This window comes from Cibotium barometz, chromosome 46 (genome assembly GCF_041138505.1).
Source record: "Cibotium barometz isolate CiBa-2024 chromosome 46, ASM4113850v1, whole genome shotgun sequence".
In the NCBI taxonomy this organism is placed as follows: Eukaryota; Viridiplantae; Streptophyta; class Polypodiopsida; order Cyatheales; family Cibotiaceae; genus Cibotium; species Cibotium barometz.
Window position 1 is genome coordinate 19349513 of NC_141091.1, and position 72089 is coordinate 19421601.

The window sequence follows — 72089 nt, forward strand, 5'->3', positions numbered from 1 at the left end:
GTGTATTTCGTCTGCCATCTATTAGAGTTATCTCTAGTTCCATAGCTTTGGGGGATTCACTTCTTTCTTTAAAGAATCAAGACAAAATCAAAGGTAAGCCTTAATCCATGGTTTTTCTATCTTTCTCAATGGTTATCTCCTTCCCAACCTGTCTAATGCTTGGGAAGCTTTCAATTAAATGGTTTTTTTATTAAAATCAAGCTTTCTAATGATTTATAATGTTTAAATGGTTTAATACTAATCTTTATACTTAATTATAGTATTTTTATTGGTAAATCTCTCTTTTTGGAAAGATTAATCATCTTTATGGTTAGATCCTTGTTAGAAGGATGATTCTTAATGATAAACTCATTATCTTAAACAAAACTCTAGGCTTGACAAGCTAGAGAAAAAGATTAGGTATTTTTATGATTTTAATCTAGTTAAAAATGATGATTAACTTCTTTAAGCTTGTTTATGATTAAGAAAAATCATATTAATTCATTTTAAGTTGAAAGAGGGTTATGCTAACATTTTTGGAAATGAGGAATGGATATTTACGAATAATCAAGAGATTTAATCGTAATTATGCTTATAAGTATGTTATGTATGCATAAATAAATTTTAGTTTAAAATAGGAGTTCATATCATATTTCAATTATGAATATTCATTTAAAGTTAGAAAATTAAACATTCTCAGAAGTTGCAAAAGCGAAGCTATGGCAAAAAAAAAAATTTAAAAAGATAAATCTTATTTTTATGCATAAATTTAATAAAGCAAAAAGAGGAATTTCCATCATATTCTAGGCATAGATATTTTTATGCTAAAATAATGATTTTTCTCGTATTTATGAAAAATAATTTTATAGTATTTATGCATAATTGTTTAAATAGAGAAAAGAGAAATTTTTGTTATATTTATTTTTACATGCATAAAAATTTAGATGCAAAAAGAGAAATTTCCACAATATTCTAGGTACAAACATTTTGAATATTAAAAGAGTAATTTTTGGCATATTTCAAAATATGGGTATTTTTATTTATTTAAAAGTGGAATTTTGAGTATTATCATTTCTTAGAAAATATAGAGAAGCTATGGAAAAATTTATATCATTAGAGAATGAATTTATGCATAATAAATTTTATGCTAAAAGTGAAGTCTTGAGCATTATTCAATTGTCAAAAAAAAGAAGGTTATGCACAAATATTATAGAATCATTCAATTTATGAGAATTATGGAAATAATTCATTCAGATAAATGGATTAGTGTTTATACTAAAAGAGTAAATTTGGGTATAATTGATTTTGTACATCCCATGAATCTTTTATTCAAAAAGAAGAATATTGAGCATATTTTATTTTGAGAAATTTGAGAATACATGTGAATGGATGCGATATGATGTGAATAGATGTGAATGGATGTGAATAGATATGTGAATAGATGTGAATGGATGGCGATATGATGTGAATGGATGCAATATGATGGATGCGATATGATGTGAATAGATGTGAATAGATGCGATATGATGTGAATGGATGCAATATGATGTGAATGGATGTAAATGGATGTGATATGATGCGAATGGGTGTGAATTGGATGTGAATGATGTGAATGGGTGTGAATGGATGCGATATGATGTGAATGGATGTGGAATGATGTGAATGGATGTGAATAGATGTGAATGGATGCGATATGATGTGAATGGATGTGAATGGACGTGGAATGATGTGAATGGATGTGATATGATGTGAATGGATGCGATATAATGGATGCGATATGATGTGAATGGATTCGATATGATGTGAGTGGATGTGATTGGATATATAATGATGTGAATGGATGTGGATGGATGTGATATGATGTGAATGGATGTGAATGGATGTAAATGGATGGATATATAATGATGTGAATGGATGCGATATGGATATATAATGATGTAAATGGATGGATATATAATGATGTGAATGGATGCGATATGATGTGAATGGATGTAAATGGATGTGAATGGATGTAGGACAATGTGAATGGATGTGATTGGATATGGAATGATGAGAATGGATGTGGAATGATGTGAATGGATGTAGGACAATGTGAATGGATGTGATTGGATATGGAATGATGAGAATGGATGTGGAATGATGCGATGTGAATGGATGCAGAATGATGCGATGTAAATTGATATAGAAGAATGTGGAATAATAATAAATGACGTGGAATAATGGGAGTTTGTTGAAAATTGTATTTGTATATGAAATTTGTTTTTAAAGATTGTTTTATGTCAAGAATGCTGGGAAAGCATTTTGACTATCTTGTTGAATAAGGTCGTTGATGAGGACCTAAGTGAAAAGGTTGCAAACAGCTGACCGAGAGTCAATGAAGGACATCTCGCATGGCAAGGTCTTGGCCAGCCTCGGTTTGATTAAAATGGTGAGCTTTCGGTATGGTGGATGAAGGACCAAGGTAGCGGCCTATGAGTGAAGCGCTAGGTGACCTGCGAAGGAGCCTAGAGGCTCTGACCATACGATGCTCGGGCTCTAGGTCACCAAGGATACCCAGACATGCGAAGAGAAGTAAAAATGAGTTGGAGCTATTTTCTGAACACGGGCATGGATCTGGTTGATTGGCCTTGCTGGTCTTCAACGGATGAGTTCATGGCTCTTTTACATGGATCTTGCTGTTTGATCTAGCTGATCTTCAACGGAGAGTCCATATAGATTTTATGTGATTATATTCCTAGGTACTATGGGCTAGGGACTATTGAAAAGGCCCTTGTGTGAGCAAGTGAGCGTTCTAATTGCCGATGACGTCATAGGTATGCTGAGGAAGGAATGACTGAAATTGGATCTTAGGGTTGGAAAGTGGAAAAGTTAGAAATTGGATTTAGAAATGGAATACTGAGCATTAGGAAGAAAACACTGTGGTTTTATTGCAAATCTATTTTGGAAATAGTTGAATTAGAGAAAAGGCAATTTCATATTGGATGTGTAAGTGGTGTGTCTATTTAATTTTTGCATGAGAGCCGGCAAGTACTCTTTTCCCTGGTACCCGGGACAAAACATAACCAAATTTTCATAATGGATCCTATCAATACAGTGGTTGGGTGGTTGGCTAACCCCTGGGACTGGATGGGATTAGGCTGGACTGATGGATTCCTAAAATAAAATTTAATTCTGTTCAAGTCATGATAGTTGAAGTAAATCACGGATAATCCTTATTCTATGGAAAAGAATCAACGGCTGTGCCTCTTGACGGGGAAAAAAGCATTGGTCTCTATGATCCAAGTACAAGTCCCTCCCTTGATCTAGCCTTGTGATCCGCGGGTTCATCAGAATGCAAAAGGGAAGTTAAGGCTCTTGACTACGTTAGAATATTTTCCTAGAGGAATCACCCTGGTTCCCGTGTGAGGAAAGTTTTTTTCGATCTCGGTTTCGAAGGAACCGCCAGATTTGTCCCTTGCTCGGACATTCGTGGGTGAGGCCCCGAGTGGGAAGGTCTACCCTACGTAAGAGGTTGCTAATTCCATTGCTAGCTCCCTAGATTTGGGCGGGGATCTTTAAGAGAGGGAGAGATGGAGGTTGGTAGTAAGTGTTGCATGACAAATGAAGATTAATACAAGGATGCAACAAAAAAGATACTTAGGGCTCTTGTAAAGAGTTCCACTTTGTAGATGAATGTGGGAGAGGGCTTGACAATAATCCCACATGGGAACTTTTGGGAGTTCTAGAATTTTTGTATAAAAGGTGGCTCATTTGAGAGCATGGACACATTGGGCAAACTCATGTTTGAGCTCTCTTGAGACTAGCTCTCCCTCTTCTTCCATAGAGGTGTAAGCTCTTCTCTCTCCCCATCTACATTGTTGTAAGTTCTATTCTTTTGTTAATTCAATGCAATGAGTTGATATTTGTCTCTCTTCTCATGTCAATTCTCTTGTGTGCATGTTTCTTATTGAGAGCTTCAAGGATTGTGTGCATGCTAGGGAAATGAGTATTTGAGAATGAAGAATGCTTTGATCTTGTGTAAGCAATAGCTAAGCTTTCTTCTTGTTTGGATGTATGGATGAGTGGAATGTGGAGTTGAGTGAGCAATAGCAAGATTGAGCTTGTGTGTGTGTTAAGTCTATGTCATTAGTAGTAGTTTTCTTAGCATTCTCTCCATCAAATGGATAAGCTTTTGTGCACCGATACGGGTTGAATCCCTAGCTCCGAAAGGAATGCAAATCCCATTGGATTGAGCTAAGTGTGGATCATACTACTCTTGCTACAAGTGAGAGAGTTTTTCCGTCTCTCCATTGGCGCCGCTGCCGGGGAGAAGACTCAAATCCGGTTGAGAGTGTGTGGAAATCACCACTATTTCCTCTTTTGGTTGCAAAACCATTGAGTGATTAGGTTAAGTTCGGGTGTGCGATCCCAGTGTGAGTAGATAAGGTTAGGATAAGAAAAAAACCATTGAGCGGTTGAGGTTTCTCCCGCATTGTTTTTTATGTTTTATTGCTTTTATGCTTTTTCAAGTACCGTTCATTATGCTTACCTTCATTGTTTTTTGTCATTTCATTCTTTCATGCTTTTCGTTAACATGTAATTAGTATAAATAAATAAAAAAGAAAAGAGGTGCGTTGCTAAGCTCTTCCATAGCTTATGCAAGCCCCATAGACTCCCAAGCATGAAGTCCACTTAAGGATGAGAGGAGAGAGGGAAAGAGAAGGGTGAAAGGAAGAGAGGTAGGTTGGAAGTGTTGACGGCGACTTTTCCTTTATGGTTTTGTTGTTTTGTTGGGAGACAACTCCATCATTAGAAACGCTGGAAAAGGCGGCAGCTTAAAGCGTTGAGGGTGGCCTTAAGAAAAAAAGCTTATAAATCTATATATATATATATATATATATATATATATATATATATTTGCGGGCTGCATCAACGTTAGAGGACAAGGCGGCTGAAAAAAAAACCTGCAGCAGACGGCTTTAAAATATATATATATATATATATATATATATATAAATATAATCGTTTTTTACGATTTGCGTAGGCTGGTAGAAGCGCATCGATGAACTGAAGGTAGCGTGCAGCAGACGGCTTTTTAAAAAACAAAAACAATTATATATATATAATCGTTTTTTTTTACGTTGGTGCAGGGTGGCCGAGCGAAGGCGTAGGCGGCCAGTTGCAGTTGAGTGTTGGACGGCGGCGTGGCATAGGCGAGAGCAGACGAGAGGGACGGCGGAGTTGGCACAGGCTAGCGTAGCCTGCAGCCAACAGCAGAAGAAGAAGGCGGCTGGAAAGGCCGCGTGGAGAAAGATTGGCCGTAGCTGTAGAAGGCGAAGATCGTGGGAGAAGAGAAGCCAGCTAATACAGAAGGCTGTGGCGACTGGCTGTCGGCTGCGGCAGTGGAGGCGACTGACGTAGAGAAGGCGTCGAAGGCCCATGTGAGGGCTCTCCATTGATTGACGGCCGACTGCGGCAGTGGAAGGCGGCCGAGTGGAAGAGAGGCGGTTGCTAAGGCAAAGGGTGGCTGCAGCTGACGTGGCCGAAGCGGTGGCACATCAGCAGAAGAAGGCGAGAGGCAGCAGAGGCAGCAGAGGCCGGCAGTTGGCTGAAGCAAACGAAGGCGGGGTGGTGGCCGTTGAAGAAAGAGAAGAAGGCGTGGAGTAGCAACGAAGGCGTGCGAAGCATTGAAGAGGGCTAGCGGTGCGGCAACGAATCCGGGAGTCGGCGAGTCGGCGGATAAGGTAGGTGCAAATTTTAAATTTTTTTAATTTTTTTAATATTTTTCATGTTTTTTTGTATTTTTAAATAAAAAAATAATAATAAATATAAAAAAACAAAAAAAAATTATTTTTTTAAAAGAAAAAAAAAGAGAAAAAAAGAGAAAAAAAAGAGAGAAAAAAACAATTAAATTTTTTGAATTAAAAAAAAGAAAAAGAAAAGAGATTAAAAAAGAAAAAGAAAGAAAAAAAAGAGAAAAAGAAAATTTAAAAAAAATTAATTTTTTTATTTTTTGAATCCATTGTTCATTATTTAAATTTTTGCATAATTAAAGTAGCTTGCATTTTTTTATTTTTATTTTTTTTAGAATTTTTGTAATTGATGCATAATTAGTCAATTCATATTTTTTGTAATTAGGCACGAAATCTATTAGTTTTAAAAAAAAACAAACAAACAAACAAACAAACAAACAAAAAAAAAACAACAAAAGGAGAAAAATAAAAATAAAAATAAATTTTTAAGTGTTTTTAGGAGTCTACCTTTGTGCATATTTTGTAATTCTTCATTTAAATTTTTTGCATAATTTAGTATTTTCCTGCATTTTTTTAATTTTTGTAACTCTGTGCATAATCAGTATCTTTTTTTAGTGTGATTCATAATTTTTGTGTAAATTAAAAAAAAATAAAAACATAAAATCATTTTTTAAAAAAATGATTTAAAAAAATAATTTAAAAAAAAGGATAGATAGTTACGCCACACATATTCATTTTAGTTGCATTTAGTGATTAGGTAGGATAAATATATATATATATATACATATATATATATATATTATTTTAAAAAAAAACAAAACAAAACAAAAACACATAAAAAAACCAAAAAAAAATTTGACCTTATGCACTTGCGGTCAGGACGTCTTGTAGATTCTGCCATAGGGCCTAGGGCACCTTCTAGAGTACCTACGCAAGAAAGTGGGACCCAATCTGTAGGCAATTTGGCAGATATTGCTGAAACCCTTTCTGAATCCCAATCCGATACCCTTTCCTCCAGAACAACTAGTTCATTGTCCATGGACAATCTAGGGCCGACAAATAGTCATCCCGTAGCCCCAAATAGGACACCCTCAAGATCCTTTAATCCATTTTGAAGCCGACACCATGGGGTTAACACTCAATGTAAGACTCCAATATGTCTACACAAATGCTCAAGGAGCTGAGATCTTTAGGGACCCACAACAACGATATCTTGTTAAGATCGCAGACATTTTCTCAGAACTTGATAGAGCACCTCTAGTCAATGACCAGGGTAACATGTACATGGGTGGAGATGGTGTTCGCTACGAAGTCACCCACCATCCAGAAAAGGTAGACAAATTAGGGGAGCTCTCTAAAACCGAGTTCTTAGACTTATTTTGGAAAACATCCAAACTATGAAGTGATACTGGGTAGACCATTCATGCGACAATTTCAAATGATTCAAGATTGGGGATACAATTATTTGTATCTCCGACATGATTCTGTCATCACAAGGGTCAACCTAAGGAATCACTCATATCGTGATGTAACAAGGTCTCCAATAGATGAGTTTGATTCTGCTTCATCTGAGGGCTCAAGAGTTACATTGTCTGATGGGCGAGAAGATCTATGGATGTGTGGAGCCTCATGTAGGGATTTCAACACTGAGAGACTTAAGGGTAATCGAAGTGTATCAGATGAGGCATACATTCCACAACCCTTCCCTGAGCATTTAATTGATCCATTAGAATGGAGTCATGTCCTTGCAACAGTATCGACATGTGCTTTACCGAAGCCAATTCAATTTTGTGACTCAGATGGATATGATATTATTCCTATTCGAATGGTACAACCACGTGCCCTTCTAGATGATTTGTACTATAGAGATACATCCACAATAGCTCTGCATGTCGAGGAAGTCTCAGTAGAGGACTTAACACTCGAATCTGCTAATGATGCTGATAAGGAAGATGGATGGGACTCTGATTTTAATAATGATGTGACAATCCCTGAGGAAGAGTTAGGAAAGGCACGCCTACTCTTGAGAGGAAGGGAGGTTCAGGTAGAGATCCCTAGAAGCCGACCTAAACGTAAATGCTGTAAGAGCCATAAAAGAATCCGTAGACAAGATGAGCGTGAATAACGTGAGAGACTACAGAAAGAAAAGGAGGAGTCTAAGAGTGAAAACTCTCGACCACCACCTCACTTCTCAGGAAAGAACGGATATCTATACTATGTCCAAGCACAAGATAGTATCAAAGACCAAGTCAAACGATCAGATGGATTCCAAGCAGGGGAAAAGCTAACAACTGTTAGCAAAAATCGTAAAAAAATGAAGAAACAAAAACCAAAACTCACGTCTAAAACCGATTCAAAAAAGAGTGTGGGAAGTGCAAAGACAACGGTTGAACAAAAAAATCCGATGCAAGATAGCAAAGGAGAGCTCAAAACCGCATGGTCTTCAATGAGTGAAGACTCAAGTGGACAAGAACAAGGTCTCAATGTTCCTCCCAATTTCACACAGTACACTCTTCAAGATCGGAAGATTGTTCTTCAACAGTCCATGCGTCAAAAACCAAGCGTGCCAGGGATTTCATACGATGGTCCAGAAGATGCAAAAAAGATTGATATTGCTAAGCCAGGAGAAGAGCCTCGCTATGTGTGGATTGCCACAGACTTGTCCTTAGATGAGGAGAAGTTATTAATACAAACAATAAAGGAGTATCGTGATGTTTTTGCTTGGAGTTATAAAGACCTCAAAGGAGTTGATCCAAGCATATGTCAGCATACAATACCATTGCGAGAGGATGCAAAACCCTCCAAGCAACGTCCTTATACCTACAATGAAAATTTTGCACGGAAGATAAAGGAAGAAATAGACAAGCTCTTAGAGGCAGAATTTATCTATGAGATTGAACACACTGAATGGGTCTCCCCTATTGTAGTGGTCATCCTTCTTGAGTTTGATTTTGAAGTTGCAGTTCGAAAAGGAACAACTCATCTAAGGGCAGATCATTTGTCTCGAATCACCTCTGGCGAAGCTCCTGTGGGTGTGGATGATGATATGTTAGATTCAACACTTTTCCTTGTAGAGACAGCTCCTAGATGGTCTGAATCCATTTTAGAAATTTTGACAAGTGGGCAAATACAACTAGCGGGTCCTAATGTGGACCTATGGCGACCATTCACATTAATCTCAGGGAGATTATATCGTCAGGGTAATGATGGAGTGTTGAGGCTTATACCTAACCCCGACCAATATGAGGAGATCTTGGAATGGGCACATGCGGGTATCGATGGAATCCATGCATCAGCTACAACTTGTGTGCGACGTATATCTCAAGATGGGCAATGGTGGCCTACCATGCATGCAAATGCTGAAACATTTGTTCGTAACTGTGCTTCATGTAAAATTCAGAAGCCAATTCATAATGTCACATTATTCCAAATTTCAACTACACCAAGTTGGAGTAAGTATATTGTGGACTACCTTCAGCATGGTCATACGGATCAAACAATTCCTAAACATCAAAAGCAGGCTATTAAAATTGAAGCGGCAAACTATATGCTAATAGAGGGCCAACTCTACAAGAGGGGCAAGGATGGCAACTTACGCATGTGTGTATGTGAAGCTGACTATCTGAAAATCTTAACTCATGCACATGCAGGTGTGGGTGGTGGGCACTTTTCTGGCAATACCACAGCTAAGTTGATTAGGTGGTCTGGGCTTTGGTGGCCAACCTTACAAATGGATGCCGAAGAATATGTGAAACGTTGTGATGATTGTCAAAGGACCAAACCTCCCATCACAAAGGACAATATGCCATTGCGACCTATGTTAAGCACACGTGCTTTTGCAAAATGGGGTATTGATTTTGTCGGTCCCATTAAACCTCCAGTTCGTAACATGCATGCAGAATATATTATAGTCGCAACCGACTATTTGACCAAATGGGTTGAGGCAAAGGCAACAGTCAAAAATGATGCCAGAACCACAGCCAAGTTCTTGTATGAGTACGTGTTTACACGCTATGGCTTACCAATTGAGATCATTAGTGATCAAGGTGTACACTTTGTAAATGAAGTCATAGAATTTTTGCTTCAAGAATTTATGGTAATTCACAAGCGTTCTGCACCCTATCATCCCCAGACTAATGGACAAGCTGAGAGTACTAACAAGATTCTCTGCACAGCACTCACAAAGATTGTTGAGGGACATAGGACTGATTGGGAGCAAAAGTTGCACTCAGTTCTCTGGGCATATAGGACAGCCTATAAAACATCTGTGGGCACAACCCCATTTGAACTTGCTTTTGGGCTAGATGCAATTCTTCCCATTGAATTTCTTGTACCTACCCTACGAGTAGCTAAACAATTGGATTGGACTGGTCATGAGCTTTCACAACGCGTTGACGAATTGGAAAAGCTTGATGAGACCCGCTTATTAGCGGTAATGGGGATGTATGCCGAGAAGAGGAGACAAAAGCAATGGTATGATAGAAATGTAACAACTGGCCGATTCAAAAAAGGAGACCTGGTGCTCTTGTACACACTTAAGAAACATAAGAGAAAGCTCAAAAAACGTGGCTTAGGACCGTTTGTGATTAATGAGCTTACTCCAAGTGGTGCAGTGCGTTTAGAGACACTAGAAGGTGAGCAAATGCCTAACTTCATTAATGGAAGTCGTCTCAAGAAATACAATGAACCATTAACTGAAGCCATGCTTCAACAGATGCATGCTGCACAAACACGGAAAGAAGCACTTGACCTACTTAAACGTCAGGCTCAAGAGGAGGCTAAAGCCAGAGTTGCAAAAGCCAAGGAGCGTCTCAAAGCTTCTATGTTAGCCATACAGTTGGCTACTGATGAGCCATATGTCGAACCATCCAATATTCAAGTGGGCCTTCATCTTCATGAGACTACCTACTTTGTCTCTGCCTTAATTGACTCTGGTGCAGATTATAATATTCTCTCGTTTGACACCTGGATAGCCTTGGGTCAACCACCACTTGTGCAAATGCATGTGGACCTACGAAGCTTCTCTGGGGAAGATAACCCTATAGAGGGAAAATGTGTCATTATGATGACCATTCAGGATCACCAGATGTCAGTGCCCTTTTATGTGGCACGTAAGTCCAAGGCAGTAGTAGTAGAGGTTGTTCTCGGTAGATCATGGTTAAGTGCTACCAATTGCTCATTAGATTGGAAGAATAGACAATACAAGTTGAAAATAGATTCTGATTGCATCTTGGGATCTGCTACACCACGAGTTTTCTCGTGTCAAAGGGGTAATGTTTCTACCTTACCCAAACCACAATCAAAATCTGCTCTTGAAGCTCCAAAACAAATGATGTGGATAATTGATGAGTACTCAAGTGAGGGCCACGGCTGGCATGTTCCAACTACTCTAGTTGCTGCTCAAAGAAGGCCAGGCAAGAAGGAATTATCAATGTGGCTACCCAAAGATGCGTACAAACTTGTACCATCTAGTCCAGTTGCTAAGCCTCCTAAGAAGCACATCATTTCCACGCCTAAACCTCGGATTGTTACTCGATGGGTCCCAAAACATGTTCTTAAAGCACAAGGCTATTATGAGGGCGCAAAAGCAATTTGGCTTCCAAAATGCCATGCTTTGGCAGGGGCAAAAGAGTGTTTCAGAAAGATTCCAAAAGCCACAATCGATTGTCCATATCAGTGGGTGCAAAAGAAGTCAACACAAAATCTTCAAGAAAGGAAAGGTGGCTGTGATAGCACCTACAAAACTACTTGTGTTGATCTTCCTAAAACATGTATTGAAACACCGGTTGTCCCGATTTCTCCTTGTTACACAATTCAACCATCAACTTGTGTACCTACGACAAGTCCAAATGAGTCTCATTTGAGCATAGATTCTAGCATTTCAATGCCTAAATCCTCTTATCTTGCTCAAATTCCAAGACAATTGCTAAAGTTTCCACCTCTTAAAAAGGATATACCAAAAACTAAAGATAAGGCAGTAACACTACAATTAAAGCTCTTTGGTAAATCAATGTTTGAATAATGTAGTTCCTTATGCCTTTAGAAGATGTGTCCTTTTTGAGATAATCTTGTTTTTTGATTGGAATTGTCATGATGGATATGAGTGTTCTAAATTTCATTGTTCTACGTCCAGATAACTCCTGATGGATATTTGGCGAGATACATGTCCACCATGCATTGACCCTGATAGTACTCGACCAGATCATCGCGGGGGTTATAGTGCTCCTCCGTTTCAAACACATTCTAGGTACTTCTATGCTCCCTTAGGTGAAAATTGCTGTGGGCATCACTTTGTCACATTATTCTATCAACAGCATCACCCATTTCCACACTGTCAAGAGTGTGCACGGCTTGTATTAGAAGAAGCTTCACATATTTGTTGGATATGCCGCTCTTACTTTAGACGATATGGCACAGGCTTAATGAAACAAATTGTGGGAGTTACACCCCAACGCCATAATCTTCTTAATGTGAGAATACCAGAGAGAGGACCAAATCAACGTAGATTACCTGAGGAGGTTCAAGCACAACAATGGAGGGATACAAGCCTAAATGACTTGCAACCACCGATCTTGCAAACCCTCCTTCCCCAAGCCTCAACATGTCAATATTGGATAAATATGAGTACCTACATTGCACAGTTCCAAAATCGAAACTGTCTGATTAACCTTCCCATAGAACCAATGCCATACTTTAGTGAGGAAGCACTCCTTCCTCTACCACCTTCTCCAGCGGCAGGTTTTTGTGAGGGGTTGTCTCTGCATCCTGAGGAAATTGATACCATCTTTCCAGCAGACGAGGACACGGATCCACCACCAGCACAAGGGTAAGTTCAACGACTCCATAATAAGATCGACAAGCCAGGGCACTTTTCTCCCATTGGGTTTTTCCCCTCTATTTCGGTGTTTGGCACCAATGGCAAATTTTGTTCTTTTCTTTTCTTGTTTGTTAATAAAAATTTTGCAGAGATCTTCGCTAAAACAAGTGCATCAAACACGCCCCAATAGTCCACCTATCGTGCAAACAAATTAGGAAGGGGGGAGACATGCTACGCTTACAAAGATCAAGGAGGAGCAATCTGCACAAAATCAGCAATGCATCAATGCAAACGAACAACATCAACAGGGCACTACAACAGGTGTATTCAAATCTTAATCTTTATTTCTTTATGTGCTCTTATCTTTCGAATATATGGTTTGCATGTTCACACAATGTTGGCTGCTTGAAGTTTTTGATTAGTTGTTAAAATATGGTGAGTGAATTCTAGAGTCTTAGAAGACTTAGTAAAAGATATTTCTATCTAAAGACAGTGTAGGATATATACCAAGGGAATATGCCAAGTTCTTATGCTTTCAGGGTATATTAGTTATCCCTAGTGGTAGCTACCTCTTAGATATGAGCTAGGTGCTAGGAGTAATAATAATTTATAAAAAAATTATACCCTAAAAAATATATATATCCAAAGTAAATTGAGACATGACGTGTCTACAGCCATGAGAAATGCTTGGTAGGACCTGGGGTTGTCTTAGCACCTTGGGGCCGATGCCTTGGTTTCCATGGGGTGAACACTGATGTCGAAAAGCTTCAGAAAAAGACCTTTGAGGAATCTATCGCCTTGATGGATGTTGGTAGGACTCTGGGGTACACTATGGGCCCTCGAGACCGATGCCCTCATCTTCATGGGGTACTCCTTATGTCATAAAAGAAAGAAAAGGGTCTGTCGCCCTTGGGATACTTAGCGGCTTTTAGATTCTCTTGGCGGAGGTCTCTTGGCCATTGCTTGGGTCTCATTGGGATGGAAACTTAATCTTTATCACCTTCTACACACACATCAAAGAAAAAAAAAGAAAAAAAGAAAAAAAAAAGAGTTCCAATCACCTTTGCTCATATTTAGGAGTAGGTTTGCCACTTAGGAATAACTTACATACTTGTAGGACATTGAGACTGCGGTCATAACCGGCGGTGTACAAAGCACACTTGCCTTTGCATAGCATTATCTACCACTTAAGTCTCACTTTGACTAGTCTTTACTCACCTATTTTAGTACTCATTAAAACTTTAACCAGCCTTGCACTTATATGCTCACGTGTGAAATTATCATTGTTGGTTTTTCTTTTCTTTCCTTTTCTTTTTTTTCAATAAAAGACTTTACTTGTATCCATTGTCTTTTTTGTCGCAGCTCTTGCTACTACCGCGCTCGAGGACGTGCGCAAAATAGGAAGGGGGGAGTGTTGCATGACAAATGAAGATTAATACAAGGATGCAACAAAAAAGATACTTAGGGCTCTTGTAAAGAGTTCCACTTTGTAGATGAATGTGGGAGAGGGCTTGACAATAATCCCACATGGGAACTTTTGGGAGTTCTAGAATTTTTGTATAAAAGGTGGCTCATTTGAGAGCATGGACACATTGGGCAAACTCATGTTTGAGCTCTCTTGAGACTAGCTCTCCCTCTTCTTCCATAGAGGTGTAAGCTCTTCTCTCTCCCCATCTACATTGTTGTAAGTTCTATTCTTTTGTTAATTCAATGCAATGAGTTGATATTTGTCTCTCTTCTCATGTCAATTCTCTTGTGTGCATGTTTCTTATTGAGAGCTTCAAGGATTGTGTGCATGCTAGGGAAATGAGTATTTGAGAATGAAGAATGCTTTGATCTTGTGTGAGCAATAGCTAAGCTTTCTTCTTGTTTGGATGTATGGATGAGTGGAATGTGGAGTTGAGTGAGCAATAGCAAGATTGAGCTTGTGTGTGTGTTAAGTCTATGTCATTAGTAGTAGTTTTCTTAGCATTCTCTCCATCAAATGGATAAGATTTTGTGCACCGGTACGGGTTGAATCCCTAGCTCCGAAAGGGATGCAAATCCCATTGGATTGAGCTAAGTGTGGATCATACTACTCTTGCTACAAGTGAGAGAGTTTTTCCGTCTCTCCAGTAAGGATGCACAAGATTAGAAAGTGGTAATGGTAGGCAAGATAAGAATCAAGGTGAGAATGGTAAAGATAAAAATTATTAAGGATATCTAAAAACTTACCTAGAAAAGGAGGTTAATAACCGTCTTTAGATTTGAGAGAGAGAGAGAGAGAGAACGCTAAAATTTTCACAATGGATTTTGATGTTTAAGCTAGAATAATGAGAGACGGGTAGCAAATATGTGGATGTGTGTTGGTGCACAAGCTTTCAAGCACATCATAGACCTTTTAACGGATGTGCGTCATGACATTAGTAAGGAACGAAAAACAAAACATTTTGTTTCTTTTCCTTTTTACTTTACTTTAAGAAAGAAAAGAGAAATGTTATGTTTCTTTTCCTTTCAACTTTTCTCTTCAAGACAAGAAAGAGAAACCCTTTCTTCTTTTCCTTTTTAGATTTGATGCTTCTTTAAGTCTTTCATGTTTCTTGAAGCTTCAATGATTTTCAATTTTATGGAGAGACTTTCACCATGAAATTGCTCCATTGTTGTCCTAGGAAGCCTTCAATTTCTTCAATAAGTCTTCATACCCAAGAAAGAAACTTTGTAATTGAAATATTTTTCCTTTGAGTAATATTATATGATGTTAATAAATCTCCTCACCAAGCTCTGTTACCAATGTAATAACTAAGGATCCTAATTAAGGAGATAATTATTTAAAAGATGATTGACTTTTGGCAACAAACCTATCGCGAATGGATGGAGCGAGTGGAGGTCAACGTTTGTCTATAACAACACTGACAACGTGTCTTGATAGCAGATCATGAGGAGAAGGCACAAAGACACCTACATAGCATTTGCACACCAGCAAGATCCCACCTCTTGGACCACTTCCATCAGATTTGTCTTTGAGCACCATCGCAAATTGAGTTCAAGATAGTCAACGAGCAACAGCACATTGATCCTATTGTTAAGGTGGATTCATACCTGGAGGCCCCCGAGACAAACGATTCTGACTACCTATTAAAGGGCTAAACTCAAATTAGCTTAGTTAGTACTACATGTCTAGCCATCTTGTTGCCTTTTGTACATATTTAGTGATGTTTATGTACATTTAATGACACTTTTTTTATGATGAGGACTAAACTTAGATTATACTAGGTTAGTCCCACATGTTGAGCCATTTTTTGATATATACTAGTGATGTTTTTCATTTTTTAAAGGTAATTCATGGTCATGATTTAGGGTTGGGTTTATGGTTACTGATCCCATCATTCCAGAGTATGCTTGTGCTTATGATTATGGTCATGCTTATCAGAGTATGCTTGTGCTTATGATTATGGTCATGCTTATCATTTATGATCTTTGGTTGGGCATGGTTATGGTTCATAGTCATGGTTATGGTCATGGGATGGTCATGTTTATGGTTTTAGTTATAGTTTCTAATATATACGGTTATAATATCCAACCATTTAAAAGTACAACTAGACCATCAAAAATACAACCCATTTTTGAAAATGCTAAAATATCTCAAAAAACACTATTTTTTAAACTAAAAAGAGCACGAGCTCCTAAAAAGCTCAAAAAACTGTTAAAAAGTGCAAGTTTTACACATCAATACTTTGAAAGATGATAGAGTTGCTCATAAAATCACACATTTTTTGAGAAAAAAATTACTCAATTTGTAATAAAATAATAATGTCCACAAAATTGGTTACAATGAGAGGTCTTATGCCTCTCGTGTTAAATCTTTGACTTTCTCCAGAAGAATTTTTTTGGTTTGTTCTCGTAGATGACCCAACTTTTTCAAGGTAAAACCATAAACAAGAACTTCCACATCCTCCATGCTTAGGCTATCCACGCGACGTTGACTACGATTTGCTTTCTTTCCCTTTTTGTTTACTCGAATCATCTCTGGATAATATTTTCCTGATAATGCATCATCTCCATTGACCTTGTACACCAGTGGACCTCAATTGAGCTTACTTTTCCATTTTCCTCAAGGACTTTAAGTACCTTTGCCAACCAAAAAGGACATCCACTTTCATCATCTGTGCTAACACTGCAATCATTGCACCTACAGTGAGCTCCTCAATATTTCCTTCCCACATTTCCTTCTCTTATAGCCGTCGTTGTGACTAGTCCTTCTAGCACCAACATACGCTTCGTGAGTCTCCCCATGCACCAATGTTTGCAATTCTTCAGGAAATTCTGTTTGTTGATTTGGTATTTGAATATTATCATCATGGTGTTCAAGTTCTTGTACCCTCCAAAGAAAGGGCTCCAGATTCATCAGTGATCTTGAATTGCTTTGAACTTCCTCAATCAAGATTTCTTGCTCATGAAAAAATGTATTCCACCATCCAAGTGAGCAAACTAGAAAATACACATGTGCTGATTGTATGGTCTCTTTAATTTCTATCAAACATTTTTGATAATTAATGGCTCGCTTTTCTTTTTTACCTTTTGTCAATGCTTGATGCCAAAAGCATTTTTGCTGCCTGAAAAATTTGTTGTTCTGGGACACTGAGTAAAAACTTCAAACCATCCTACGGATGCCATGCCTCTGAGTTAGAGAACTTCTTACACCACAAACATGTTTCAGCTTCTTTTTCTTTTATTTTGAATTGATGTTGGAAACTATGGTCATTAAGCTGAGCGAATGCAGGGCTTGCAAAATCTCCACCTATTGTTTTAAACTCTCTAAAATCATAGGTGCCTTTCAAAACATGAATTTCTGGCGCAGGATCATAAGCTTCTTTAAGAATTGTGCACACCTCTGGAAGGTCAAATGCACTTTTCTTAGAAAGTTTGACTGAAAACTTGCTAAACATCTGATCAATTTGATCATGAGTGTGACCCACCAACAAAAATCCAAGTTTGACCTTTTTGAAAACTTTCTACTACACCAACATACTCAAATAAGCAAGCACTATTTGATTTTTGTTTTCCCTTGCCATATTATCTAGCTGCACATAAAGTGTGCCAGGTAATTCTCCTTGCCATTCACTTACATTTTTTGAATTATGGTGATGCTCAAGTTAGGGTCGTTGTGTAAATTTGGAAAGTTTATAAAAACTTTCAACGTCATGATGATGTTAAAGATGAGGGCTCCAACAACGTGTAGTATGAAATTCTCTTCCTTCAAATTCTTTGGAGCACACATAAAATGGGGTATCAACGTCTTCTTTTGATCCATTCCATCTATGACTAATCCCAAATACATTTCTTTCTGCTCAAGGCACTTCTTTCAATGCTTTGCTAGCTTTTGACGCTCTGTACTTTGTTGTTCTCGATGAACTTTAAGTGCTTGTAGAATAGGACCTGAAAACTCAAAACAATGTAAAGCTAGTTTAAATTATACCACTTGGAATTCTCATTCATAAATTAAAACGTACAAAAAACACAAATCAAACATACCTTTTTCTTCAAATGTCTTTGCAACATCTCTTTTGGCTTTGAGCTCAAGAGAGAGATGGATAGCTGAATTTTCTTCTATCTTCTTCTTCTCTACTCAACCAACATAACATAAAGATAAGAGTACACACTATATGGGTTACTACTACAACTACTACAACATACAAGGGTCGGTCCATAATGTGAACTCAATTTAATGATCTGGGATATAACTATGCTAGTCTCTAGTAATCCAAAATGGCTGTCATACAGCATGTCATCCCACTGGCCGCATATCACCCATAATCTCACCAACCATGCCAGTTGTGTAAATGCAAAAGCTATCACCCAGGCAGGTCATCAATGCCCGCCATAGCACTAGTTCAAATCGATATCTCAACAACAATTTAGGGTTAGGTTTATGGTTATGGATCCCATCATTCAATGTATGCTTATGGTTATGATTATGGTCATGTTTATCATTTATGGTCTTAGCTTCTGTTGGTCATGCTTATGGTTCATAGCCATGGTTATAGCTATGTTTATGGTTATGGTTATGGTTTCCAATGTATGATTATGGTCATGTTTATGGTTTATGGTTTTTGGATGGCCATGGTTATGGTTACGGATCCCATCATTCCACTGTATGATTATGGTTATGATTATGGTTATGCTTATGGCCATGTTTATCATGTATGGCCTTTGGTTGGTCATGGTTATGGTCACAGTATGGTCATGCTTATGGTTATGGTTATAGTCCCCAATGTATGGTTATGGTCATGCTTATGGTTTACGGTTTTTTTTGGATGGCAATGGTTATGCTTACGGATACCATCATTCCAATGTATGGTTATGGTTATGATTATGGTCAGGTTTATCATTTATGGTCTTTGCTTTGGTTGGTCATGCTTATGGTTCATAGTCATGGCTATGGTCGTGTTTATGGTTATGGTTATGGTCACAGTATGGTCATGTTTATGGTTATGGTTATGTTCACAGTATGGTCATGTTTATGGGTGGTTACGGATCCCATCATTCCACTATATGATTGTGCTTATGATTATGGCCATGTTTATCATTTATGGTCTTTGGTTGGTCATGGTTATGGTCACGGTATGGTCATGTTTATGGTTATGGTTATAGTCCCCAATGTATGATTATGGTCATGTTTATGGTTTATGGTGTTTTTTGGATGGCGATGGTTCTTCTTATTACAGATCCCATCATTCCAATGTATGCTTATGGTTATGATTACGGTCATGTTTATGATTTATGGTCTTTGGTTGGTCATGCTTATGGTTCATAGTCATGGTTATGGTCACAGTATGATCATGTTTATGGTTATGGTTATAGTTTCCAATGTATGGTTATGGTCATGTTTATGCTTTATGGTTTTTGGATGGCCATGCATCCTCACCTTTGACTTTTCCCATAGATTCCCTCTGCCTCATCCTCTTCCTCTAAGCCCGTGCTCCCCCCTCCCTCTACCTCTCCAAAGCATTGTTGTCGCCCTGCAGTCAGCAGCACCCAGCCCAGAGGGGAGACAAACGATGAGCTCTGTCTGCCACGTGATTCATTGATTCTCTGAGCTGGTAGAGATGACCATCATCGCTTCCCTAGTGAGGGCTGGTAGAGATGACCATCATCGCTTCCCTAGTGAGGGCTGGTAGAGATGACCATCATCGCTTCCCTAGTGAGGGCTGGTAGAGATGACCATCATCGCTTCCCTAGTGAGGGCTCTCCCGCCAAAGTCCCTAGGTGGACCCCTAGGATCTTGGGGCTGCCTGTGGATTATAGTTTTTTTTGATGCCTTCCAATGGAAGGGACATATATTTTTGAGGAGACAGTAGCTCCCATTTGGGAATGTGTTGTGTTTCATCACTCCAAAACTTATACACTAGAGAGAGGCATGATGATCTTCTCCTTTCCTTTGAGTGTGGCCCCAAAGACGGAGTGGGATTTGGAGTCGGTGTGGCTATCGCGTGGCAGAGCCCTCACATCTTCTTCACGACTTTGCATCTTGTTCACCTACCTCTAACCATTGGCTAGGATGGAGCTGGGAGGGCCCAGACCCATAAAGACCAGGACAAGGAGCTTGTGTGGAGGTGTTTCTTTTTTGTGTTCCTTCATATTTTAGTCCCAATACCCCTCCCCCCTTCCCACACAGCTACCTCCATTGTGATTGATGGAGTTTGGAGTATGCCTACTGTCATGCTTAGATAGAGTGGCGACACATGGAGGGTAGGATCTGTGCCCACTTGGAATGCCTTCCCCCCAGTATTGGTTGTGATTATTCCCATCCAAACCCACACCCAAGACTCTTGAAGTGGAGGGAAGTTCTAATAGCTTGACTTCCCATAGAGATTTCTATGTGTATACCCTCAAGAAATATTTAGGTCACGCTCCGATTATTCTATCCTTATAGGACCCATGGAGGTAGGATAGGCATGTGAGCTTTAGGATTCTAGAGAGCCTTATAAAGTGACCCTAAGATATGCAGCAACAAGATAGAGCATATATGGGTGGGACTGGATTTTATTTTAGGTTCTACTATGTGCACCTTGGATAGGGGCCTTGGTGAGATCAAGAGCTTTTTGTAGGAGGTAGCTCAGAGCAAATTGGAGGGTTTTTATGAGAAGGAGAGGAGTCTAAGGGGGGATCTCGCTTCTCTTCACAACGGCTTCATGAGAGTTCCCCTGATAGCCTTTGGATTGAGAGTCAACATGCTAAATCCTGTATGAAGATCAAATCCATTGAGAGAGAGGGTGGAGTACACGTACCATGCTAGAGCTTCCTTTTGGACCTAGGCTAGCAATAGAGTCATGGGGGACTTCTTTGATATAGCAAGGCTCCACAAGAAGAGGAGAGATGGTATTCATAGGTTGTGTGGCTAGGATGGAGCCATTATTTCTAAACCCCCCCTCCTCAGTGTGAGAGCCATTGCCCCTAATTTTTTTAATCTTTCCCCATCACACCTGCCCCATTATGGGCATCCATAGGTGATGGAAACGCACGCGAGAGGATCTAATGGCACACGAGAGATGTGGTTCCCCTCTCTCTTTGGTCCTTCTTATTGACTCCCTTCATTGCAAATGGGTTGGTGCAGGCATTTTCTAGGGGAAAATTCATGGGGGCAGCAGACGGGATGGGCTTCTAGTTTGTTTCTTTCTTTACATGAGACTAGGACCTCATGAAAGGTAGCCTTCGAGGTGCCTTCAATGAGATTATGACCATAGGTGCCATGCCAGAGAGGCTTTCAGAGGGTTTGATACACTTAATTCCTAAGGAGGGTGGCGATTGATTGGAGATCCGATAGTAGACCCATCATGCTTCTTGGGACTGCCTTACAAGATCTTGGCCGACACCATTAGGCAGAGACTTTAGCCTTTCCTCCCTGACTTGATCCATGACACTCAGATAGGTTTTGTTCACAATCAGAGCATTTTGGACAACATATTCACCTTCTAGTAGGAGGCGACAACTTTGGCTAGGATGTGGCAGCATGACCTCATAGTGCTCCTCCTGGACTTTGAGGAAGCTTATGATATGGTTGATTGGACCTTTCTGGAGGGCACGATGAGTCGGATGGGGTTCCCTATGGACTGGATCCGTGGTGTTTGAGGACTTTACTCATCCTCCCATAGTCAAGTTCTCATTCATGGAGCCCATGGCGATAGATTCCCCCTTTCCCACTTGGTCTAGTAGGGCTTTTCCTATTCATTCGCCGAGGCCATGAGTAGTTTTCTATGAGCCCAAGAGATGGGGCTTTAGGGATTGTATCTCCCCCTCTATAGTCATCTCAGGAGGAGCTGCTGAACTCACAATTTGCAAGATGACACACCTTACCTATCAGCAGAAGATGTGGGGAATCTCGAAAGATTCGTTCTGCTGAGGCGATCAATATCTCCTGTTCAACATCAAGAGCATAGATTGACTGGCACAAGTCGTGTGGTTTTTGGGTAGGCTCTACACCCGACTTGGCACCCAGTTAAGGCTTTCCAATGGATCCCAAGGGGCCCTCCACTTCACTATCTTGGATGTCAAGTGGGCATCGATCTCTCTCGTGAGCAACAACTCGCCCCTCTTTTTTTGAGCATTCGAAAGAAGCTTTTATACTGGAGTTCTGTAAGGCTCTCCCCAGCTGGTAGAGTGGTGATGGCGAACCAGGTCCTTTTTGCCACCATGTGGTACATTACTTCTTGTTGGGCCTTCTCCCAAGCATGTATTGGTTAGGTACAATGGTTGATCCATAACTTCTTATAGGCCAGCAGTTACATAGAGAGTGATCATTCATCCACAACATAGAGGCAGCCTAGGCATCATTGACCCTGCTATTCAGAGCCCTGCCTTGCTGGGCAAGCTGATTGGTAGAGGACTCCTTCCTAGTGGTGTTGACCCTTGGAAGGACTTCCTCTTGGTCTAGATTTTAGCCCACACCCCAAGTCTAGGGGGCCCTTGGCCACAGAGTACTCGATCGATCTTCACAAAGATGCATGCCTATGGATTTAGCCTAGTTTTTAAGGATAGATTTGCATCTAGTTTACTCTGAGCTTGGGATAGCAGCTAACTCCAGTAGCCTTAGAGGAGCATCTTTGGTAACTATTGATTTAGAACCCCCTGATCCGTTTACCCAACAGTGGTCGTACGTTGGGAGCTCATGTATCATGGGGCGCGTTAAGAATAGGACTAGCCAGGTCCCTTGGAGATTGGCTTCACACATGTAGTTACCCTCGGAGGTTCAGGAGAGAGGCCTAACAGGGATCTGGGATAGAGACAGGTTCATCATCGACATCAACTCTATGGAGGGGATGAGGGCTGTGGTTTAATCACTTTTTCTATTGGTCCCCATGGCAGCTTAGAGAGATCCGAGCCCCCCTTGGTTCATTGGTTGCACCTTACAAAGGGTGCAGGTGATTGGATTTCAAGCACGTGAGTGGAACATATACCCGCTGCCAACCAAGGTGGCCCCAGGGAGAGATTCTGATGGCTATGGATATGGGAGAGCCGACCTCTCACCACGTTCCTCCAGTAAGACCCGGGAGAGTGGACTTGGCGTGATCCTATTGATTGGGAGGAGACTCTGGATGCCCCCTTTTTTTGCATACACAGTGCGGCTAGGCCATAGGGCTTAGATGCCAGAGATTGATGGCACCCTGGCAATAGCGGTACATTGGTAGTCACCAAGCCTCTCCTATCATTTCCTCTCACATTTTTGGAAGAGGCTCTTGGAGATTTTTTGGTCTCGAAACATCACTCTTTGTTTCACTGATGGGACTTAGGAGGTTGGCAGTCGGCACGTGATTGGCCATTAGAGGTCGACAGCAGCTTGCGCAAGGTGCGGCCACCCTTAAGCTACGACATTGTCTTTGGGATTGCTTGAAGTCTCAATAGGTTTGGATGCAGATTCTCTGCATCTTCACGATGGACAAGGCCTCAACCCGGATCCTTACATGGGGCACTATCGGTTGGGCCACAGAGGCGGAGGTTGTCAGGGTTTATGAGGAGGATGGTGGGGGGCTAGCCCTTTAGGTCTCTCAGCCTTCATATTTTGGTAGTACTAGTCAGAGCCACATCTACCGACCCACAAGAGACCCAACTCATGCCAGAGATGGGAGATTTGTAGTAGCATTATAGCCTGGCACATATGGCAAGCTAGTAGATGCAGTGAAGCCATCGAGGGTACCCACACTCCGCCTCTGTGGAGTCCATCAGGAGCATTTGGCTCGACATTATCCATACCCTTCGTGGTTGGTGGGCCTTGATCGCCATGAAACTTAGCAAGTATAGAGAAGAGGTCTCTCTAGGCGTGCTTGTAAAGTTTCATGGCCATCGAAGCTCAGATGGGTTGGGTGGTGTGCTAGAATCAGACAAACCATAACCATAACCGTACATTGGCATAAGCATAAACGTGACCATAAACATAAGCATACATTGGCAACTATAACCATAACCATAACCACAAAGGTGACCATAGCCATGACTATTATGAACCATAACCAATGATTTTATATTCACGTGATCACAAATTTTTTCTTGTTCATAACATGTGTTAACATGTTAACATGTTCCCAAAAAAGCCAGTGGGAGGTTCCCTGGTAACTGGCTGAAATCCCGCTGAGATTTTGCAATACCCGGCAGTCCCACCAGGAATATTAAAACCTCGGCGGGACCCGTCGAGGTCGTCATCTAGCCCAGCGGGCTACAATTTTGTATATATATGGGCCCGGGGGGGCCTTTGGGAGTTCATTGCTGATAGTATACATAGGTAATGACAGTTGTGGGTGTGTGTGTTTGTGTGGGTGTGTGTGGGTGTGTGTGTTCGTGCAGGCAGCCGCCCATTGTCACAATGCGTGGCAGGATGTGGGTGGTCCGCCACACGAGGGGTGTGTGTGTAAGGCCATTCTTCGGAATGGTGCTTATCCTGGGGCACATAGTCAATAGCGCGGCTGGTTTGTGTCCTATGGTAAGTATGGCACGCCATAGCAGTACTAGTCGGTAACGTGGCAAGCATAGTATCATTATGGCGATGTCACCTTCCCTTCCCTTCCCTTTGTCAAATGCGGACATATGGTCGGTAATGCGGCCAGTGTATGTCCGTATCCTATTCGTATTCCCATAGAATCGGGCGGCATTTTGTCGTTAACGCAGCAAGTTGGTGTCGTCCGCTAGTGCATATATTGTTTTTTGCATATTGCGGCATTTAATCGTTAACGCGGTCGGAAAAATGTCGTAAATTTGCTTGATTCGACTTGTATTGTTTTTATTGTGTATGATCCATGCGATACTTGGTTGGTAACGCGGCATGAGTATTTCATGGATCAAAGTTTACATCATATTGTCTTTAAGTTTAATTTCATGATAACGTGACTCGAAAAAATGAATATCTCTCTCTCTCTTCCTCCCCCCCTCTCTCTCTCTCATGATACACTTCACAACTCTCTCTCTCTCTCGATACACTTCACAACTCTTTCTCTCTCTGTCTCTCTCATGATACACTTCACAACACAATAGGTGTGTAGATGAGGAGTTCTTTTTTTTTCTCTTAAAATATACATAATCCCTAATAAATTCCCTTTTCTCCCTCTATTTTCTTAAAATATAAAACAGTACATTATTTTCCTCTCTTTAGGAACTCACAAAACTATTGAAAATGTCATCTAATGTTTCTTCTCTCTCTATTTGTCACAACTCTCTCTCTTTCTCCCCCCCCTCTCTCTCTCTCTCATGATACACTTCACAACTCTCTCTCTCTCTCTCTCTCTCTCTCTCTCTCTGTGTCACGATAGGTGTGTAGATGAGGAGAATCTCCGCAAGTATTAGCTACGAACCACACCCTGTCCCCAATTCAAAGAACTAAGGACGAGTAGCTTAATAGCCTTAGGAGTGCCTACAAGGAAAGACGACAGCCCCTAAGATAAGGACGTTCTTCCCAAGAGGACACTTCTAGCAACTCGAGAGCTCTACAAGTACTTTGAGGAGAGATATCACGCCCCCAAAACAAGGACTATCTCCCCAAAAGTTGCATGATGGGTGTCGGGCAATGTTTATAAACATGACAGTACCCCATCGGGATTCCAATGTTTTCCCGGCGGGCCCGTCGGGAAAACGAAAAAAACCGGCGGGATTACGGGGCTAGTAGGTTTTGGCAGGTCATTGCTCAGGTCATGTGAATATACAATGTGATCACAAGTTTTAATATGTTAACAACAGGTTTTGTTAACGTGATCACGAAATTGTGAAGACGTTAATGAAATCCTTGACCATAACCATGGCCATCGAGAAACCATAACCATAAACATGACGATTACTATAACCATAAACATGACCATTACCATACATTGGAAACTATAACCATAACCATAAACATGACCATACCGTGACCATAACCATGACTATGAGCCATACGCATTTCCAACCAAAGCAAAGACCATAAATGATAAACATGACCGTAATGACATAACCATAAGCATACGCTGGAACGATGGGATCCATAACCATAAACATCATATACACATGACACACACATGTGGTGGTAACTTGTAAGTAACAAGAATGTGCATCCAACAATGCAAGGGAGCCAAAAGAGACATAATAATAGCCACCATGGGGTTGGTTATTGAAGTACAAGGAGAGACATAGATACGGGCAGGTACCCGCAATTATTATTGGTTTATTTTGTACGGGGACAATCATTTCCATTTTGTGTTTGACGGAGTGGCGGTCAAAAACCAAATATTATATCAGGGAGGAGAGAGAAGACGTCTCCAACGAGGTTGCCAGCCACAGCAGTAATTGAATGGAGAAGTGGGTTGAGAGAGGTAATGCGGAGAGCGGAAGTGGAGGTGGCGTTCAGGACAGCAGAGACGCGAGCACCAGTGTCAAGGTTGAGGACGGTGACAGTGATCAGAGTCAAATTATTGGCCACAGGGAGGGTAATTAGAGGGAGGGTGGCATTTGCTTCTGCTCCCACTACCACACTTTGGAGGGAATTGCTCACATCCACACGAGCGCTCACATTCACGGGCACCGGGGAGACGTTGAGTATTGCGAGAGCAGCAGCTGCTGCTGCATCGGCCTCATGAACAACACATAGCCCCGCTAACACTACCACAGCTACCACTGCTACCATGTTTGCCTTCCTGCTGCACTCCATACCTCTCTCTCTCTCTCTCTCTCTCTGTTTATGCTCAAGAGTAGTATATGAATTGCTTCTCTGAGCACTAAGGTACTGCTCGTTGCCCCTTTTATACAGTGACACGCTCCCCATGGCAGTTACTTTCTGCCATGGAAAAGGCCACGTAGCAACTGCCTTACCCTAAAAAAGGCCAGATCGTCAACGTGCCACTTTTGGTGTGTCTCTCTCTATATATATATTATGGTTACTCACTCGATATTATGGTTAGTGGAAGTATTATTACTAGTGGGTTGACCCCTCCCAAATTCAAACTCTACCCCAACCTCCTCGAACCTCTTCTCAAACCTCCACATGGCAGCTTTGTGAAATTCTTCTTTAAGATAATATATAGAGAAGCGATAAGAGATGTGGAGGTCATTTTGGTGTGTCTACGTGGTTAATCTAAGTTATTGTGTGGACGTGTCGCTTTCGGTGTGTCTATATTGTGGTTAACCTAAGTGCCATCGTTATTATTATGTGGAGGTTCAGATGTCCCTTTACTCTCCACTTTGTCTAAACTGCTCAAAATTTGTATAAATCATCTTTTAAAAAAAACCTCAAATAAATTTTAAGCAGGCCAAAATGCTATGAAAAACTCATCTCCTCCATATGTAAGTAATACATTTACAGAACTACTACAATGTTTATATAAAAGCTCTCAACATTTTCAACATCCCCAAGTTGCATTACACGATGTTGTTTTTGGTGATTTTAAATTTTATTGAAAAGTGTGACTTCCTTATTTTGGACATTTTAACGAACAAAACAATACGCGATCTTTTTTATATATCTAAAAAGAGCATCTAAGAAGTTTTTTCAAGTTTTACAATCATATAAGAAAGTTTTATAAGAATTACATAAAACTGTCCCAAGACCTGAGCTAGTTTAGTGGCTCAAGCCATTATTGCGGCTCAATTTACAAGACTAGTGGCTAGACGCCCCCCTCTCTCTTTCCTTCTCTCTCTCTCTCTCTCTCTCTCTCTCTCTCTCACGATTACACACATACACACTATCTCTCCTCATCACTCTCTTTAGCCACATCAACCTCCCCCACCCAATGTTCGGATGTCAAGCTCAACTAGAGCTAACACTCATGGTACACCTGGATGACCATTCGCACGACATTCATATCATTGGCATGTTTAGTAGTAGCTCATCTATCGTGTCCACAGGACACTAGTTCACTTAGGATACTCTTATATCTACTCTTATGTTATCTTTTGTAGACATTATTTTGTGGTAAAGAAGAAGTAAGGTTTTAGCCTCCCACCTTGTGAGTGTGTCTTCTCCATTGTGTTGTGTGTGTGCTTTTGCAAGAGCTCAAGCTCTCTCTCTCTCTCTCTCCCCCCCCCACTCTTTTCATGGCATCAAAGCTTGTCTAAGATCTAGAGCTGAGCTACAAGCAAGTTTTCATGTTTCATGGCCATTAGAGCTTGGACAGGTTAGACGGTTCACTGGAATCACACTTTTTGCATATGGCTCCAAAGTGGTGGGGCAAGGGCCAAAAACTAGGGAATCTAGTACACCACCAAACTCGTTTGACCTCCAATGGCCATGACACTTTGCAAGCAAAAGATGAGGGTTTTTTTAGGCATGCTTGCCAAGTTTCATGGCCATCCAAGCAAAAGGATGAGGGTTTTGTTTACGCATGCTTGCCAATTTTTATGGTCATCTTAGCTCGGATGGCTTGGGTGGTGCACATGAATCGTGCTTTTTACATATGGCCTCAAAGGGTGGTGAGGGGGACTGGCTAGGCCCACTTACCAATTTTCATGGCCATCAGAGCTCAAATGGGTTAGGCGATGTATTGGAAGCACAATTTCTACATATGGCCTCAAATAGTGGTGAAGCTTAAAAAGTAGGGAAATCCAGCACACCGCCCAGCCCGTTTAAGCTTTAATGGCCATGAAACTTTGCAGAATGGGGAGGGGGACCTAGCTTGGCCTGCTTGCCAAGTTTTATGGCTATTGAATCTCGGATGGGTTTGGCCGTCTGACTATATTGAACTCAATTTGTGCTATTGCTCACTGACTATATTGAACTCAATTTGTGATGGTGCTCAAAGACAACTCCAATGGAAGTGGTCCAAGAGGTGGGATCTTGCTGGTGCAAATGCCGTGTAGCTGTCTTTGTGCCTTTTCCTCATGATCTGCTATCAAGACACGTTGTAAGTGCTGTTATAGACAACCTCCACTCGTTCCATCCACTCTCGACTGGTTTGTTGCCAAAAGTCAATCATCTTTTAAATAATTATCTCCTTAATTCGGATCCTTAGTTATTACATTAGTAACAGAGCTTGGTGAGGAGATTTATTAACATCATATAATATTACTCCAGAGGAAAAATAATTCAATTACAAAGTTTGTTTCTCGACTATGAAGACTTATTGAAGAAATTAAAGGCTTCCTGCTACTGTGGGACAACAATGGAGCAATTTCATGGTGAAAGTCTCTCCATAAAATTGAAAATCATTGAAGCTTCAAGAAACATGAAAGGCTTAAAGAAGCATCAAATCTAAAAGGAAAAGAAGAAAGGGCTTTTCTTTCTTGTCTTGAAGAGAAAATTGAAAGGAAAAGAAACATAACATTTCTCTTTTCTTTCTTAAAGCAAAGTAAAAAGGAAAAGAAATAAAATGTTTTGTTTTTCATTGCTTACTAGTGTCATGACACATATCCGTTAAAAGGTCTATGACGAGCTTGTAAGCTTGTGCGCCAACACACATCCACATATTTGCTACCCGTCTCTCATTATTCTAGCTTAAACATCAGAATCCATTGTGAAAATTTTAGCTCTCTCTCTGTCTCTCTCTCTCTCAAATCTCTCTCTCTCTAACAAATTTTCTCTCTACCATTCTCACCTTGATTCTTATCTTGCCTACCATTACCACTTTTTAATCTTATACATCCTTACTACCAGCCTCCATCTCTCCCTCTCTTAAAGATCCCTACCCCCTCCATGCACCGGAATCTGGGGAGCTCACCTTGATTCTTATCTTGCCTACCATTACCACTTTTTAATCTTATACATCCTTACTACCAACCTCCATCTCTCCCTCTCTTAAAGATCCCTACCCCCTCCATGCACCGGAATCTGGGGAGCTAGCAGCGGAAGTAGCAACCTCTTGCGCAGGACAGAGCTTCCCACTCAAGGCCTTGCCCCATGAATGTCCGGGCAAGGGACAAGTCTAGCGGTTCCTCCGAAACCAAGACCGGAAAAAAACTTTCCTCACCCAGGAAGCACGAGCTATTCCTCCAAGAAAATATTCTAAGGTAGTCAAGAGCCTTAACTTCCCTTTTCATTCCGACCAGACTCGCAGATCACAAGGCCGGATTAAGGGAGGAACTTGCACTTGGATCATAGAGACGAACGCTTTTTTCCCCGTCAAGAGGCTCCATAGAACAAGGATTATCCATGATTTACTTCAACTATCGTGACTTGAAACTGAATTAAATTTTATTTTAGGAAATCATCAGTCCAGCCTAACCCCATCCAGTCCCATGGGTTAGCCAACCACCCAACCACTATATTGATAGGATCCATTATGAAATTTTGGTTATGTTTTGTCCCGGGTACCAAGGAAAAGAGTACTAGCCCACTCTCATGCAAAAATTAAATAGACAAACCACTTACACACCCACCAATATGAATTTGCCTTTTCTCCGATTTAACTATTTCCAGAACAGATTTGCAATAAAACCACAGTGTTTCCTTCCTAATCCTCAGTATTCCATTTCCAAATCCAATTTCCAACTTTTCCACTTTCCAACCCTAAGATCCAATTTCAGTCATTCCTTCTTCAACGTACCTATCATCGGCAACTTCAACGTACCTATGGTATCATCGGCAACTAGAACGCTCACCACCTGCTCACACAGGGGCCTTTTCAATAGTCCCTAGTCCATAGTACTTAGAAATATAATCACATAAAATCTATATGGACTCTTCGTTGAAGATCAACTAGATCAAACAACAAGATCCATGTAAAAGAGCCATGAACTCATCCATGAAGACCAACAAGGCCAAGCAACCAGATCCATGCCCGTGTTCAAAAAACAACTCTAAATTATTTTTCTTTCTCGTCGCACATGTGGGTATCCTAGGTGACCCAGAGCCCGAGCACCGTATGGTCAGCACCCTCTAGGCTCCTTCTCGCAGGTCACCTAGCACTTCAGTCATAGGCCGCTTCCTTGGTCCCTCATCCACCATACCGGAAGCTCACCATTTTAATCAAACCGAGGCTGGTCATGACCTCGGCCGACCTTGCCATGTGAGACGTCCCTTCATTGACTCTCCGTCTCAGCAGCAGCTGTTGCAACCTTTTCACTTAGGTCCTCACCCACGACCTTATTCAACAAGATAGTCAAAATGCTTCCCCAGCATTCTTGACATAAAAAAATCTTTAAAAATAGATTTCATATACAAATACAGTTTTCAACAAACTCCCATTATTCCATGTCATTTCTGATTACTCCACATTCTTCTACATCAATTCACATCATCCTACATCCATTCACATCCATTCTCATCATTCCATATCCAATCACGTCCATTCACATCGACCTACATCCATTCACATCATTCCACATCCATTTACATAATATCACATCCATTCACATCATATCACATCCATTCACATCCATTCACATCATTCCATATCCAATCACATTCATTCACATCACATCCATTCACATCATATCACATCCAGTCACATCATATCGCATCCATTCACATCTACTCACATCCATTCACATCATTCCACATCCATTCACATCATATCGCATCCATTCACATGTATTCTCAAATTTCTCAAAATAAAATATGCTCAATATTCTTCTTTTTGAATAAAAGATTCATGGGATTTACAAAATCAATTATACCCATACTTACTCTTTTAGTATAAACACTAATCCATTTATCTAAATGAATGATTTCCATAATTCTCATAAATTGAATGATTCTATAATATTTGTGCATAACCTTTTTTATTTTTTTTACAATTGAATAATTCACAAGACTTCACTTTTAGCATAAAATTTATTATGCAAAAATTCATTCTCTAATGATATAAATTTTTTCATAGCTTCCCTATATTTTCTAAGAAATGATCATACTCTAAATTCCACTTTTAAATAAATAAAAAAACCCATATTTTGAAATATGCCAAAAACTCCTCTTTTAATATTCAAAATGTTTGTATGTAGAATATCCTGGAAATTCCTCTTTTTGCATCTAAATTTTTATGCATATAAAAGTAAATATAACAAAAATTTCTCTTTTCTCTATTTAAATAATTATGCACAAATACTATAAAAGTATTTTCCATAAATATGACAAAAATAATTCTTTTAGCATAAAAATATCTATGCCTAGAATATGATGGAAATTTCTCTTTTTGCTTTATTAAATTTATGCATTAAAATAAGATTTATCTTTTTTTGGAAAATTTTACCATAGTTTCGCTACAACTTCTGAGAATGTTCAATTTTTTTTTTGAAAAATTTTACCATAGCTTCGCTACAACTTCTGAGAATGTTCAATTTTTTAACTTTAAATGAATATTCATAATTGAAATATGATAAGAACTCCTCTTTTAAACTAAATTTTATTTATGCATACATAACATAATTATAATCATAATTTTAAGCATAATTACAACTAAATCTCTTGATTATTCATAAATATCCATTCCTCATTTCCACAAAATGTTAGCATAACCCTCTTTCAACTTAAAAGAGGGTTAATAGAGGGATAATAGAATTACACTAAAATGAAGATAATACTAGCATGTAATTACTCAAAGATGAAAATACAAAGGAATAAGGGTCTATTTATAGGTGAGAGAGGCCACCAACCAAGTCCAACTGGGATCTAGAGGGTTCCAGCTTTAGTTTGATCCATTTTGGATAGGTTTGGACCACTTTAGCTCACTTTTTGATCGAGTTTGCAAGAGGAGAGATACAGATATCTCATTTTTTGAATAAAAAATTCAAGGTAATGATGAAAAAAGGTGCCTCCTTAATGAGCCCTTTCCCTCCTTACTAAGGTGTCAAATTTTGATTTTTTTACTAATAAACCTTAATTTTTAACTAATAGACCCAGTACTTGGTCAACTCTTCATCTTATGTGGTGATTTACTCATTTTTGGAGGATTTTATTTTATTCTTTGTATTTTTGTCATCCCAAGACTTGGATTAATCCGATTGGCTCTTTGGAACCTTATTTGGACCTTAATAAAAAATTTCTGAAAATGTGGACCCTTAGGCAAAGGTCTTTTATATACATATTCACTAATGCAGGCTTCCAGCTTCAGTTTGATCCATTTTGGATAGGTTTGGACCACTTTAGCTCGCTTTTTGATCGAGTTTGCAAGAGGAGAGATACAGATATCTCATTTTTTGAATAAAAAATTCAAGGTAATGATGAAAAAAAGGTGCCTTCTTAATGAGCCCTTTCCCTCCTTACTAAGGTGTCAAATTTTGATTTTTTTACTAATAAACCTTAATTTTTAACTAATAGACCCAGTACTTGGTCAACTCTTCATCTTATGTGAGCATTTACTCATTTTTGGAGGATTTTATTTTATTCTTTGTATTTTTGTCATCCCAAGACCTGGATTAATCCGATTGGCCCTTTGGAACCTTATTTGGACCTTAATAAAAAATTTCTGAAAATGTGGACCCTTAGGCAAAGGTCTTTTATATACATATTCACTAATGCAGGCTTCCAGCTTCAGTTTGATCCATTTTGGATAGGTTTGGACCACTTTAGCTCGCTTTTTGATCGAGTTTGCAAGAGGAGAGATACAGATATCTCATTTTTTGAATAAAAAATTCAAGGTAATGATGAAAAAAAGGTGCCTTCTTAATGAGCCCTTTCCCTCCTTACTAAGGTGTCAAATTTTGATTTTTTTACTAATAAACCTTAATTTTTAACTAATAGACCCAGTACTTGGTCAACTCTTCATCTTATGTGAGCATTTACTCATTTTTGGAGGATTTTATTTTATTCTTTGTATTTTTGTCATCCCAAGACCTGGATTAATCCGATTGGCCCTTTGGAACCTTATTTGGACCTTAATAAAAAAATTTTGAAAATGTGGACCCTTAGGCTAAGGTCTTTTATACACATATTCAATTCATTTCTAATGCAAATTGGAAAATTATTTTTGAACTTCTGTTTTAGGGAAATTCATCTTAGATATTAGGAAAAACTTTGTATCCAAAAATATCTCAATTTCCTATTAGCTCTCTCTAGATCATTTTCTCTCTCTAGGCCAAAAACAAGGAAAAACAATATTTTCTTGTATTCAGAAATAGGGGATGATTACAGAATCTAAAGGGGAGGCTCTTACAACTTTACATATCCAAATCTGGAGGGAAGAGCCTTACTCTCTCTCTCTCTCTCTCTCTCTCTCTCTCTCTCTCTCTCTCTCTCTCTCTCTCTCTCTCTCTCCTCCCCCTTTCTCTCATACACACACATACGCACAAAATGTTTTTCATCTTATGTTGTAATTTACTTAACCATTTTACTCTCTACTATCCTTATCTTGACTCCTATATTGCTTACCATTCCACTTTCTAAACTTATGTACGCATACTACCAAACCCTACCCCCTCTCTCCCCCCCAATGTTTCCACTTCTCCTTTATAATTTACTTTCTTCAACATCCTAATCCATGTCTATTCAACCTGTGCCTCTCTTCTCACCCTTATCTTGTCTATTTCCATGTCTTTATCCAACTCCAACCACAACTTCTTGTTTCCATTTTGACCTCTCTCCGACCCTCCTTGCTCTCACAAGGGTGTAGGGGCAAGGATATCCACACCTAGACCATAATCACCTCCACAAGGAATCTTGTTACAAAATTGTTGAGAGCTAAACCTCATTCACAACACCACCTAAGCTTTGCAATATCCCATCCATCTGCTGTTGTGTGTGTCACTCATAGATAATTGTTCTATCTACTCACCTCAGACCTGCACTTGCTTAATCTCATGCCCTTTTTTGCTTTACCACATGCATACATGCACACACACTCACTCTAGCGGGGTGGATGCATGGTAAGGTGGACTCGAAACCTATGTCCTTAACATGGCTTTTAAACTGGTTTTAGACATTTGAAAATTTCATTTTCCCTCATTATCTCCCACATTTTGTACATTTGAGAAGCCTGAAAACCAAAAACAATTACAAGTAGCTTATGGTGCACTCATTTCGCCACCTCTCCCAGTCTCTCTCTCTCTCTCTCTCTCTCTCTCTCTCTCTCTCTCTCTCTCTCTCTCTCTCTCTCGCTTACCCACTCTGTCTCTTTCCATCTCCTCTGTACCCTAAACCTGCTACCACCTTGTTGTTTACCTCTCTCTCTCTCTCTCTCTCTCTCTCTCTCTCTCTCTCTCTGTGCTTGTAGCCTCCTTACTATTGTTTCACCAACACACACACACACACACATACGCATGGACCTTTCACCCATCATATATTCCCAAGCATTTAGAGGCAAATGTAGAAGTTTAGCCTCCTGTGTAGAGTCATGCATAAAGTTTTCTGCCAATGCAATCAAGGATTATCATGCGCAGAGGAAGCAAGAAAAATGTGCAAGGATTAAGTCTAAGGTACAAGAAAAATATGAGCACAATGAAAGTCATGGTGCAAACGAGCAGAAGCGTCAAAAAATATGCAATGACATTCTTTAGTACTTTAATCAGGGGACCAAGGGTCTAGATGAGAAGACCAAGTTTGATATATTAGCTCAAGTTCTCCAACATCACTCCATGAAGGAAATTTCCACTATAGAACTAGACAACTCTAATAGATGGCATACGAAATACACTTGAAGCAGTCAAAGTGCCTAGAAACTCTGAGGAGCTATTTCTTTAAAGGTCTATTTCAATGATTCTTTTGCATGGCACCGGCACACAAATACATCCTCTCTTAACATTGCAGAGGCTTCAAGGTAGTTAAACATACACAGACATAATTTCTATGCAGTTAGAGAGCATTTGCAAACCTCTACTATGGTATTTTGCCATTATCTTCATGCCGTCAGTAAGCCCGTGCAATAGGCATAATCAATGAGATGAGGTGAAAGAGCTTGTTTTCAATTTTTGGTTAAGCCATACTCGTGTTTCACACAACAAGAATGATGTATGTCGCAAGCGCCTTCTCAATCAATCTCAAGTAGCAACAACAACCCGTGCTCCCAACACCTGTGCTGATTTGGTGTGCTTTTATGTTGAAATATGCAAGTGAATGGGTGTGTGCGGGAACAAGCCCTTAGATAGAGATTGTAAAAGGGAGTCCGTAATTGAGTGGGTAGTAGTGAAAAGATGAGAGGAATCTACTGGATGAGATGATCACAGGTAGCATGAGTGAATATAGGGGTGTGGAATATAGGGGTGTGGAAAGACTCTATGAAAAGGTACCCCCTAGATGTAGGGGAGGTGACACAAATCAAGGAGAAATGAGTGGTGGTAAGTGGGTGCTTGGCACCTTATGGATGTAAAATCTATAAATTAAGGCATTGGCTTAATGAGAGTTTGCTAGTTTTTGAGTATCCATGCCTGTGCACTAATATTGCTTTAATCACTCTCTAATTGCTTGCTAATCATGTTGATTCTTGCATTTGATCCACCATAGCCCTTCACATTGCTGCAAATTTAACTTTTTATACATTGCATATTCCTTTAGTATAGATTCAGATACTAGATTAGATGTTTCCAACTGGTATACAAACAAATGCAAAATTCTCTACTCTTCTATGATTTTATCATCCTTGTATGTGCGTTGTTTCCTTCTTTTATCATGTGTCTATGTGTATTATCTCTCACTGTCAAATTTCAAGTCAGTCAACCTATAGATCTTAGACTACTTCGGGAAGTTAAGTACTGGAAAATCTAGCAACTAAAAAGAAAACAGTCTCCCTCACAAGGCAGGGCCGGGTTCAAAACGGTTTTCAACTTGGGGCGACAATAAACAAAACCAAGAAAACCAGTAAGAGATTGGTGTTAAACTAGTAAGATACCTGATCAAAAACAACCTTTATACACTTAGGATATAGCAAAAATAAGCATTCTTGATGCTTTTCACTAGTATCACACCGCTCCCAAACCAATATGATATCGGTTTTGGAATGATAGCTGTATACAACTAACACTACTGATAGGGAAAAGACTAGGGAATGATACCTGTATACAACTAACACTACTGATAGGGAAAAGACTAGCTACAAGTTTAACACTGCTATCATACTGGCTTAAGAGCATGGTATCCTTATTGGAATTTATGGCCCCTCTACATGGCTTTAGTAGTGGACCTAAGTAGATTATTTCTCTAAGGTTTAGTAGCATGGCTTTAGTAGTGGACCTTAGTAGATTATTTCTCTAAGGGTTAGTAGCTCCTTTTTGGATGGTTCTATTTTCAGCTTTTTATATGCCTTAGTGGAGAATCTCTACATTTTGCACTCTACTCTCGGCTTTGGGTGCTCGCTTCTAGGCAAGTGATTAGCATCTTGATTAGGATTAGATCCTAATCTCCTCCTTAATCCTTTTGTACTTCAGCCTATTTAAAGGCTCCTCATCTAATGAAGAAATCACCAAGCTTTTGCTTTATTCACATTGTCATTATGCTCATATGATTTGTCTTTAGCTAATCTAGCCATGTTTAAGCATAGTCTTGCTTCCTAGTTCTTAATCCTTGCTCTAATCATGTGCTCAATCCATCCTTGAGCTCCCATGTTTTCTAACATGGTATCAGAGCCAAGTTAGTCACCCTCAAGCTATGTGTAGTCTCTAATCTCATTTGATAATCATCCCTCATTAATTAAGTCACTTTTACCTCTTTTCACCATAGCTTATCTGCACCCATAGCTGAACTTTGCCTTGCTGTGCACAAACCACTTCACCAATGATCAAGCCCTCTTAGGGGCTTCAAGCTACCTCCACGTGAAGGCACGAAGCAAAACGCAGCTCGGAGCAGGCGGAATCGTCGTCACCATCATGAAGAAAAAAATCTGAATTTTTACAAAACTTGAGTCAACCACTACAAATTGATCTAATTCCCTTCAGCCCCGGGGGTTTTCGGGAATGGCAAACGTGCCTGTAGCATCAGATTTGGCTGAAAACGACTGCTTATAGCTCCTCCAGCACTGTGGCAACTACAGAAGGCACTTTGGTCAAAATAGAGATTAAGTAATGATTTCTTTGCTTAATCAAGTGTTTAAGGTGATGATTATCATGTGGACACATTGCTATTGAAGCATGTTGAAGCTTTTTTGAAAATGTTTAGTGAAACACCCATTCTTTTACTCCAAGGTTACCCCTTCTTCTGCACTACAAACACTTTTTTACCTCTGTTAATCAAGTGATTAATGCTAATCTTTGAGGTGATTTTGGACCATTGAGGGTTCAAACCTACCATTGAGGACTTGCTACAGCTTGCCAAAGGTTTATATCAAGAAAGCCCCTTGATTTGTCCCTCCGAGGATGCTCTACAAATGAGGGTATTTTCTGCTAAAAAACCAAAAAATTACATTCACTAATACCATTGATTAGTGCTAATCATCTGAGGTTTTTAGGGCCATTAATGGTTCATATCTCACATTTGAGTGTTGCTAAACCTCTGTAAAGCATCAAATCAGATTTGCCCCTTGATTTGAGTGGTCAATTTGTTAATCCAAAATCAGGTATAAATCTATATCAGCATTGTTTAGGACAATGGGATTTCTGTATTCGTCTCGAAATCCTTCATTGATGGCATGCACACCATGCAGATTGAGCTTCATCAAGAAAAGAAAAGATGTCAGCATCATCACAAGAAGGAAGACAAGGACTATAATCCAATTGGAGAAAAAGCTCTTCATGGATGTAAAGACACAAAGAAGACCAAGAGCACAAAGAACTACACCAACAAAGAAGGATAAAGCACACTTGGTTAAGGAAAAAGAAGTTTTGACAAAGGAAGAAGAAGCAAATTTTGCTTCTATTGACTCTGATTGGGCTTTTTGAAGTCTTTTTGATGTATGTTACCTCTGAGCACCACATGATGTAGCTCATGTAACTTTCTTAGTAGTAGTAGTGGGACTTTTGGATAGTTACCTCTGAGCACCACATGATGTAGCTCATGTAACTTTTTTAGTAGTAGTAGTGGGACTTTTGTAGGTTACCTCTGAGCACCACATGATGTAGCTCATGTAACGTTTTAGACATTTGCCTCATGAGAGGGCAAATCTTCTTGGATAGTCCCATAGTTAGTGTTTGGTACATGGGAGGGTATTTTGGTATTCCTTCACACTTCTTGGCCATGTTGAGGTCCAGGGAGGGTATTGGAATTTATGGCCCCTCTACATGGCTTTAGTAGTGGACCTTAGTAGATTATTTCTCCAAGGTTTAGTAGCATGGCTTTAGTAGTGGACCTTAGTAGATTATTTCTCTAAGGGTTAGTAGCTCCTTTTTGGATGGTTCTATTTTCAGCTTTTTATATGCCTTAGTGGCGTATCTCTACATCTTGCACTCTACTCTAGGCTTTGGGTGCTCGCTTCTAGGCAAGTGATTAGCATCTTGATTAGGATTAGATCCTAATCTCCTCCTTAATCCTTTTGTACTTCAGCCTATTTAAAGGCTCCTCATCTAATGAAGAAATCACCAAGCTTTTGCCTTATTCACATTGTCATTATGCTCATATGATTTGTCTTTGGCTAATCTAGCCATGTTTAAGCATAGTCTTGCTTCCTAGTTCTTAATCCTTGCTCTAATCATGTGCTCAATCCATCCTTGAGCTCCCATGTTTTCTAACAATCCTCTAATGTACTATATATATAGTAAATTCTCTAACAGATATTATACCGATGGTGGGTAAAGACTGGAAGGAGAACTTGGGGTAGCCATATGATACCAGTGTTTTGTACCGATATGATACTGTTTAGAACATTAGCTCTATGCAACATGCATGAGATATGCATCTTCCTATGCAAAAATTCAATTTTAATGAGAATGACACTTTTGAAATAAAAATAAATCTTTTATGCATCTTCCTATGCAAAAATTCAATTTTAATGAGACATTGGAATGTAAATAATTAAATGCAAAAAGAGGAATTCCCATGATATTTGAGGTCCAAGAAAATTAAATGAAAAAAAGAGAAATTTTTAGTATAATTCAATTTATGATTATTTATCAAAAGTGGAAATATGGGTAGAATTGATTTTTGTAAATCCCACGAATTCTTTTATTCAAAAGAGGAATATTGAATATAATTCACTGAGAAATTGAGAAATAATATGGAAATAGTTGTCGAGAAAAATAACCTTTATCTAGGCCAAGTAATTGGCAAACATTTAGAAAAAGTCACGTTATCAGTATTAAGGTAGAAAAAGATACTAAATAGAAATAGGATGTGAAATGGATGTGATAAGATGTAAATGGGATGCAATAGGATGTGAATAGATGTGATAAGATGTAAATGGGATGTGATAGGATGTGATAAGATGTAAATGGGATGCGATAGGATGTGAATGGATGTGAATGGATGTAAATGGGATGTAATAGGATGTGGTGTAATGAAAATGAATGTGGATGAGATGTGAAGTAAATGGATGTGGATGTGAATGATGAGATGAGAGGATATGTGAAAGGGTGAGATATGGGAAGTAAATGGATGGGGATGTGTATGTGAAAGAATGTGATGTAAATGGATGTGGATGGGTATGTAAAAGAATGGATGTGGATGTGTATGTGAAAGAATGGATGTGGATGTGTATGTGAAATAATGTGATATAAGTGGAGGTGGAGGTGGATGTGTATGTGAGAGAATGTGATGTAAATGGATGTGGATGTGTATGTGAAACAATATGATGTAAATGGATGTGGATGTGTATGTGAAAGAATGTGATGTGATGTAAAGGGATGTGGATGTGAATGTGATGTAGATGTGGATGAGATGTGGTGTAATATAAAGAGATGTGGATCTCAATGTGATGTGGATGTGGATGAGATGTGATGTGATGTGATGTAATGTGAATATATGTGAATGTGAAGTGATAGATGTGAATGTATGAATATTTATGGATTGTCGTGTATGTGAATGATTGGATGGATGTGGATGAATGGGATGGGATGTGAATGAATGATATGGGATGTGAATGGATGAGATGTGATGTGATGTGATGTGAATCGGGATGTGAATGAATGAGATTTGATGTGAAATGGATGTGATGAGATGTGATGTAAATTGGGATAGATGTGAATGGATGATATGTGATTTGAATTAATGTGATGTGATGTGATGTGAATCAGGATAGATGTGGATGAATGAGATGTGATGTGAATGGATGAGATGCGATGGGATGTGAATCGGGATAGATGTGAATGAATGAGATGTGAGGTGAAATGGATGTAATGTGATGTGGATCGGGTAGATATGAATGGATGAGATGTGAATGAATGTGATGTGATGAGATATGGATATGGGTAGATGCGAGTGGATGAGATGTGATAAGTATAAATGTGAAAAGATGTGATGAGATGGAAAATGATGTGATTGGATGAGAATGGATGAAGGACGATGGGAATACATATGATTGGACTTGGATTAAGTAATGTGGATTTAAGTGGAACAATGTGGAAAGACGAGAGTTTGTTAGAGAAACTATATTTATGACCTGTTTTTAAATGACTATTTTATGTCAAGAATGCTAGGGAAGCATTTTGACCTTCTTGTGAATAAGGTCGTGGCGGAGACCTAACTGATAAAGTTGCAACAGCTGCTGATAGAGAGTCAACGGAGGATGTCTCATGTAGCAAGGTCGTCCGAGGTCTTGACCAGCCTCGGTTTGATTTAAATGGTGAGCTTCCGGTACGGTGGATGAGGGACCAAGGAAGCGGCCTATGAGTGAAGTGCTAGGGACCAAGGAAGTGGCCTATGAGTGAAGTGCTAGGTGACCTGTGAAGGATCCTAGAGTGTGCTGACCATACGGTGCTCGGGCTCTAGGTTGCCAAAGATACCCACACGCGTGCATCAAGGAAGATATTGTATTAAGGAGTAAGAGTTGTTTTCTGAATTTTGGCATGGATCTGGTTGATTGACCTTGCTGGTCCTCAACACGGATGAGTCCATGACTCTTTTATATGGATCTGTTGGTTGATCTTGCTGATCTTCAACAGAGATTCCATCTGGATTTTTAAAAGTGAATATATTGCCAAGTACTATGAGCTAGGAACTATTGAAAAGGCCTCTAAGTGGACAGGTGGTGAGCGTTCTGGTTACCACTGATGCCATAGGTACACCGATGAAGGAATGATTTGGAAATGAGAATTCAACCAGATATTTTGGAGGATTATAATCACTGACACTATGGTTTCATTAAAAGATTGGTTTAGAGAGTTGAATCTATGAAAAAGGAAATTTTATATTGGGTGTGTAAGTGGTGTGACTAGCTTGAAGTTTGCATGAAGTTCCAGCTAGGGGGCCTAGGAACTCTTTTCCTTGGTACCTCGGGACAAAACCTAACCAAATTCCTAATTGGATACCATCACTACAGTGGTTGGAGGTTGGCTAACCCATGGGACAGGATGGGGTTAGGCTGGACTGGTGGATCCCTAAAATGAGACTCAATTCTGTTATGGTACGATAGATGAAGTAAATCCCGAATAGAAATTGTTCTATGGAAAAGAATCAATGGCTATGCCTCTCAATGAGGAAAAAAGCGTTGGTCTCTATGATCCAAGTGCAAGTCTTTTCCTTGATCTGACCATGGGACTTACGGGTTTGGTTGGATCAGTTTGATTAGTTAAGGCTTTTGACTACATTAGAGTAAAAATATGCAAGAGGAACCGCCCGTGCTTTCTGGGCGAGGGAAGTTTTTCCGGATTCGGTTTTGGAAGAACCGAGGGATTAGTCTCTTGTCTAGATATCCGTGGGTGAGGCCGCGAGTGAGAGGCTCTACCCCGTGCACAAGAAGTGCTACTTCCACTGCTAGCACCCTTGAATTCTTTGCACGAAGGGGGCAGGGATCTTTCAGCTAGTATATTAGAGTGAATTGGCTAAAGTGGATCAACCGAGAAGCAAAAAATGTCAAAAATTTATGAAGTAGCAGTAAAAGGTTGTAATTATTTGATGAAATTCATACAAATTGATATTCAGAATGACGATTCATAAATTTTTAATTGGGCCTTCAGATGGAAGTACCGCAATTGTATGGAATCCCTGACTTGCTTGAGGCCTAGACATGATGGTATTTACCTTACAATTCCAAGGACCGTGACTACCCGTATATACCGAGGGTATAACTGCAACTCTTTACTGGCAGTATATACAAGTAAATCTAAGACCTTGAAATTATAAGAAAAAATACTATCCAGATGATGAATTCGAAAAAATGCTATCCAAATGATGAATTCGAATGTTGGTTGATATGATTTTAAAACTCTCGTTGAGAATTGATGAGTTGATTTGGATTCCGATTGAAAGATGATGATTCTTGAATTCTAGTTGAAAGAAGGTAAGTTTAACAAAGCCACAATGAGGATGAATGGGACAAATCCCAGTGATGATGATAATAACTGGAATGATGATTGTGATTTCAGCAAATCACTATGAGATTAGTGGATTGTGTTGACAGATTACTACTATTACCACTTAACCCAGTGGATCAATTTAAGGGATGACAAATTAAAAACCTGCATAACTGAAATTCCCATGGAGTAATGTTCAAATGAAATTCCCATGGAGTAAAGTTCAGATGGAATTTTCGGTCTAATGGACCATTATTGTGTTAAGGATATGAATGATATGTTCTGAATGAATTGTTATCTGATAATGAGTTCTATATGAAGGGATCTCTTGTAAGGTTCCTCCCTTCCAAAATAGAGGAAACACTTAAGATAGTCCACTAAGTCTTAACTTGGAGAAAATTTCCTACTCATTAACACCTTGACCATGCAGAGATTCAAGGATACGATTCATAGGTAAGACCTAGTTCTATCCCACAGGGGGAGCGTGGTCTTCTAAAAATAAAATCACCCATAGTAATTGATCATAATTTGGGCAACTACTAGTCTTGATTCCTAGAGACAATGCTTTTTTCCTCATCCATGCAAGGCACATCCGCACGCCTAGACTTCTAGAATAGAATTGCCCGAGAACCTATTTATCTAATGTAGGGCTTTCACTTAATATGTTGGAAAGCTACCTGACTAATTGGGTCCACCTGTCCATAGGATGGTGCCATCGGGGCATTCCATCCTCCCACTTTCCACCCTACTCACGCGTCAATTTGTTTTCTAATTAATCCTACCACACTGTTTGACATAAATAAACATGTTTCTTAATTAAGGCCCTTTTCACAAGGTTTGTTAAAACAACCTTTTTTCACATTACAATAATGCCAAAGACAAGATTTATAAAAAACATTTATACATGAATCAATTCTATACAAGACAAATCGGCTCTCTTATTCTTTTCCTTTATACTACCCAATGATTGCGAATTTGGCCTTCCAGTCTCCTCTACATGCTGGCCAAAACCCTACCGGGCCATACACCTCATGGTCGACCCCGCTAGCGAGGACTCAAGCAGACTTGTCACCCTCTCAGGCTCCGTCGCTCGATCCTCCCACCCCTCAAAGGGATGTCTATGCACTAGGTGGGCTAATTCACCGCACTAGCCTGGGCCCTCAGAACTAGGCAGTATCACAATCACTCACCTCAATCGGGGAGCCTCATTCTCCCAATGGTATGAGGGATACCATGGGTCAACTCCGGGCCTTATTAACATCTCCACCGTCCGGCTATACAAGCACAAGAACGGGGCAATGTCAAGGCAAGGAGAGTTGTACCTGTACCTTAATTTAACCAAGATAACAATCCATTTACTCAACTAAACCATAGGACTAGAATCCATGTTACCTTCTAAAGAAAACAATCCATTTCGCAAAGATTTTAGCATTTCAGCTTGAGATTGTGATAAGATATTGTTTATTAAGGCACATGCTATTGTTTAAAAGAATGCAAACTTTAACTAGTAAATCAATCAAATAGATCACTATTAACAATTAATAGAGAAGCCGGGGCCATACCTCCACCCCTAAGAAGGATATATAATTGAAAAACAAAAAATATATATACCTTATAGAAATTTATCGTTTATCGTTGTCTTTTCTCGTTAATAAGAACTTGATATATGAGAATAGAGAGTCTTGTAATACCTTCTCTTACAGATTGAAATCATCCGATCATCCCCAAGATTTATCTCCTCTTACTCGTACTCTGACTTTTCTCTCTTTCGTCGAAGGTCTATGGCAAAATAGCCTTTTCTTGCAGAGCTACGGCATACTATTCTGTCTTTAAAGAAAAGGTATGGAGTTTTTGGTCTCTTCCTCCAAAAGACCATAGCAATGTAACATTCTCTTATACGATATTAGATAAGAATGAAGGGATATATACATCTCAAGCTCTAGGATTACCTTGAGGCTGCTTGCTGTCTTCTTATTACAGTTTTTCCTGTGTAGAGACCCTGACAAAATCAGTAAATTGTTTTGGCCATAACTCTCTGATAAAAACTTAGAATATGGTTGTATAGCTAGTCAAAAGAACCGGAAGGCATCTAGTGTACAAGCCAACACGGGTAGAATAGGCAAAAACATATGTATATAGCTGCAAACGTGCCATATTTAGAAACGCATTGTTTTTCCACATTTTTAGTATGTATGGACTCTAAATATGTAAAAGTACTCTAAATATGACCTCTTATCACCTAAATTCAAATTTCTATTTTTGGAGATACTTATCTCTTAATAGAACTATTCTTGTCTTCTTATTTCTTTTAGGATTTTTGGAGCTAATATTTTTGTTATAACACTTTCCTAATGTTTCTAGCCTTATTGTCTCACTCTTCTGTAAGTACACTCTCTTTCCTTATTGAAATCTATATTAAAAGAGACACATACATGGCTTGGGAGGGACCTTACAATCTCCCCCACTTAAAAGATTCGAGATGTCCTCATCTCGCAAGCTAGGGTAGTATCTAAGTAAATCCTCTTGTCTCATCCAAAGTGGTGTCTCCCCACTAGGTAGAAATCTTCTTTTATCTAAACATTATTCTTAAAGAGTCCCTTATTTCATGTATTTGGCTCGTTTTGTTGTGCCTCTCCAAAAGGTCTTTATTATTCTAAAGTTAATTGGCCTTATTACCTAATTTCATGCATCCATATATCTCTCATATGATATGAACCTTTGAATTCCTTATTCTATACCCCCATGTAATATGGTACTTAACAAATTGTCATAGAAAAACATAAGGGAATCAATCCTTTACGCAATCTAACCTATGATAGCAAATTTCATATTATTAGTATTGTCTTGTAGAATACCTCTATTCATCATGCACATTACTTCACATGAATCTTGCACCAATCCTCTTCTATTTACTCATAGAAATACTTGTTGAATTTGGTTATCTCTAACCCTACTATCCCTATTTCTTGACCTAATTTTTGCTCTAGCTCATGATTCCTTGTAGCCAGGGGTGGGCTTGACATTCCTCTTGAATTAGGGCACCTCTTCTTGATTAACATAGAAGGACTCATGTCCTTCTCGACACTTTCTATATAAAGAAACTTTATCATAGTCTCTGGCTATAATTATGGCTTCTGAAATAGAGGATGGTTCTGCCTTCTTGATGAGGTTATTCAATGGTAGATTAAGCTTCCAAATGAATAGGTGGAGAAGAGTTGCCTCATCTATCTCGAGCAAATTGGAGAAGTTTAACAAAAGTTTGGTGGTATTCTTTTAGGGTCTTCCTTTCTTGGGTTAGCTCCAAAAATTCATTCATTTTATCCTCTTAAAATCTTGGAGGACAAAACCTTTCTCGAAGGTGTACTTTCATGGCATCCCATAACTTATTCTAGTTCTAGTGGTTAGATTGACAACAATGCTTCCAACTAATTCAGCATTTCTTATGATTTTTAGACGAGCAAGGATGAATGATCACAGCTTTGCACTTATGCCATTGCCATGGTTCACGAGATTATGGTGGTTGATATGTCTCCAATTGTTTACAGGTTGTGTGATAACCACTTTGGTGTATTAGAGTTATGGCATAGTTATAGCACTAGATCGTGTAGTTGTGTTCACACTATGGATTGACCTTTGTAAAGGCACTCTGGATTAATATATCTGAGATCTTCATTTTTTGAGAATTACACATCTGGTGCCTTGGGATTGACGCATCTAAAGATTATCAAGATTAACACGTCTGAGATGATTAATTTTTTAAAAAATACACATCTAGTATCTTCGGATTAACACATCTAATAGCATGATCCTCTGGGAATTACACATCCAAAGTTAGACCCATGTTTGTCTGAGATGGATTCAAGATCTTGGATGATCGTCCTACTGTAAAGCATCCAATGGATGGCATTCACACGTCAACCTCTACATGCTGGGCAAAACCCTATGGGACCATACACCTCATCGTCGGCCGCTGCTGGTGGCGAGGACTCAAGCCGACCTGTCACCCTCTCAGGCTTCGTCCCTCGATCCTCCCGCCCCTCACAGGGATGTCTATGCACTAGGGTGGGCTAATTCACCGCACTAGCTTGGGCCCTCAAAACTAGGCAGCATCACAATCACTCGCCTCAATCGGTGAACCTCATTCTCCCAATGGTATGAGGGATACCATGCGCCAACTCCGAGCCTTGCTAACGTCTCCGTCGTCCGGCTATACAAGCACAAGAACGGGGTAACATCAAGGCAGGGAGAGTTGTACCTGTATATTAATTTAACCAAGATAACAATCCATTTACTCAACTAAACCATAGGACTAGAATCCATGTTACCTTCTAAAGAAAACAATCCATTTCACAAAGATTTTAGCATTTCAACTTGAGATTGTGATAAGACATTCTTTATTAAGGCATTTGTTGTTGTTTAAAAGAATGCAAACTTTAACTAGTAAATCAATCAAATAGATCACTATTAACAATTAATAGAGAATCCGGGGCCATACCTCCACCCCTAATAAGGATATATAATTGAAAAATAAAAAATATATATACCTTATAGAAATTTATCGTTTATCGTTATCTTTGCTCGTTTTAATAAGAGTTTCAGAACTTGATATATGAGAACAGAGAGTATTCTAATACCTTCTCTTACGATTAAAATCATCCAATCATCCCCAAGATTTATCTCCTCTTACTCGTACTCTGACTTTTCTCTCTTTCGTTCGAAGATCTATGGCAAAATAGCCTTCTCTTGTAGGGCTACGACATACTATTCTTTCTTTAAAAGAAAAGCCATGGAGTTTTTGGTCTCTTCCTCCAAAAGACCATAGCAATCTAAGCTTCTCGTCTACGATATTAGATAAGAATTAAGGGATATATACATCTCGAGCTCTAAGATTACCTTGAGGCTACTTGCTGCCTTCTTATAGTTTTTCCTGTAGAGACCCTGACAGAATCAGTAAATTGTTTCGACCATAGCTCTTTGATAAAAACTTAGAATATGGTTGTATAACCATTCAAAAGAACTAGAAGGCATTTAGTCTACAAGCCAACGTGGGTAGAATAGGCAAAAACGTCTGTATATAGCTGCAAATGTGCCATATTTAGAAACGCATTGCTTTTCCATATTTTTAGTATGCATGGACTCTAAATATGTAAAAGTACTCTAAATATAACCTCTTATCACCTAAATTCAAATTTCTATTTTTGGAGATACTTATCTCGTAACAGAACTATTCTTGTCTTCTTATTTCTTTTAGGATTTTTGGAGCTAATATTTTTATTATAACACTTTCCTAATGTTTCTAGCCTTATTGTCTCACTCTTCTCTAAGTACACTCTCTTTCCTTATTGAAATCTATATTAAAAGAGACACATACATGGCTTGGGAGGGACCTTACATCTTTATCCCAGGATTCTCTTGGGTTGACCAGACTATAAGGAACCCCAGAATCAGTTGGATCTTAAGGGAAAGAGTTGTCCTCCACCACTGTGAGATGAGAACATCTCGCATTTTTTAAGTGGGGTAGGATGTAAGATTCCTCCCTCCAGCTTCTGAGGTGTACAAGTGTAAGAACCTCCCCTTCTGATCTTGTAATTATTCCCCTCTCTGAAATAGAAGAAAGATCCTATTTTGGCCTGGAGAGAGAAAATGTCTAGATGGAGGTAGTCCAGAATTGAGATATTTTTTGATATAAAAATCCTCCTAGTGTCTAAAATGGTTTCCCTTAAAATAGAAATTCAAAAAGAACTTTCCAATGTGCAATTGGAATTAATTGAAAATGTTTATAAAGGACCTTAGCCTAAAGGTCTAGATTTTCAGAAATTTTTGGATTAAGGTCCAATTAAGGTTCCTATGGGCCAATAGGATCAATCCAAGTGTGGGGAGGAGATAAATCCAATGAATAAAAGAAAATACCCAAAAATGAGTAAATGCTCACATAAGATGAAGAGTTGACTGAGTACAAGGTTTATTAGTAAAAAACTATGAGATAATACTAAAAAATGAGATATTTTGGATATAATGAAACATTTTTGACACCTTGGTAGTAAGGAGAAGGGGGGACTTCAAGGAGGCGCCTATTTCACACATGTGAATGAGTTTTAAACTCAAAAATATTAAGATATTTTTATCTCTCCTCTCCTGGATCAAACCAAATAAAAAAGGGAGCCAAGCTAGTCCAAATCTTGTCCAAATTCAGCCAAACTAAAGCTGGAAAATTCTAGAACTTAGTTGGACTCAGTTAGTGCCCTCCCTCACCTATAAATAGACCCTCATTCTTTAGAATTCTCATCTGTGAACTATACCATGCCAATATTATACTAAAATAATGATATTTTTTATTATCCCTTAAAAATCCTCTACTTTTGGAGAGAGTGGCGCCTCTCTCTCTCTCTTCAACCATCCTTGGAGCTTTCCTTTCAACACACAAACCAATTGATTGGTTTGGGGCTTCCTTTTTGATAGAGAAGCAAGCAAAATAAGAGGTAAAGTGTAATTTTATGGTTTTTCTGTACTATTCCTAATGTTTTCACTTCTCAACCCCTCTCAAGCTTGAGAAGTTTCTTAATTAAGTGTTTATAATACAAATCAAGATTTTCTTAAGTGTTGTAATGAATAATTAAGAAAAGTTTACATTTATGCTTAAATTAAAATGCTTTTATGTTTATCTCTCTCTCCCCCAAAGAATAGTCATTCCTATGACCAATTTTCTATTCAATGCTTCTCATGGAGAAATTCTTAATTCACAAATCAAACTCTAGGCTTGTGAAGTAGAGGGAGGTTAAGAAAATGGTTTTTTATACTTACATGCTTGAAAATTATAGTAATATTATGAGATAAATCCATAAATTGGATTTAAGGTTAAAAGATAGTTATACTATCATAATTACATTACTATGTCTTATTCTTTTCAAGAATATTGAAATTTTCTAGTAATAGTAGTGGAGCTATGGTAATTTATTTTAAGAAATTGATACATAATTCATTCTTATGCATAACATGAAAAGAGGACTTCCTACCATATTCTAGGATTGAATATCCTAGGCTAAAAGAATGATTTTTGTTACATTCAATGGAAAACTAGTTTTAAGGTTTATGAATAATTAAATAATTAAGAAAAGAGTAAATTATGGTAATTATATTTAAATAATAAAAGAGAAATTCCTATGATATTTGGAATTCAATCATTTAAATGGGAAAAGTGAAATTCCTAGCATATTAGAATTAATAGATATTTTATTTAAATTCAAAGATGAATTTTAGATAAATTTATTTTATGCATGAGAAATATTTAAATGATAAAAGAGAAATTCCTATGACATTTGGAATTCAGTCATTTAAATAGGAAAGTGAAATTCCTAGCATATTGGAATTAATGGATATTTTATTTAAATTCAAAGATGAATTTTAGATAAATTTATTTTAGGTATGAGAAATATTTAAATGATAAAAGAGGAATTCCTATGACATTTGGAATTCAATCATTTAAATGGGAAAAGTGAATTTCCTAGCATATTGGAATTAATGGATGTTTTATTTAAATTCAAAGATGAATTTTAGATAAATTTATTTTATGTATGAGAAATATTTAAATGATAAAAGAGGAATTCCCATGACATTTAGAATTCAATCATTTAAATGGGAAATAGAAACTGTATTTATGACGACCTATTTTTAAATGACTGTTTTATGTCAAGAATGCTGGGGAAGCATTTTGACCGTCTTGTGAATGAGGTCGTGTGGAGACCTATCTGATAAAATTGCAATAGCTGACAGAGAGTCAACAGAGGACATCTCGCGTAGTAAGGTCGACCGAGGTCTTGACCAGTCTCGGTTCGATTTAAATGGTGAGCTTCCGGTACTGTGGATGAGGGACCAAGGAAGCGGCCTATGAGCGAAGTGCTAGGTGACCTACGAAGGATCCTAGAGGATGCTGACCATGCAGTGCTCGGGCTTTGGGTCACTGAAGACACCCACGCATGTGTTGAGGAAGCTATTGGAACAAGGATTAAGAGTTGTTTTCTGAATTCGGGCATGGATCTGGTTGATTAACCTTGCTGGTCCTCAACGGATAAGTCCATGACTCTTTTATATGGATCTATTGGTTGATTTTGATGATCTTCAACGGAGATTCCATCTAGATTTTTATAAGTGAATATATTTCCAAGTACTATGAGCTAGGAACTATCGAAAAATCCCTGAGTGGACAGGTGGTGAGCGTTCTGGTTACCAATGATGCCATAGGTACACCGATGAAGGAATGATTGGAAATGAGAATTCAATCGGATATTTTGGAGGATTATGATCACTAACACTATGGTTTCATTAAAAGATTGTTTTAGAGACAATTGAATCTGTGAAAAAAGCAATTTTATATTGGGTGTGTAAGTGGTGTGACTAGCTTGAAGTTTGCATGAAGTTCTGGCTACGGGGCCTGGGAACTCTTTTCCCTGGTACCCAAGACAAAACCTAACCAAATTCCTAATTGGATACCATCACTATAGTGGTTGGGAGGTTGGCTAACCCATGGGACTGGATGGGATTAGGCTAGACTGATGGATCCCTAAAATGAGACTCAATTTTGTTATAGTACGTAGATGAAGTAAATCTCGGATAGAAATTGTTCCATGGAAAAGAATCAACGGGTGTGCCTCTCAATGAGGAAAAAAGCATTGGTCTCTATGATCCAAGTGCAAGTCTTTTCCTTGATCTGACCATGGGACTTACCGGTTCAGTCAGATCAGTTTGATTAGTTAAGACTTTTGGCTACGTTAGAGTAAAAATATCCAAGAGGAACTGCCCGTGATTTCTGGGCGAGGGAAGTTTTCTCGGATTCGGTTTTGGAAGAACTGAGGGATTAGTCTCTTGTCCGGTTATCCGTGGGGTGAGGCCTCGAAAGAGAGGCTCCGCCCCGCGCAAGAAGTGCTACTTCTGCTAGCACCCTCAAATTTGTTGCACGGAGGGGGCAGGGATCTTTCATTACCTTTCAGGCCACCTTCGAGACCCTAGCCAATAGGTTGCCTTTGTGGTATTGAATTTGCATTTTCTTGCAAGTAGTTTCTTCAGATAGGTCTCATCGAATTATTATCTTTGATCCTTCTCCCTTTGATTTCGATTAGTATACGTGAATTTATGGTGCCATAGTAGTTTCTTGTACCACCCCTAATTGCCCACATATAGTGGCTTTGAAATTCATGCTACATATCCTTTTGGGTGCAATACGACACCATTTCTTGCATTGGAACCCGTATGACATTTTGTAGAATGTCGGTTCATATACCACTTCCAAGATCATCCTTGGTGCTTCGAGAATGATCTCATCTAGGATTACGTTCAAGGGTCACGATTCGCTCTATCCATGAGGAAGAAGGCCTCTCCCATAAGGAAATTTCTCCATTCTCAATTTCTCTTGGACTTAGTTAATCTAGTCTGCTGGGATGATATACAACATCTGGCCTAACATAGTTGGGGTGGGGCAATGTGATTAGATGCTACCCACCACTATGAGTAGTGGATCTCTGACCAAAGGTAAGGAATACGGTTGGTAATTTTTATGTTTTGGATTGACCTAGTTTGTTCAATAGATTTAGTTGAGGTAGCTCGGCATCTACGATGTTGGTGTGCAGAGGTTCCTTAGCTTGAGTTTCTCCAGCTGCTGTGAAACATGATGGCGTATGACTTGAAGTGGACCTCTCTAGACGGTTGGGTCTTTGACCCACTATGGCCACCCTTAGTTTGGCTTTGATAGTGCTATCCCAAGGGGTGTTGTTGGCCATTGGCCAGCTTGTGCCATGGGCTAGAGCTGCAGCACAGTAGCTGGGTAGCTACCAACTATCACGGTATTAGCTAGAGTACTTATTGCAAGAACGTCACTTCCTTAACACCCAGTCGGCACACCTTATCGCTAGGGAATCATGGTACCAATGGATACTGGGTAAGCAGTATAAAAGGATGGATCCTTAGCTTTGCAAGGCTGGCGGCTCATTGTATCTTATTTCCTCTTTGAAATAAAGCAATATTGTTCTTCTTTTTGTTTCTCCTTGTGTATATGTGTCTTCAAGATCTCATCTCTGTAGTCATTTTCGTTTATATGTTATGCTTAGTAAGGTTATCTGTTAAGTAGTCGTGTCTATATATCTTTTGCATTAGGTGATCATTGTAGTCTATGGACTGTGTTTGTTAAGTCTTGAGTTTGTATCCGCCTATGCTGGGTGCATAATCAGCGACTCTCAAAAGGTTTCTCGGGGGAATAAGCAGTCAATTATCCTCGCCAACACTTTGGCAATCACGATGCTCGTTTTCTATTTCTTGTTGGTACCATTTTACTTGATGCCTAATTGTCATTGTGTTTAAATCTGCCCCCCTTGCTTTATAGCATGTCCTTCATGTCAGCACGTGAAAGGCACTACTGGAGTGCAACCAAGCTCAGCAATTCTTGTTCGCCAGCTCTCAAGATCAGCCTACCGAATCTAAACAAAAACAACCCAACCCCCGATCAGAAGAAGAACTAGTCACCCCTACCACCCCAACCTCAAATCCATACGACCTCCACCATCACCAATCCCCAAAATTTCGTCTCCTCAACTACAACACGATGCGGTGACCAGCTATCATCATGAAGTACCCAAGTTCTCTAGGAGAACCTCGGAGGATGTAGATGCTCACACCCTACTATTTGCCAGTGCTGCTTGGCGTGTGAATGTACCTAGCCCGGTGGACCAACACTTAAAAAAGGCCGCGTTTGTCCTGACACTCTATAGGACAGAGTGCAACCATTTTCCAAGTTATGATGCCAGTTGTTTTGTGATGCTTTCCTTCAAAGGTTCAGGGAAGACAAGACATTCGTGCATGTGCTCAAGTCTATATGTCGATCGGAATCACAATTCAGTTTCCCAGAGATGAACCCAGAAGAAGAAGTCAAATTTTACTCACTAGTGGAGATGCATAAGCCAATGCAAGGTGTGGAGACACCACGGTTGGAAGGATGTGTGGAAGCACAGAAGCAGGTGGATTACCCAAGTAGGCTAGCAGAAGCCGAACACCAGCCATACGATCTATGGGAAGATCTCAAGCGGTAGCTGATACACATGTCGATGGAACTACTCACATTGGTGCCAAGTTTTAGGGAGCAGTTGATGGGTCTCTTGAAACCTCAAGAAGAGGAGAAGCCACTGTTTTGCAGTCATTGGAAGCCTTCAATATTGAGAAGGTAAGCACCCCACCAAGGGAAGCCCCTATCTATGATGAAGCCATAGAAATAATCCAAGTCAAGTTGGCTGGAGTGGATATAGCAGAAGTTCTGCTGGATGATGGTGGTTTTGGAGTCAACATCCTTTTGGATGCAATGTGCCAAATTCTCAAGTTGAGAAAATGGGAGCCCACTCCGTTAGCTATCAAAATGTTAGATCAGTGGAGAGTGCATCCACTCGAGTTGATCCACAAGCTCACACTTGAAGTCTCTAGATATAGTTTCAAGATTGCAGTTATGGTACTCCGGATGGAGGATATCAAAGTTTCTTACCCGATGCTACTATGCATACCCTGGCTCTAGCAAGCACGGATCAAGAAATATTGGGATGTAGATATGATCTCTATCTGGCGTGGAAAGAAGAAAGTAAGGATCTTTCTCACAAGTAGGCAGATAGTGGAGAAACCATCCTGGCCGGAAGTAGCCAAAGGAGTAAACATGCTAGAGGGGCTAGACTTGGACGAGGAGGAAGAGTATCTCTAGCAAAATGCAAACCTAGTAAGTCTATTCAAGGTTGACATAGTCCAGATAATGGATAGATTGACCAAGCCCTCCACACAAGGATGCAGTCATCTCACCAAGGAGCAGTTTTATCTGCAGGGCAAAGTCTAGATGAAGCTGAAGATTTTTATGAGGCTCTCGCTGATGATGGTAGTACCTCGAGCCTACAATAGATCATTACAATAAAAAAGGCTTTTGACAAATAACATGAAGCACTCCAAGCGGGTAAAGGAGGATCGGTTGTGATGGAGATGAATCTAGGAACTAATGATGACCCAAAGATGGTCTTGGTCAGTGCGAGGTTGGATGTTGAATTCCGTGAGGAAGTCCGAGTGTTGCTCACGTCCTTCAAGGATGTGTTTGCATGGAGCTACACTGACATGAAAGGGATTGATCCAAGATTCTACCTGCATGGGATCAATCTAAAGGAGGAGGCCATTCCTATCCAACAACAGAGGAACTGGATGAATCCAAATTACGCCAAAAGGGTGAAAGAGAAACTAGACCAAATGATTCAAGTCGGCTTCATATATCCGATTGATTTGGCAACATGGTTGTCCCTGATTGTGATTGTAAGATTCCTCCCCAGCCTCTCAAGATGACCAACATCTTCCCCTGTAATCAAATCCCTCTTCAGAAATATAAAAGATCTTGTTTCTGCCAGTTTTGACCTAGAGAGAGAAAATATTCAGATTTTAAATATTTTTGGATGGAAAAAATTCTCATCTTATTAAAATAAGTTCCCTTGAAATAGAAGTTCAAAAAGATTTTCAGAAGGTGCATTAGAAATTAAGTATAATCTGTTCAAGAGGCATTATCCTGGGGGTAAAGATTTTTTTGAAATTTTAAATTAAGGTTCCTATGGACCAATAAGATTCATCCAAATGTAGGGAAGAGATAAATGAAGAAATAAAAGAAAAATCCCCCACAAATGAGTAAATACTCACATAAGATGAAGAGTTGACTAAGGACAAGGTTAATAGTTAAAAAAGGGAGATATTTAGAAGTAATGATCCATTTTTGACACCTCTGCATGGGGGAATTCCCCTCATGAAGGAGGTGCCTATTTCACATGCTTGAATGATTTTTAAACTCCCAAAAAATGAGATATTTTTATCTCTCCTCTCTCTTATTTAAACTAGATCCAAAAAGTGAGCAAAACTGACCTAAAAATGGTCAAAAATTGACCAAACTGATCTGGAAAATTCTAGAATCAATTGGCTTGGTTAGAAGCTCACTTTTTCTTATAAATAGAAGCCCTTCCCTTTGTTGAAACTCAATAGTGTTTTGCATTGTTACCCTGTCTCTCCCAAGTGCCAAAAATAGTGAATTGTATTCATAATTCATTAGTTTTTGACCTTCCTTCTTCTAGAAGATTGGTGGCCACTCTTGTCTCAAACAAGAGTAGAACCCTCAAACCATCAAGCCAAAGGAAAGCTCCAAATTATCAATGTAAGTTGGAGATTCTTCTCTTTTATATTCTTTTTATGGTTTTTTATGATTTTTGTCTTCTCTACATTGCAAATGATGTTATGCCTCATTGTGCGAAAGACATTCCCCTCTCTTCTCTAGTAAATCCAACCATTCTTTATCCTAGGTGAATGATTAATGAAAAAAATCAAGTTTTTCATAATGTTTCTCTTAAATAAGTAGAAAAATGTTACTTTATAATGATGTAAATACTCTTGATGCATTTCTAATTAATTTTAGAGACTTAAAATTGAAAAATGGTCAGCCATACAAAGGAGGTTATCTTTCAAAAATTTAGAAATAAGTATTATCTTTCATTATTCTAAAAGAGTAATCCTTATGATTTCTATATTCTAAAGTGTCATTTTCATGCATAGAAGATGCATTTTGATTATTTGTATAAAAGAAAATTAGTAATATTATAAAAGTATTACTTTCATTATAATTCATTTTCATGCATAAAAGTATGCAAAAAGATTATTTTTTAATTATAAAAGTGTTACTTTTATCATATTTGATTTTTATGCATAAAAGTATGCATAAAAGATTATTTTTATTATTATAAAAGTGTTACTTTTATCATATTTGATTTTCATGCATAGAAGTATGCATAAAAGATTATTTATTTATTATAAAAGTGTTACTTTTATCATATTTGATTTTTATGCATAAAAGTACATACATAAAAGATTATTTTTTTATTATAAAAGTGTTACTTTTATCATATTTGATTTTTATGCATAAAAGTATGCTTAAAAGATTATTTTTTTAATTATAAGAGTGTTACTTTTATCATATTTGATTTTCATGCATAGAAGTATGCATTAAAGATTATTTTTTTAATTATAAGAGTGTTACTTTTATCATATTTGATTTTCATGCATAGAAGTATGCATTAAAGATTATTTTTTTATTATAAAAGTGTTACTTTCATCATAAATGATTTTTATGCATAAATGGTTGCATAAAAGAAATTTTTTCTATATTAAAAGAGTGATTTTTATCATAAATGGTTTTTATGCATAAATGGGGGCATAAAAGATATTTTTTTATATTAAAAGTGTGATTTTCATCATAAATGGTTTTTATGCATAAATGGGTACATAAAAGATATTTTTTTATATTAAAAGTGTGATTTTCATCATAAATGGTTTTTATGCATAAATGGGTGCATAAAAGATATTTTTTATTAAAAGAGTGATTTTCACCATAAATGATTTTTTATGATGACAAAAGTGTGACTTTCATCAAAATCTGATTTTATGCATAATAAGATGCATATAGAATCTTTATAATTAAATAAGGGTTCTCCTTAATCCTCTATTTAATTTTCACAAAAATTGAAAAAATGAATAAGTAGATAATCTGTGAGAAGAAATGCTACCGTTTCATATTCACTAAGATGGTAATGAGAAAATTCAATAAAACTATCGAAGTCGGAGATCGAGATAAGATCGAGATAAATGACTATTTTATTCCTCAAGAAATTCATGTTTTAGAAACCTATAAGCAAATATTCGAACGAAATTTAGAAAAAGAGAAATTGAAATAGTAACTTTCGAGAGAGATAGTTTAGGAAGAACCTTTCCTGACCCAAACTCTGATTCAGACTATTGACCACCAAGACCTAATTCCTTCGTCAATGATGATGTGAGCAGTTCAGGAAAAATGCACTCAAACCACCGAATTTGAGAGACTAGTTAAGACTTTTGATTTTGATCTGAGGATCAAGTTAACAGAATTCAAGAAATTCTGTTTAGAATTTAGACCTAGATCTAGAAGTATTGGGATATGGATTTAAGATTTATTCATGGTATTCAAACAAAATCAAAACTATAAACTTGCATAGAAACCTTGTTTTCTTAAAAGACTGTCTTACGCCAGAATGCTGGAAGGAGCATTTGGCATATATGTTTATCTAAGGGAAGTTTGGTTGCAACAGCTGGCGGGGAGTGTTCGAGGGACAGCTCACGCGGCAAAGCCTACCGAGGTCTTGACCAGCCTCGGTATGGTTAAAATGGTGCGCTTCCAATACGATGGACGAGGGCCGACGAAGCGGTCCCTGAGTGAAGTGCCAGGACACCTAAGGAGGATCCTAGAGGGTTCTGACTAGGCGATGCACAGGCTCATGGTGCCGAGGACACCCATACGTATGTCGAGGAAGATATTGTATGACAGACCAATGTTATTATAATCTATCACTGGATCTCGTTGTTGACTCGCTGGTCTTAAACGGAGAGTTCAGAGTGATATTGTTTTGTGAGAAACAAAGACTCAATGGAAATTTTGAAGTATGACATGTGTAACCAGTAAATTGTTTGTCAATGGATTTTTTTAAAGTTTTAAAGAGGAGTGTGTGCGTATCTGTTTTCTAAAGCTAAAGTTAAGAAAGGCATTTCAATTATGGGTGGGTGAGTACTTGTTTGGATCTACCGATTCCAGTGTGGCAGGGTGGTGGCTAACCCATGGGCCGGATGGGGTTAGGCTAGAATCAGTGGAGTTTTAATAATCAAACTGAAAAATCTTAGGATTACGCTAAGATTCGAGTAGATAGTTAATTCCTTGATAAAATTCTCGATTGAGTGGATCAACAGCTGTGCCTAATCTTGATTAGGAAAAAAGCATTGAATTGCTCAGATGATCAAATTATATCAGTGATAGTTTCCTTCTATCTGGTTTATTCAGGTGGAGGATAGTTTATATTTTGATCTCGTTAGAAAACTCGTTAAGAAAAATTCAAAAAGGTGGAATCGTCCCCGCTTTTCGGGCATGGGAATTTTTCTCGGTTTCGATTTTCGGAGTGACCACTAGTCTAGTCTCGTGCCCGGACATTCATGGGCGAGGCCCCGAGTGAGAAACCCTACCCCGCGCATGAGGAGGCTGCTTCCGCTATGAGCTACCGGGAATCCGGTGCGTGTAGGGGGCAAAGGGATCCCACAGTGATTGTTCCAAAGAAAAACCAAAAGTTGCGGGTCTGTGTGGATTACTGGAAGCTAATTGCCGCAACCATCTCAGATCCTTTTCATTTGCCATTCACAGATTCTTTGCTTGATGTTGTGTGGGTGGCCATGAGATGTACTCCTTCTTCCTGGATGGGTTTAGTGGATACAATCAAGTTCAAATGGCCCCGAAAAACTAGCAGAGAAAACAATTTTTATCATAGAATGGGGAGTATTTGCATCAAACATCATGATCTTTGGCCGCAAGAATGCTCCTGCCACATTTCAGCACATGGTCCAAGAAATTTTTGTTGATTCTCTGACCATCATCATACGGGTATTCATTGATGATCATCTTAGCATCTGATGTATATACAATTGTGCTTGGCCAAGTGCCGAGTTTCTAGATTAAGCTTGAATTTGGCTAAATGTGCCTTTGCCATCCAAAGCAATATGAATTTGGCTAAATGTGCCTTTGCCATCCAAAGCAGTATGATTTTGGGCCACATCGTCTCCAAGGAAGGAATTTTAGTCAACTCAGCCAAGGTAGAGGTCATCCAAAAAGCTCCAGCTCCGACAAATGTCAACAAACAAAGAACTCAGAAGGTTTTTGGAGTAGGTGAGATGGCATAGTCGTATGCTTTGGTATCTGGCTCATTTAGCAGCTCCCTTAAACCAAAAGATGATGCAGATCAAAGTGCTTTTGATAGAGCAGTTGTGGAAGGCCAATTTCAACTAGACTGGGAAATGCAACATCGAATTCCAGTGTCTCAAGATCATGCTGTCCAAAGCACCTGTCGTCCCCGAAACTGGGAATTGCCCTTTAATGTCTTCGTGGATGCCTCTAATGTGGCAATTGGCAGTGTTTTGATGTAGGAGGCCGAGAAGAAATGGTTTTGGCCAGTCTACTATGCCAGTGGAAGGCTCTCCGATGTTGAGTCGGGAAGCCCTACTTAGTTACCAAGTTTCGTCACACTACTTACTCGGTAAATAACAAGTTTACCTTTCAAGTTTACCAAGAGGAAAATCCTCCAATAAGGTCTCTGGTGGGCCACCAACAGTTCCTAGAGGTGATGCCTACAGATGGGCCAAGCAGTGTGATGTATGCCAACGGGAGGAAAATCCTCCAAGCAGGTCGTTAGTGTGGCCAATAGTCCTAGGTGATGCCTATAGATGGGCCAAGTAGTGTGATGTATGTCAATGTCTCGGTGAGGCCCATGATGTTTATGGTGTTTACCATTTTTTTAATGTATACAATGTTTACCATTTTTTATGTGTATTAGGTTATTGTTTATAGTCTATGGTTTATGGACATTGTTTATGCTTATGGCTACGTTTCATATTCATGTTGAGTTTTATGGTTCATGTTAATTGGCTATGATTCATGGTCACAATTAAAGAGAATGTGGGGGAGAGGGAGAGCTTCAAACCCTAGCAAGTAAAAACACACACAAGAGAGAGCAAGACACAAGAGAGAGATGGATAGCTGAATTTTCTTCTGTCTTCTTCTTCTCTACTCAACCAACATAACATAAAGATAAGAGTACACACTATATGGGTTAGTACTCAACTACTACAACATACAAGGGTCGGTCCATAATGTGAACCCAACTAAATGAGCTAGCGCTATAACTATGCCAGTCTCTAGTAGTTCAAAATGGTTGTCACATAGCCTGTCATCCCACTAGCCGCATATCACCCATAATCTCACCAACCATGCCAGTGGTGTAGATGTTGAAGCTATCACACCCAAGCAGGTCATTAATGCCCGCCGTAGCACTAGTTGAGCTCGATATCTCAACACTCCCCCTCGAGCTCAACTCCACACACTACACTCCAAGCAAGCTCCTAAACCTATGGAGCTTCTCTGTGCCCAATGCCTTTGTGAAGATGTCAGCCACCTGATCCTCTATGCTCACATATACGAGATCTACATCTCCTACTAGAACCTTCTCCCTCACAAAGTGATAATGCACCTCAATGTGCTTCGTTCTAGCATGATATACTAGGTTATTGGCCAACTCCATGATGCTCATGTTGTCACAATATATGACAACTACCCTATCCCAGGCTCTCCCATGTCACCAAGTAGATTTTGAAACCACGCTGCCATAGCAGCACCCCTGTACTCTGCCTCTGTTTGACAAGGCAACTGTTCATTTCTGCTTATTTCTCCAACTCATAACAGCACTCCCAAATGAGAACATAAAACCACTCGTAGATCTCGTGTTTGCCAAACCACTTGCCCAATTAGCATTTGTGTACCCATGCAACCTGTATTTGTAGAAAGCTTTGTGTTCTACTCCAATGGAACTGGATAGGCTTACAGCATGTCATACCATACTTGGACAATATGTCCAAGCCATACTTCCTCTACAAAATAGCAAAATGCCATGAGGTGATCTCACCACCTCTATGCCCAAGAAATACCATAGCTCACCCAATCCTTCATCTCAAACTTCTACTCCAAGCAAAAACATCGTGATACTCCTTTATTGTTTGAATTAATAACTTCTCCTCATCTAAGGACAAGTCTGTGGCAATCCACACATAGCGAGGCTCTTCTCCTGGCTTAGCAATATCAATCTTTTTTGCATCTTCTGGACCATCATATGAAACCCCTGGCATGCTTGGCTGTTGTCGCATGGGCTATTGAAGAACAATCTTCCGATCTTGAAGAGTGTACTGTGTGAAGTTGGGGGGAACATTGAGACCTTGTTCTTGTCCACTTGAGTCGTCACTCATTGAAGACCATGTGGTTTTGAGCTCTCCTTTGCCATCTTGCATCGGATTTTTTTGTTCAAACGTTATCTTTGCACTTCCGACATTCTCTTTTGAATCAGTTTTAGACTTGAGTTTTGGTTTTTGTTTCTTCGTTTTTTTACGATTTTTGCTAACAATTTTTAGCTTTTCTCCTGCTTGGAATCCATCTGATCGTTTTACTTGGTCTTTGATACTATCTTGTGCTTGGACATAGTATAGATATCCGTTCTTTCCTGAGAAATGAGGTGGTGGTCTAGAGAGTTCATTCTTAACCTTCTCCTTTTCTTTTTGTAGTCTCTCATGTCGTTCCCTCTCATCTTGTTTATGGATTCTCTTATGGCTCTTACAGCATTTACGTTTAGGTCGGCTTCGAGGGATCTCTACTTGAACCTCCCTTCCTCTCAAGAGTAGGCGTGCCTTTCCTAACTCTTCCTCAGGGATTATCACATTATTATCAAAATTAGAGTCCCATCCATCTTCCTTATCAGCATCATTAGCAGATTCGAGTGTTAAATCCTCCACTGAGACTTCCTCTACATGTAGTGCTGTTGTGGATGCATTCCTATAGTACAAATCATCTAGGTCACGTGGTTGTACCAATCGTATAGGAATAATGTCATATCCATCTGAGTCACAAAATTAAATTGGCTTAGGTAAAGCACATGTCGATAATGTTGCAAGGACATGACTCCATTCTAGTGGATCAATTAAATGCTCAGGGAAGGGTTGTGGAATGTATGCCTCATCTGATACACTTCAATTACCCTCCTTAAGTCTCTCAGTGTTGAAATCCTTACATGAGGCTCCACACATCCACAGATCTTCTCGCCCGTCTGACAATGTAACTCTTGAGCCCTCAGATGAAGCAAAATCAAACTCATCTATTGGAGACTTTGTTACATCACGATAGGAGTGATTCTTTAGGTTGACCTTTGTGATGACAGAATCATGTCGGAGGTACAAATAATTGTATCCCCAATCTTGAATCATTTGAAATTGTCGCATGCCCAATATCACTTCATAGTTTGGATGTTTTCCAAAATCCACTACTGCAAAGGTGTGCTCATATTCAATCCCACATGTGGTGACCAATATGTTCTCAAGCAGCCCAAGGGGATGTTCTAAGCACTTCTAATGGGAGGGTAGCATTTCCCTGATCGTCCTCACAAAATTTTTCTACTTTGTTGATAAGAACTGGCATAACATGCTTTGTCTCAGGGTGTATAGTACACTGATGGTGACCCTTTTGTAGCAATACCTGCTTTGACAAACATGTGGCAATATCATTCCACAACTCAGGTCGAAGCTTTATCAAATCAAGCAAAGGTAAGGTATAAGCCACTGGTGCTGACAAAATATCTTGCACGATACCCATATCCATCTCCTTTGTCAACCTTCTATGCATGGAGGGTATCCTCAAGGTTTGAGAACAGTTCTCATATTCTCCCAAATATGATGGTAAGGTTTTCATTGTATGCTTACTTCTAGGAGAAACAATTGTTTGAACTTCCTCCTGGATGCTTAGGCATCTAGAATTGTTTTCTGTGCCCCTGGTAAAATCCACCTCAGAGAATGGAGGTGAACTAATAGAGGACATGTTCTCATTAACTTTCTCATGAACTGCTGCCCACATCTCATTTGCCATGTCCTCGTTAGCATCAATAACTTCATCATTGCATGGGAAGGCAAGGCTAGGTGGTGGCAGAATTCCTTCTTTCAATGGGGTGTCAATTGGTGCAGACCTCTCGCTATGAGCTTGTGAAATGAGCTCACTTTTCATTTCCCAACTTGATGACACTTCTGGTATGGTTTCTAATGTTGGCTTAAGAGAGGTTGGGCCCCGAGGAATAGGTGGAGGTGGTCCTTCAAGTATTGATTGAGCTTCCCTAATGAGTTGCTGATGTACAGCTAATATGATCTTCTCCTCACGAGGGTTTGGGTATTCTTGAAGCTTCTTGGGTAGCTTAGATAAAGCTGCAATGCGACTTATAAAGAGCATCAATGATAGCATCTAGAGTCTCATTCACCTTATCCACAAAAATAGAACCCCCAGAACTATCCTCAGTCGTACTAGTCTCATCTTGCTTAGCACTAGGCCCAGGTTGAGGTTGATGCTCCTCATGCACTTCTTGGGATGTAAAAGTTTTATCCCTCATGTTTTGTTTAGAGGCTTCTTGAGAATTAGTGGATGCACTTTTAGTTTTCTTGTTGCGGTTCTTTTTCCTCCTAGTGGTTCTTTTTCTATTGGAATGTAGGGTCTTGTCCACTAGATTTGCCTTTGCATCCCTAGTTTGAGGTGTCTCATCAGTTTGCATTTTGGCATTTCGTGTCTGCGATCTAGTCATGACTCTAAGTGGCACAACATCCTCATTCTCAGATGAAGGTGGCGATGGAACTGCCTCTACAAGGTTGAGTGAGACCTTTGGTTGAGAGGTGCCTTCCTCATGTGGTTTCAGCAAACAATCCTTTGGGAAGTGTTCTACACAACACCCTAGACAATATCTTTCAATTGGTGGAAACTATGGTACTGTTGTATTGGATCGAGCTGTTTGCCTTGAGCGATGTGGACAATCACGATGGGGTTCTCCGCACTCATAACAGGGGCCCATTAGTTTGGCTTCTACTTTCCTTTGCTGCCATTGACCTGAGGGGCCTGGAGTCCTAGGTTGGTAGTCGCCTAGCAACATCAAAGAATTTTGTTCCCTTGGTTGAGTCTCCACCAGTGCTTGGCTTTGATATGCGGGACTTTCAAAGAGATTTTCCTTGGATGAATATGATGCATATTTGTCCTCCACATAGCCTGGGTTTACCAAGTCTCTACACATATTTGAATTGTCGTAGTCAACAACCCTCACAGGAGCAGTCCCAGGAGCAGGAGGTTGAGCACCAAGAACAGGTCGTGCTTGCTCTTGTGCCATCGGTGGCTTACGTTCAAAATTAGTATATTGTTGATGCATTTGTGGAGCCACTCCACCCCTTTGCTGCTCACGCTCCTGTCTCATTCTTGCAATGCGAGTACATTCATGTGTGGTGTGGATTCCTTCTAATCTAAGGTTCGGTATTCATTGGCCCATTTATCAACGATTTGGTTCATGTGTCCTATGAGCTTCTCAACTACCACCACAAATGCTAGAGGAAGATCTAGCTCTGGCAATCTAGTTGTGGCATAATATCCCTCTAAAGAGTCCTTATAGACCTCTTGAAGTGGGTCGTCCTGTAAGACCTTTGTCACTGGAATTTGTCGTACAAACTCCCATTGGTTCTCAGCCCCCTGATCCATTTTGCTCTTGCCTTTCCTATCCCTTTCCAAATTTAGATCTACAAGAAGTAAATCATCTATGGATGGCTTGGAGGACTGGGTATTGGATGGTCCTGGCATGTCCAGCTCAATGAGCCAGTCATCTCTAGACTCCCTTTCTCTGGAAAGCTTTGATAAGTCTAAGAACTCGGTTTTAGAGAGCTCCCCTAATTTGTCTACATTCTCTGGATGGTAGGTGACTTCGTAGCGAACACCATCTCCACCCATGTACATGTTACCCTGGTCATTGACTAGAGGTGCTCTATCAAGTTCTGAGAAAATGTCTGCGATCTTAACAAGATACCGTTGTTGTGGATCCCTAAAGATCTCAGCTCCTTGAGCATTCGTGTAGACATATTGGAGTCTTACATTGAGTGTTAACCCCATAGTGTCGGCTTCAAATGGATTAAAAGATCTTGTGGGTGTCCTATTTGGGGCTAAGGGATGACTATTTGACGGCCCTAGATTGTCCATGGACAATGAGCTAGTTGTTCTGGAAAGGGTCTCAGATTGGGATTCAGAAAAGGTTTCAGCAATATCTGCCAAATTTCCTACTTATTGGGTCCCACTTTCCTGCGTAGGTACTCTAGAAGGTGCCCTAGGCCCTATGGCAGTGTCTATGTGACGTCCCGATCGTAAGTGCATAAGGTCAAATTTTTTTTGGTTTTTTATGTTTTTTTAAATTATATATATATATATATTTATATTTTTTACCCTACCTAACCACTAAATGCAACTAAAATGAATATGTGTATAAATACCTATCTTATTTTTTTGAAATTTTTTTTAATGATTTTATTTTTTTTACTCTTCTTTTTTTTTCTTTTTTTCCTAATTACACAAAAATATGAATTACGCTAAAAAAATACTAATTATGCACAAAATTACAAAAAATAAAAATAAAAAAATGCAAGTACTCTAATTATGTAAAAAATTACAAAAATTTAAAAATAAAAAATTATAAAATATGCAAAGAATATGGACTTCTAAAGAAAACACATAATTTACAGAATTTTTTCTATTTCTATTTCTTTTTTTTTGTTATATATATATATATATATATTTTACTAATTAAACAAAAATACTAATTATGCACAGAATTTACAAAAGTTTAAAACAATGCAAGTTACACTAATTATGCAAAAAATTACAAAAATTTAAAAAATGAAAAGTGGACTCAAAATACAAACACAAAAATTGTTTTTTTGTTTTTCTTTTTTTTCTTTTTATTTCTTTCTTTTTTTTAAAAATAATTATTGTTTTATGATTTTTATTTTTATTTTTTATTTTTTTTAAAAAAAATTACAATTACAAGGAAATTAACAAAAATAAAAAAAATAAATAAAAAACAAAAAAAAAACAAAAAAATCACTAACCTTATCACCTCCGTTCCGGATTCTTCGCCGCTTTCACGTGCTGTTTCTTTTTCTGCCCGCTTGCTCCAGCCCAGCGCGCCAGCAGCTGCCCTCTTCAATGCGCCCACACTGCTACGTTGGCCACAGCAGTGCAGGCGCTCTCAGGCGCCTTCTCCTCTTCGACCCTCCTTCCACGTCGGCTACTCCACGTTGCTCTCCACGCAACCTTCGCCAGCCGTCGCCTCCTCTCAGACGACCTCCTCGCACTTCGCTTTGCTTCTCGCTTGCCCTTGCCAGTCGACGCTCGGCCACCTCTTTCGACGGCCTCCTTCTCTTCCACGCTGTCTTGCCTCCACGCGGCCTCTCAAGCCAGCCACGCAGGCTTACTCTCCAGCCGCCTTCAACTTCATGCCTCCCATAGCCCGCCTACGGCCTCTCAACTCCACGCAACGCCTTCCGCCTCCACGCAGCTTTAGCCCACCTACGGCCTCTCAACTCCACGCTGCAGCCCTTCACCACTCCATGCCGACCTTCTGCAACGCCTACGGCCAGCCGAATTTCATGTGTTTTCTTTAAAATATATATATATATATATATAACCAAAAAAAAAAATTCAACCTCTCCTCTCTTCCTTTCTCCCTTCTCTTTCCCTCTCTCCTCTCATCCTTAAGGGGGCTTCTCACTTGGGCGCCTATGGAACTTGCATAAGCTATGGAAGAGCTTAGCAACGCACCTCTTTTATTTTTAAATTTTTTACTAATTACATGTTAACGAAGAGCATGAAAGCATGAAATGGGAAAAAAAACAATGAATGTAAGCATAATGATGGTCCTTGAAAAGGAATAAAAGCAATAAAACATAAAAAACAATGCGGGAGAAACCTCAACCGTTCAATGTTTTTTTTCTTATCCTAACCTTATCCACTCACACCGGGATCGCACACCCGCACTTAACCTAATCACTCAATGGTTTTGCAACCAAAAGAGGAAATGGTGGTGGTTTCCACACACTCTCAACCGGATTTGAGTCTTCTCCCCGGCAGCGGCGCCAATGAAGAGACGGAAAACTCTCTCACTTGTAGCAAGAGTAGTATGATCCACACGTAGCTCAATCCAATGGGATTTGCATCCCTTTCAGAGCTAGGGATTCAACCCGTACCGGTGCACAAAAGCTTATCCATTTGATGGAGAGAATGCTAAGAATACTACTACTATTGACATAGACTTAACACACACACAAGCTCAATCTTGCTATTGCTCACTCAACTCCACATTCCACTCATCCATGCATCCAAACAAGAAGAAAGCTTAGCTATTGCATACACAAGATCAAAGCATTCTTCATTCTCAAATACTCATTTCCCTAGCATGCACACAAACCTTGAAGCTATCAATAAGAAACATACACACTAGAGAATTGACATGAGAAGAGAGACAAATATCAACTCATTGCATTGAATTAACAAACATAGAACTTACAACAATGTAGATGGGGAGAGAGAAGAGCTTGCACCTCTATGGAAGAAGAGGGAGAGCTAGTCTCAAGAGAGCTCAAACATGAGTTTGCCCAATGTGTCCCTAAGCTCTCAAATGAGCCACTTTTTATACAAAAACTCTAAAACTCCCAAAAGTTCCCATGTGGGATTATTGTCAAACCCACTCCCGCACTCATCTACAACTTGGAACTCTTTACAAGAGCCCTAAGTATCTTTTTGTTGCATCCTTGCATTGATCTTCACTCGTCACGCAACATTGGCCCTCACCACCCTTTGAGGCCATTTGCAAAAAGCACAATTCCAGTGCACCGCCCAACCCATCCAAGCTCCAATGGTCATCATGAAACTTGGAAACTGGGCCTAGAGGGGCCACCTTACCATTACTTACAAGTTTCATGGCCATCAAAGCTTTGATGGGTTGGGTTCTATACTAGATTCCCCCACCAGTGTTTGGCCCTTGTCCACCTTTGAGGCCATATAAAAAAACCATGATTCCAACGCACCACCAAACCCATCCGAGATTCAACAGCCACAAAACTTGGCAAGCGGGCGAAGCCAAGTCCCCCTCCCCATTTTCCAAAGTTTCATGGCCACTAAAGCTTAAATGGGCTTGGCGATGTGCTGGATTTCCCTACTTTTTAGGCTTCACCAATCTTTGAGGCCATATGTAGAAAGCGTGCTTCCAACACACCGCCTAACCCATTTTAGCTCTAATGGCCATGAAAATTGGTAAGTTGGCCTAGCCAGTCCCCCTGCCCATTCTTGCAATCATAGGCATCAGAGCTCGGATGGGTTGGGTAATTTGCTAGATTCCCCTACCTTTTGACCCTCGCCACTATGAGGTCCCTATCCCCACCGCGCAACGAAATCAAGGGTTCTAGCAGTGGAAGTAGCACTTCCTATACAAGGCAGAGTCTCACACTCGGGGCCTCACCCATGGGTATCTAGACAAGAGACTAATCCATCAGTTCTTCCAAAATCGATCCCGGAAAAACTTCCCTTGCCCAGAAAGCACGGGCGATTCCTCCAAGATAACTTTTCTCTAACATACTCAAAAGCCTTAACTAACTGAACTGATCTGACCGAACCCGTAAGTCCAAAATCAGATCAGGGAAAAGATTGCACTTGGATCATAGAGACCAACTCTTTCTATGCATAGAAAGATGCATATTGGGAATATTTTGATTATAAAAGTGTTACTTTCATGAAAATTGATTTTTATGCATAAATAGATGCATAAAAGATTTTTATTATTATAAAAGTGTTACTTTTATTAAAATTAAATTTATGCATGAATAGATGCATAAAATAACTTTTTTTATAAAAGCGTTACTTTCATCAACTTTTAATTTTATGCATAGAAAGATGCATAAAGAAATTTATTTTTATTTCAAAAGAGTTACTCTCATTAATTTTTATTTTATGCATAGAAAGATGCATAAAGAAATTTATTTTTATTTCAAAAGAGTTATTCTCATTAGTTTTTATTTTATGCATAGAAAGATGCATAGAGAAAATTATTTTTATTTCAAAAGAGTTATTCTCATTAGTTTTTATTTTATGCATAGAAAGATGCATAGAGAAAATTATTTTTATTTCAAAAGAGTTATTCTCATTAGTTTTTAATTTATGCATAGAAAGATGCATAAAGAAATTTATTTTTATTTCAAAAGAGTTATTCTCATTAGTTTTGATTTTATACATTGAAAGATACATAGAGAAATTTATTTTTATTTCAAAAGAGTTATTCTCATTAATTTTGACTTTATGCATAGAAAGATGCATAAAAGATTTATTTTTATTTCGAAAGTGTTATTCTCCTTAAAATTGAATTTTTGCATAAATAGATGCATAAACGAATTTTTATAAAAGTGTTTTTTGCCACTGAAGTTGTTATTTCCCACTGAAGTTGTTCTTATGCATTAAAATATGCGTAAAGAATCTTTATATCAAAAATAAGAATCCTCTTACATTCTATAAATAGATGTGATGATATGTGATGCGAATCAGATAGATGGGAATGAATAGAGGATGGATGTAACGAGAATAGAAGTGATGAGAATGAAAGGTAAATAGATGTGATGAAATGTGATGCAAATTAGATAGATGGGAATGAATGGATGGATGGATGTGATGAGAATGAAAGGTAAATAAATGTGATGATATGTGATGAGAATGAAAGGTAAATAAATGTGATGATATGTGATGCGAATCAGATAGATGGGAATGAATGGATGGATGGATGTGATGAGAATAGAAGTGATGAGAATGAGAGGTAAACAGATGTGATGAGATTGGATGCGAATCAGATAGATGGGAATGAATGGATGGATGGATGTGATGAGAATAGAAGTGATAAGAATAGAAGTGATGAGAATGAGAGGTAAATAGATGTGATGTGAATCAGATAGATGGAAATGAATGGATGGATGGATGCGATGAGAATAGAAGTGATGAGAATGTGAGGTGAATAGATGTGATGAGATGTAATGCAAATCAGATAGATGGGAAAGAATGGATGGATGGATGTGATGAGAATAGAAGTGATGAGAATGAAAGGTAAATACATGTGATGATATGTGATGCGAATCAGATAAATGTGAATGAATAGATGAGATGTGATGTCATGGGAATCAGGATATAAATGAATGATATAGGATGTGAATGAATGTGATAACATGTGAATCGGGATGTGAATGAATGTGTTAGGATGTGAATGAATGAGATGTGATGTGAAATGGATGTGATAAGATGAGATGTAAACTGGATAGATGTTAATGTATGTGAAGTGATGAGATGTATGGGTAGATGCAAGTAGATGTGATCTGATGAGGATAAATGAAGAAATAAGTGATGAGATAGAAAAAGATGTGATTAGATGAGAATGGGAATACTTATGAAATGAATGTGGATTGATGTGTGGGTAATGTGGATTGATGTAGCTGGATGAGTGAATATTGTGGATTGATGTGGATGATGTGGATGATGTGGATGGATATATGGATGATGTGGATTGATGTGTGGGTAATGTGGATTGACGTATGGATTAATGTGGATGGATGTATGAAAGATGTGGATGGATGTGTGGATAATGTGAATTGATGTGGATGGATGAGTGGATAATGTGGATTGATGTGGATGGATGATTGGATAATGTGGATTGATGTGAATTGATGTGGATGGATGAGTGGATAATGTGGATTGATGTGGATAATCTGGATGGATGTATGGATGATGTGGATTGATGTGTGGGTAATGTGGATTGATGTGGATGGATGAGTGGATAATGTGGATTGATGTGGATGATGTGGATGGATGTATGGATGATGTGGATTGATGTGTGGGTAATGTGGATTGATGTATGGATTGATGTGGATGGATGTATGGAAGATGTGGACGGATGTGTGGATAATGTGGATTGATGTGGATGGATGAGTGGATAATGTGGATTGATATGGATGATGTGGATGGATGTATGGATGATGTGGATTGATATGTGGAAAATGTGGAGGATTGACGTATGGAATGATGTGGATGGATGTATGGAAGATGTGGATAGATGTGTGGATAATGTGGATTAATGTGGATGGATGTATGGATGATGTGGATTGACGTGTGGATTGATGTGGATGGATGTATGGAAGATGTGGATGGATGTGTGGATAATGTGGATTGAAGTGGATGGATGTATGGATGATGTGGATGATGCAATTGGATGTGATTTGGGAATGATGTGATGTTATAAGGGATCGATGAAAAAAAAATGTGGGAAGATGAGAAATGATGGGGACTAATGTGAAAGGATGTGGAGTGATGAGAAAAAATGAAAATATTG